The following is a 72,089-nucleotide window of genomic DNA, read 5'->3' on the forward strand; positions in this document are numbered from 1 at the left end:
TGGCAAATTGTCGTCCCAACTAGATCCATAATCTAGCGCACAAGCTCTCAGCATATCCTCCAAAATCTGATTGACTCTCTGTGTCTGTCCATCTGTCCGTGGGTGAAAAGTTGTACTGAACTCTAGCCTGGTACCCAAAGTTTCGTGCAACTGATTCCAGAACTTTGAGGTAAACTGGGTTCCTCTGTCTGATACAATGCTCCTCGGAACTCCATGCAGATGTACGATCCTAGTCATGTATATCTTAGCCAACTTAACACTGGTGTAAGTAGTCTTTACTGGGATGAAATGAGCTACCTTCGTCAAACGATCGACTACAACCCAAATCGAGTCATATCCTGAACGAGTTCTGGGCAATCCCATAATAAAATCCATGCCTAGCTTATCCCACTTCCATTCGGGTATTGGCAATGGTTGTAACAATCTTGCTGGCTTCTGATGCTCTGCCTTTACTCTCTAACATACATCACAAACTGCTACATACTCCGCAATATCCTTCTTCATTCCGGTCCACCAGAAAGTATCCTTCAAATCCAAATACATCTTGGTATTTCCTGGGTGAATCGAATATGGTGAATCATGGGCCTCTTGTAAAATCAACTTCCTGATCTCCGGGTCATTAGGCACATAAACATGGTCTTCAAACCAGAGGGTATCGTGCTCATCCTCACAAAATCCTTTAGCTTTTCCCTTGCTCATCTTCTCCTTTATAGAGGCAATCTCCTTGTGAGTCTTCTGAGCTTCCCTAATCTTATCCATCAAAGTAGACTGAATCTCCAATGTCGCAACGTAGCCTCTCGGAGCTATCTCCAAACATAGTTCACGAAGATCCTCGGCTAACTCCTTTGGTAACTCTTCGGTCATTAGTGTGTTGACATGGCTCTTACGGCTCAACGCATCAGCTACTACGTTAGCCTTTTCGGGATGATAATGTAATCGCATATCATAATCCTTGATGAGCTCCAACCATCTCCTTTGCTTGAGATTCAACTCCTTCTGCGTGAAAATGTACTTCAAACTCTTGTGATCCGTGTACACTTCACAATGGCTTCCGATGAGAAAATGTCTCCAAGTCTTCAATGCATGCACTACGGCTGCTAACTCTAAATCATGTGTGGCATAATTCAACTCATGAGGTTTCAGCTGTCGTGAAGCATACGAAACAACTCTTCGCTCCTGCATAAGTACTGCTCCAAGTCCTCGACGTGAAGCGTCACAATACACCACATAATCCTTGCTCTGGTCTGGCAGAATCAACACTGGTGATGTAACCAAACGTTTCTTCAACTCCTGGAAACTGGCCTCACATTCCTCAGTCCAATTGAACTTGGTATCCTTCTTTAACAACTCCGTCATGGGCTTCGCAATCTTCAAGAAATTCTCAATGAATCTCCAGTAGTATCCTGCCAGTCCAAGAAAACTCTGGATCTCTCCAACTGTCGTTGGTGCTACCCAATTTGTCACAGTGACAACCTTGGTGGGATCTACTGCTATTCCTTCTCCGGATATAACATGTCCGAGGAATCCAACTTCCTTCAACCAAAACTCACATTTGCTGAACTTGGCGTATAACTGATGTTCTCTGAGCTTCTCAAGTACCAAACGCAAATGCTCCTTATGCTCCTCTTCGTTCTTCGAGTAGACCAAAATATCATCAATGAACACTACGACGAACTTATCCGGAAACTCCATAAACACCTTGTTCATCATGTTCATGAAATATGTAGGGGCGTTGGTCAGACCAAATGACATAACGGTATACTCATATAGCCCGTACCTGGTGGTAAAAACCGTCTTAGGTATATCCTGCTCTCGGATCTTCAACTGATGGTACCCTGATCGCAAATCGATCTTGGAAAATACCTTAGCTCCTTGTAATCGGTCAAACAGATCATTGATCATCGGCAGTGGGTACTTGTTCTTGATTGTTACTGCATTCAATCCTCGATAATCAACAACCATCCTCAATGATCCATCCTCCTTCTCCACTAGAAGTACTGGTGATCCCCAAGGCGAAGAACTTGGGCGAATATATCCTTTATCCAGTAACTCCTTAATCTGCTTCTTAATCTCTTCCAAATCTTTTGCAGATATCCTGTATGGTCTCTTAGATATTGGCCATGTGCCTGGCAAAAGCTCAATCAAAAACTCAATGTCTCTATCCGGTGGCATGCCTGGCAACTCCTTTGGAAATACGTCAGGAAAATCCTTCACCACTGGTACTTCCTCCTGCACAACTCCTGATAAGGAATTTACTTGTGTCCTCTTCGGCTCATGCCGGGATACATACTTGATCCTTCTTCCTTTTGGCGTTGTAAGCAAAATTGTCTTACTGGCGCATTCAATGTTCCCTCCATACTTCGATAACCAATCCATGCCTAATATCACATCCAATCCTTGCGATTCCAATACTATTAGGTCCGAGGGAAACATGTAGTTACCAATCCTTAATGGTAACCGATCACTCCATAGACTAGCCATATATTCTGCTCCAGGCGAGGTTACTAACATGGGTGACCTAAGGGCTTGGGTTGGCAGTTTATACTTATCCACAAATCCCCTTGAGATATATGAATGTGATGCACCAGTATCAAAAAGAACGAGTGTAGTAAATGACTTAACCAAAAACTTACCTATTACTGCATCTGGCTGAGCTTTAACCTCCTCCACGTTAACGTGGTTCACTTGTCCCCTATTAAAAGGGTACGGCTTCTTCCCTGAGCTTCCATTGCCATTTCCATTCTGGGCGTCAGGACATTCATTGGCATAATGTCCGTTCTTTTGACACTTATAGCAAATGACTTGGCTCAGATCTTTCTTGGCTGGTGTTAACGGGTGGGTACGGTTCTGGCCGTTGCTTCCTCCATTCCCGTTACCATTCTTGGGGCCATTATGATTATGCGTGCTACCTCCTCCATGGGTATGCTGGAAATGTCCTCCCGATTTCGGGGTAAAACGTGGCTTCTGCTGAGCTCCAGAATTGTACTTCCCTTGTCCATACTTCCTCTTGCGGTTCTCAATCTGCGGCTGCTTCCCTTCAATCATAAGAGCATGGTCTACCAATTCCTGGTAGTTGTTGAAAGTTGCTACCATCAACTGCATGCTCAGCTCATCGTTCAGTCCTTCCAGAAACTTCTCCTGCTTAGCTGCATCCGTAGCAACGTCATCTCGGGCATAACGTGCTAGCTTACTAAAGTCATCCACATACTGGCCAACTGTCCGTCCTCCTTGGCGCAAGTTGCGAAAGTCACGCTTCTTCATGGCCATAGCTCCTGCTGAAACATGGGCAGTACGGAAAGCCTGCTGAAGCTGATCCCATGTGATAGTGTCGATTGGATAAGTGGTTGTGAAATTCTCCCACCATGATGCTGCGGGTCCTTCAAGCTGATGTGCGGCAAAACGCACCCTCTCCGCATCTGTGCATCCTGCAGTGGTCAACTCCCTTGTTGTCTTGCAGAGCCAATCATCTGCAACTATTGGCTCGGTGCTACTGGAGAACACCGGTGGATTCAGCCTAAGAAAACGGGTTAAGTGATCAACAGGTGGTGGTGGTGGGTTGTTGTTGTTGTTCCCCTGATTCTGATTTTGTACTAGCAACTGCATCAAGGCATTTTGCTGCTGGATCAACTGAGTGAGCTCCGGTGGGAAAGCAAATCCATTGTCACGTCTCGGAGGCATCGGAGGGTTTAGAAGAGATGAGAATATAGAATAGAATGAGGTCTAGAGAGAAAACACTACCCATATGCTCATGAGACAAACGCAAACAAAATCACTTCATTCAATCAAACAAGGGCATACAACGATCTAACTATCGTTACAAAAGTGCTCGGACTATACTAGATACATGGGGGAATACTACTACTGTTATGGAGGTCGACTAGAAAAACTGCTCCGATGAAGCTTCATCAACATAGTCATCATCGCTATCATCTGGGTCCGAGTCGGTGTCGTCGATGATGATGTAGTTCTCTGGACAAGTGCAATCTTCGTCTTCTCCTCCAGTCGCGGGAAATCCCATGAATACTTTTAGCTTCTTCTTCAGATCATCGTTCTTCTCCACGAGTGTTGCTATTTCCTCCTCATATCCATCGCGTGTAGACTTAAGTTCTTCCTCCAGCTCCGTGATCTTGGTCATGGCTTTCTTCAGGTCTATCATGCCTGCGCACATCTGGTTCTCTTGGCGACGAATGTGCTGGTTTAACTCCTGGATGAAAGCTGCAATTGATCTATCCTTCCCGGTGCTGATCATCTCCCATTGCTCATCTCGGCGCCCACAAATCTGGTAGATTGTATCCTTGAGATCCTTGTGGTAAACTTCTCCGATGCGTCCCATGGTGATGTGAGCTGCCATGCTCTTTCCTAGACTCCAGGTTGGTGCATCAAAGGAAAACTCTATGGGCTCAGTGACGGGCATGAACGTCCTTCCTGGTACTTGAACTTGAATCATCCAGCGCTCCTCTTTAGGTAAAGTGGTGTTGTAGGTCCCGGTGACACTTGGTACTCCGATGTTCAGGTATCTAGTGACTTCCTTCAAGTGACGTCCAAAGGGTGTATTTTTATCCGGTTGCGTGAACTTGTTCCTTGCATATGCCATCCTAAAAGAATAGAAAGGATGAGGAGTCAGAAATGAGAAGAGTGAGTAGTGATCTAGGGCTTTAGCTTAGTGGTCGTGTCCTACAGTCAGCGTGTGCTCTGATACCATCTTGTAGCGACCAGACCTTAAACAGTCTGATCTCTGTGCTTTAGTGTCATCCCTGGATCAGTAATGCTGACACGCACAGTACTTGAAGGATCTATAACAGAGTAGCAATCACACACTTATTACATCGAATGTCTCAAAAGAGAACTTATTACAATAAACATGGCTTAAGGCCATCTAATAACGATAACAGCGGAAGGCTTGGAAGATAACTGAGTCCATCAACTCCAACGGCATCACTAAGTATAGAACCACGACCTAATAGGCACCTTACTCGTCATCTGAAAAGTCTGCAACATGAACATTGCAGCCCGAAAACGGGTCAGCACATGGAATATGCTAGCAATGTAACACATAGAGAGTAATGAAAGAATAAAGCTATACTACATGCATATATGGCAGGTGGAAAGCTCTATGGTTACAGTTTTGCATAAAGCCAATTTTTTCCTACTGCAAAGGAATAAATTTTATCTAACTATCATGGTGGTTGTTAAATATTGAGAATGGTTGACAGCATCCTCGATCCCAATTAAGCATCATCATTAAAACCCAATAATATTAATTAAAGTAACATGATGAGATTCACATGATAATCCAAGTACTAGATACTCAAAACGTCCATAACCGGGGACACGGCTAATCATGATTAGTTTATACACTCTGCAGAGGGTTGCGCACTTTTTCTCACAAGACTCGATCTCCTCCGTTGGAATTCTCGCACTACATGATGTTTGAGAAACGGATGACCGAGACATAGTCTTTCAGAAGCGCTAGCACCTTACGATCGGGTAGACAGTACCAACCTACATCCCATACATCTGCTAGTCTACCACGGTAAGAGTTCGCACGACTTAGTAAACTATGCTAGAGCCCATAGTAGCTTGTGGCTGCACACGGAAGTTTCTAGCATGATAATCTCATGATCCCTTTGAGCCTGGGTGGCGGTCCATAGAGAAAAACAGGCAATTGCTGGAATACCCAGGTGCCTCAATCCACCCAGATGTGTATTAAAGTTGCCACCTTAAATAAACCATTAATTTAACAATCTCATATCTGTCATGGATACACTCACCCAATCCACGTCTAGTAGCATAGTATAGCAATATAAGCAAACATAGAAGTAACTCCCAAGGGTTTGATAATAAAACAAGTAATAGTTACTACCTCATATACTTCCCAAAACCCACATGTTAAACAGATCCTAATCATGCAATTGTTTGAGGGTTGATCTAATGCAATAAAACTAGGTAGTAAGAGGTATGATCAAAGTGTTACTTGTCTTGCTGATGATCCGCGAAACTTAGAGATTCAAAGTAGCAAGGGCGCACTCCGGGTACTCTATCGCAAACAAACAAGCATACAATCAGTACTCATCTAATGCACAGGTAAAACTCAAATAAGAGATCTAACCAGAAAGTTCAACTTAAGAACTCCGGTTTGCAAAAAGAATCAAATCTAACGAAGCAACGAAAGTCAAACGGTGAAAGAAACAAGCTTCGTTTACTAATCTGGATCTAAGTCAAATTTTACAGAAGCAAAATCTTGTTTGAGTAGGTTAAATGGAAAGAGGGTTTCGAGATGAAACTCTAGGCGCTTGAATCGCCTGATTCCAATAAACAAGCGAAAAGTTATACTAGAACGAAAATCGGATCAGAAATCGCGATCAGAAATAATCGCGGAAAATCCGAGAAAAGAAAAAACTTACGAACAGATTAACGAACGAACGTTCGTTAACTGAAACTAAATGGCGAATTTGTTCGTTAAAATGAACGAACGGGCGAACGCTCACTAAATAAATAAACTGGAAGAAAAAAATAAAACCGATCTATTTAAAAAAAATGAATCTAGGGTTTCTAAAAAAATCGGATCGGTTTTTAAAAAAAACTAAACCACGGCGGCGGCGGCGGTTACCTCCGGCTCGGCTCCGGCGGGGCTCCGGCGGGACGGCGCGGGTGGTGGGGCTGCGGTGGCGGCGGCGCTAGCGGAGATTATTATTTTTTTAAAAAAAATCCGCCGAACTAAGAAAAACCCTTAAATAAATAAATAAAAATCTAAAAATGCCAAAACAAATTTTCACCATCTAAATAAAATACTTAGAACAAGATGAAATTTTCATGGCCCTAAAATGCAGTTTTGAATATGTGCAATTTTTCCTAAATTCAAATAAAATAACGAAAACTCCAAAATAAAACTTATTTGATTTTTTTATTAAATCCTTAATATTTCTTTATTTAGGGAAAGTCATTTTATTCCCTCTCTCATATTTTTATAATTGAAATAATTGAAGATTAAATAAATAAAATCAAATGATCCTATTTTCAAAATTTGAGAAAACTCAAATATGAAAATAACGAAATCCCCAACTCTCTCCGAGGGTCCTTGAGTTGCTTAGAATTTCTAGGATCAAACCAAAAGCAACAAAATATGATATGCAATGATGATCTAGTGTATAACATTTCAAATTAAAAATTTGGGATGTTACAAAAAAATTACATGCACAAAAATATTGAAATAAATTTCATTTAAATTGAAAGAATTCGACGTCACAATTTTTGTAACATTCCTAATTATGAAGTTGACCAATAAATAAATCAAAATGATTAATTAATTAAATTTCATTAATCGTAACTAACAAGTTAAGCGTCACGTATATAGTACTGCTCAATCCAGTCATTAGATTGGAGCATAAATCTCATTAGGTTTTTATATAAACTGGAAGGGAAGTTGAATAAGACCAACGTTATGAACTACCGTTCACTGAAGTACTTCACTTTCAAGTGGACGGACTTGATTTGATCCTCTGAGGGGTCAAAGGGAAAAGGCTATTTGACTAAACAAAGGAAGCCTTTTTGGCCGATTTAAGTGACTGTACGGACGATCCATCACGCGCCTACCCAAAGTCCCTGTTTTTCATGCATTTGACTATGAAATTGTGATCCAAACATGGAGATCCAATCTTCGCGCATGGGTCATGTGCACCCAAACATGGAGATCCAATCTTGGTATTAAGGGGAATTCCTCCTAACGTCGGAAACTTTATGTTGACCCTAGCTTTGCACCAAGGGACTTTTCCTAAAATCAGGAATATTTCCTTGCTTAAAAAAACACAGGAAACAATGGGTTTTCCCGAGCGACCGATCCTATATGTGGTCGAACAGCTTGATTTCCCAAAATTAAGGAAGCCTAAAAAAAGCAAAACTGAAAGAGAGACTTGTTTTACGAGCAAGAATGAGGGAGGCCTCTTCCAGACCCTACCTATCGAAGCCTTGTTTTCACAAGGCAAATATGAGGTACCATAACACCTCTTTTACTAAAGGAATCCGCCTTAAAAGGTGTTCCAGAAAAAATGAAGTAGCACTCTATTGCAAGTTCCTTGCACTTAAACCGCCAAAAAGGAAAGGAACTTTTCCTATTGTTTTCCGTTAACACGGAGCAGTGAGGTAAGGAACTGGAAACCGGCTAACTGTACTTTTCCTTTTCTACTGAAAAGAAAAGGCAAGGGAAGGACAAAAGGTTTCCCCCAAACCCCTTCCCAAAGGCGTAGAAGGGAAAAGACTAGGCATGTTCGTTTGATAAAGTCTAGCTTTGCCAACTATTTCAAAGGAAAGGAATAGAACATAACAGAAAGCTACCGATGCAGCTCGGTCTCCTCGATCGTTCCCTCAAGTGATCGGCCACTCCTTGTTAACCTTGTTAATGGAAATTCAACTAAACAATTGCACTAATGGAAATTCTCTCTCCGTTATAAACTATTCCGCTCCCTAACCTACCTTTCGGTCGATCTGTACTCTTCACTATGATTTCAAGTACTCCCTCCATCAAGCTTGTCACACCTCTCAGATTCACTCCCCTAGGCTAGGAACAGTCCTTCGGCATCGGGTCGATATGGCCTAAAGGCCATGTCTCCCCTATCCGGGGTTTACGGCTACTGACTCTATCGAAGTAGTCTAGAACCCCGGACTGCGTGTTTTTGCTCTTACCCATGAAGGGATAAGAGCTCAGAACCCTTGCTTTCTTGACTAGCTCTGAGTCGGGGGTACTTGCTCCCTTCGATCTGAGTACAGATCTTCCCTCCACCAACTAATATACTTTGATCACTACGTTCGGCGTTGCTGTCGAGTCAGGTCCCCAATCAAGGGGCCCTATCTCTCCAGTCAACCAGGAAGATGATGACAAATCAACCAATTGGATTTCATTGTCATTCCATTTCCCTAGTCATGACATGCAACGTTGTAATTGCGTATCATGATCAGAGATGTAGGGTTGTCGTTGGTTCATCAAAAAGATGAGCCACGTCCAGGACAATCGTGTTGGTTGTTGTCCTTGAAGGGACCGATAGGTGTACCAGAAATCAAACAGGTTAGATGTGAGCAAAATAATGGGAAACATCTGTAGCCAAGGGAGCTTTGCCCTTGATGTATTGACTAGTCCAATGCCGACCAAATCAACTTATCAGTTAGGAACACTCCCATTCCATTTGCATATCACTTTAAGGCTTTCTTTGGTTCATAGGAAAGGATTATCACAGGAATAGGAAACTTGTAGGAAACGAGATGGCATATATCTCAAATCCTATGAGTATGATTAGGAAAAGAGGTGTCATTTGGTTCACATTATAGGAATATTTCCATTGAGTTTAGGCTCATGTTTATTTTCCTTTGAAATATGGAGGATAGGAACCAATCCTATGTAGGAATAGGAGTCCATTCCTATGAACCAAAGGGCTTTAAAGAAAAAAAAAATCCTAAAAGAGTCCTATCCTATAATTTTCCTTTGAAATTCCTCCAAACCAAAGGAAGCCTAAGTATTTGTGAATGCTTTCTACACCTGTTTCGGGCAGCAGGAGGTTAGCAGATAAGGCCCCTATTCTGTGTGAGAGGAATCACACACACACAAGGGAGGATAATTTAAACACATAAAGTTACTAATATGTTTTTATCTGTATTTTAAGATTCCTGATCATAATATCTCGTACTAAACAGACTTAATATGTCCGACAACAGAGATATTCGAAGGAAACAAGCAAATACAAAAACACATAGCTAGCAACATAAACATGAGTGCTAAATTCAAAAAGTATTAGAGAGATTAAAGGGTATAGAACAGGAAACATGTATCAAGACCAAATATACAAGAAGAACTAACCTTTTCGGTAAAATCCTTGGATATAACTCTGCTCCTCTTGTTGATATGGTCCAATCCTTGGAACTAACCGTTTCTTCTATAGAAATGTTGGTTGAAGAAACGGGCGACAACGGTTTAGAAGGCACACGAAGAGGTACCCGACCCTACATCTACAAGTATACTGTCTTGATTTACAAATGCAGTACGCACATAAACAACACAAAATTATATTCACAAATCAGTTTACGAATATTACCCTGCAAAAAGAAAAATCAGTTCGCGAATATTGACACAGACCACGACCTACGATCCACGAACTTCACCGCTGCTTGCCGCCAGAAATCGTGTTCCAGAGACGAGACGACTAGTAGATGAGTAGAGCACGACCCGTGGGTACGCGAAAGGCTGGAACAACGTCAACCACGCAACGCTCCGCCCACGTGGCCCGCGAGCAGTGAGACACCAATTCTACAATCTACACCCAGACAAGGGCACCGGTGCCCCTCCTGACCGGGCAACCACGGGTACACGGCTCCTACATCCAGAGGGGCAAAACCGTCCAGTAAAAAACATTCCGCCCCACCCCGTCTTCTTCTTCCCCAATCTCCAACGCCCTCCTCCTCAGATCAGATCGTGAAAAAGCCCAAACCAAATCCCAAAGCGACAACAGAAAAGCTCGAGCTCGAGCTCTTGCTTGGGTGGACGAGCGAGCAGACCCCGATCCCAGCAGTAGCACCAGGAGGAGGAAGATGTCGTCGGTGTTCAGCGGCGATGAGACCGCCCCCTTCTTCGGCTTTCTCGGCGCCGCCGCGGCACTCGTCTTCTCATGTACGCCCTCTCCCATCTCTCTCAAACTTGCCAGCCTTTGTGTAGCTTACATATGTTTGCGGGAATAAGATTGGAGCTCTGATCCGCCCGGATCGGCGGAGCGTTGTCCCTTCTAGCGCGCTGGTCCTTCGATTCCGTAGATTCGATTCGTTTAGCACGCGAGACGAAGCGCGCGCTTTGGTCCTGGGTTAGTCCCTGCGATCGTTGACGAGATCTCTCCGTGACCCATCCTTGCAGGTATGGGGGCGGCCTACGGGACGGCCAAGAGCGGCGTCGGCGTGGCGTCCATGGGAGTCATGCGCCCGGAGCTCGTCATGAAGTCCATCGTGCCCGTTGTCATGGCTGGAGTGCTCGGTATCTACGGGCTTATCATCGCCGTCATCATCAGTACCGGGATCAACCCCAAGGCCAAGCCCTACTACCTCTTCGACGGCTACGCCCACCTCTCGTCCGGGCTCGCCTGTGGCCTTGCCGGCCTTGCTGCTGGCATGGCCATCGGCATTGTTGGTGATGCTGGAGTCAGGTAAGCTCAATTTATCATCTCTTATTGTGTTATGCGCACTGATTTTGCTGCTATGTTGGTTTGTTGATGACTAATTTGCATTGTTAATGCACATGCCTCACGCCTGTGCCTACATAGTAGTAGCTAGCAGGCGCATGTGCTGCATTTGAAGGAATGCATTTAGGTGGATGGTTCTGACCCAATTTCATTGGCCTGATTCTGTTTGAGATTCGAATCTCTGTAGGCTCGCTGTTCAAGTTTCATTATTTGGTTGTCTCAATATACTCCAATATAGCCTTAACAGAAGTAAATTTCAGTTACAGCATGGATCATTCTCTACACAAATCCACTTAGGTTGTTTATGACTAGACTAACAATTCATCAATAAGCTGAAATCTGAGGATGAACATATACGAGCTCTTATTATTACTACACTTCTCTCTAGGCATGATATGCTTGTTGTACCAATTATCTTAGGAAACAATCTTGACATATAGAAAAATGACACTGGCAATTTATTCCCTCACCTACGTACTATAGACGATGAGCCTTTGTTATGTCAATTACTTCTTTCACCATGAATTTTGTGTAAGTCGGTCTATTATGGTGGATTTACTTTATATATGCTGCTCACCAGACAAAAACATTTTTCAGTGGAACCGCCTTTGTGGACTTATGAATTATGATACTCTTTGAACTGTATACTTTGTATTTGTTCTGGTCTTTGTAGTTTATTAGTTAGTGTGATGTCCTATATGTTTAGTTAGTAGTATGATTCTCTCTGCTTGTTAAGTTTTGGCAATATGTATGCATACTGCTATCTGTAAATGAAACTCCCAAACTTGTAACTAAGCTACGCTGATTCTAATAACTTGTTAAGGGTTTAGTATTTGTCAATGTTATAGTTAGCTCTTTCCTTTCTACTGGTTTGTTGCTCCCTGGGTAAGACCTGATAATTGCTAAGTACTCCCTCCGTCCCCAAATACTTGTCGGAGAAATGGATGAAAATGAGTGTATCTAGGACTAAATTGCGTCTAGATACATCCATTCATCCGACAAGTATTTTCGGACGGAGGGAGTACAAGATTATGCAATTTAAATCTGTTACCTTCTATATACTGTTGATTTGACATGCGTGCCTTACCATCGGAGGATCAATTGGAACTTGCCTAAATTGTACCCCGTTCTGATCAAACATCATTGTCTGCAGGGCAAATGCTCAGCAGCCCAAGCTGTTTGTCGGCATGATCCTCATCCTCATCTTCGCAGAGGCGCTCGCTCTCTACGGTCTCATTGTCGGCATCATCCTGTCATCCCGAGCTGGCCAGTCTCGTGCCGATTAGGCATGTTCCACACACGCGGCCCTGTGTGCCCTCTTGTTTTATATTATTCAGACAGCAAACTGAGCTCTAGAGGTTATCATGTCTAGTTTTCATTCTTCTGTTTGGTGGAGAAAAAAACATCTGTAGCCAGGGGAGCTTTGCCCTTGATGTACCATTCTTTTTCCGTCAGGATGCTGGGTGGGGGTTGATGCTTATTTGTGCACAGTTATTTACCTTTTGGGTCTGGCTGGACGGTGTAATCTGGTGAATAAGCGAGAACTTGCAATGCAATTGAGTTTTGTCCATTCATCCCACAATATCCTTTCTTGTGTATTATCCTTTTCGCAAAGGAGAAGTACACATGGTTTGAAACTAGAACACCAGAACGGCCCCCTTTGGTTCAAAAGTGATTTGTAGGATTAAATTCTATAGGATTTTTTAATGATTTGTTTTTGTACTATCCTACCGAGGAACCATCCAAAATTCTATTGTTTCTCTATTGATGCCACCAAAGTTCCTTACAAATTTAAAATCCTTTGAATTCCTTTGATTCATAGGGTAGTAATATCATAGGGATAGGAAACTTGTAAACATAAGATGCCATGCATCTCAAATCCTATGAATAGAAAATGATATGTCCTTGCTAATGTTTATTTTTCTATGAAATATGGAGATAGAGAATTCCTTAATGAGAATTTGATTTGTATTCCTACGAACAGTAAACAAAATTTTTCTATAGAAATTCTATCCTACAAAATTCCTCCAAATCAAAGGAGGTCTGAATCCTTCGCCGCTGCGATGTACTAGACGGAATGGTGTGCTCCGCTACGCTCAAATATAGTGGCGTTTGAACCCACGTGGATCTTTGGCGTTTGATACCCACGCGGATCTTTGGGTGCCAATGCACCTGAACTGTAAAATAATTTAGAAAGTTTTAGAAGTCAAAAATTCTGAATTATTTTGGAATCAAACATCATCAGGTGTTACGCTCGTGTGAAAAGTTTCAAGAATTACTTTTCACACAAGTGTATGTTCATGTTTGATTCTTGAGAATTACTTTTCACACATGTAATACCTGATCATGTCTGATTCCAAATACTTCAAGATTATTTTGACTTTTCTAAATTGATATACCAATATAAAATGATAAGGGATATATCCAATTGATCTCGGCCATCAATTCAGGTCAATTCAGTGACCTAGATTGCTCCAATAACGAACCCTCAACGTGTTTAACATGCAATTAATATCATATCAAATATAGCACATAAATAATAGAGGTAATATCACTTGTAGTCACTAAACTTGTGTCGACAGTTTAGTGCTAGATCTTTGAAAATACGTTTTTTCGGTCATACAACTTGTCATTTGGTTCAAATACAGTCACTCTGTTCCAGTGCATGCGTATCCAGCATGCATGGGTCCACTGTCAGCGACCTGCACTGTTTCAAGGTGACACGTGCGCGACTTTTTTTGCCCAAACCCCCCTTGAATCTTGTCTATTTGTGGCCGCCGCGTGTCTCCTAACCGCTTCATCTCCTGACCATTCTGAGGCAGACACGGAGGCATCAGAGGCGGTGCGTCACGGCGGCCGTCGTCGGAGGAGATGGACGACCTGCGTCGTCGACGTCCGGGTGAAGCAGGGCCGTCATATGGTTAGTCTCTCTCTTCTTTGTCTCGTTTCTCTCCTCTGCTCTCGTTGTCTTTTCTGTGCCGCCTATCGCCAGGGTAGGGTTCCTGTATGCTGGCGCGATCACAATTAATTCATTCACATATGCATTGTGAGTAAACGAATTTTGCTGTATGCATTACATTTGTAGGATCTAGTTCTCATGTTTGGCAATTCAAGCTAGGTTTTTTTTGGGGGGGGGGGGGGGGGGGGGGGGGGTTAAGAACGGGGAAGCTTTATGTGTGAAAAAGTAAGATCAAAACAACAAATCAATCGTTTTAGGCACAGATTCGCTAAGATGTTCGTTGATCAAATTGTTTAGTAAGGTTGGGGTTCCAGATGTTTATTGAATTTTTGTTAAACTGCATACACTTAATATGTTTGCTAATTCAGTTAACTGAATATCCTGCACATTATGTGACTGAATTTTTTAACTTCAAATGTTATCTGCACATTATGTGTTGTATTGGCAAGTGATAATTATTTGTTTTATTGGTACTTAACTGAATTTCTTATCTGCGGCAGTGTTAACTGAATTTGGGCACTTGTTAACTGAATTTGTGCGTAGAACATGGTGATTGAATTTGTGCAGTGGACATGCTATATTCAAAGCTGCTCTTTGTTCTCTTTTTATGATAACTCTGTTTTCACTTACAAGATGTTTGTGTTACAATTCTTAAAATAGATTTTTTTTGCATATCCAGCTCCTATGTACAGACGACATACATGATTTCCTCTCTCTGTGGTTTAGATGACCAAGTGATGAAGTTCATGAATGATCTTTTCTTTGGCATATGTCTGGTTCATGATGATGGTCACTGTGTGCACAAAGTTCATTGTTAAATTCAGTACAAGCATGTACTGCATCTCTGTTGTAATATTCAGTAGTGAGCTGCATTATTTGTGATAATTTCATGGTTAAATTCAGTACAAAAACGTACTGCATTTTGTATGTAAAATTCAGTATAGATCTGTATTACAGTTTCATCCAAAAATTCAGTACAGAGCTGTGTTGTAGTTTCATCCAAAAATTCAGTACAGAGATGTAAAATGCAGTACTTCCAAAAAACATAGTAGCATGGGATTGGAACCCAAGGCACCTTGTAGCCAGTTGAATAGTGAGAGGATTCAGCTCAGTTCTGTCCACCTACCTCTTTTGTTGCGATGTCTATTATCTCCCTCCTCTGCTCCAGTGCCCGTACGCTTGACAGACAAAGACACGCAGCGGCCAAATAAACAAGATTCGAGGGGGGTTTGGGCAAAAAATCCATGCGCGTGTTGCCCCGAAACAGTGCAGGTCGCTGACAGTGGACCCATGCATGCTGAATACGCACGTGCTGAAACAAAATGACTGTATTTGAACCAAATTGACAAGTTGTATGACCAAAAAACCGTATTTTCAAAGATCTAGCACTAAACTGCACATTCGACGCAAGTTTAGTGACTAGTAGTGATATTACCTCATGCCTAATATTCACATGCAACTAATATACTGCCTAATATAAATATGCAATTGCACTTACACGTTTACTAGTCTATAGCAACAACCGACAGTTAGGCGACTTATCACCATTCCGAAATCCTTCCCGACAATGAGAGGAGACTATGCATACATGGTACGACAACTCTTTTGAGGGTGTATTCCCATCAACTAGCAACTAGATTCATCATGAAAATGTTAAAACTTATGTCATGTTTGGTAGGCTGCATGAGGCCTATACAGGCTCCCGGAACCAAATTTGACCTGTTTGAATCCGTGCTTTTATTGTTAGGCCTACATGACATGAAACTGAAAGCATCGATGGGCCTGACTCTGGAGGGACAACCGAATCACTCGTTTTCAGCGAGCCAAGCCCGCGTAATGCAAGCGACTGCACGTGACTACGGACGGTGGACGCGCAGGGTCACGCGAGAGACGTCATGTTATGCGGCCATAAATCCTCTCACCGCCCACTCCCCTCCCTACCTCTCCACTCTCTCACCGATGGCGGTGACCAGCAAGTGACTTGCACGCGCAGGGTCACTCGAGAGACGTCGCGTTGTTTCCCGATGCGGCCATAAATCCTCTCACCGCCCACTCCCCCCTCTCTCCGTTCTCTCGCCGACAACGATGACCATCGTAGGAGGCAAGATCTGGATGACGAACATCGGCTTCATCACTTCTCCGCCACGCCTTCGTCAATGGCGGTAAGACATCTCTCCAAGCATTCGTAGGGATCGATGTAGGCATCGACATACCCATCGATTAAACTTCACGCATCAATTAAACAGAGAGAGAGAGAGAGAGATCAATTTAGGCATCGATTAAGCAGAGAGAGATCGATTTAGGCATCGATTAAACAGAGAGATCGATTTAGTCATCAATTTAGGGCTTGTTCGATTAGTCCGTACAAGAGGTTGGGAAGAATTTTGACTAAAGGGGGATTAAATCAATGTCAATCCCCTTAAATCCCTTGATTTTGACTAGCACCGGCTTCATCATCGATTCATCACCTCTCCGCCACGCCTTCGTCAATGGCGATAAGGCATCTCTCTGTGCCTTCACAGGGATCGATCTAGGCATCGATTTACCCATCGATTAAATGGAGAAAGATCGATGTAGGCATCGATTAAATGGAGAAAGATCGATTTAGGCATCGATTAAACATAGCGAGATCGATTTAGGCATCGATTAGTCCGCACAAGGGGATTGGAAATGATTTTGACTAAAAGAGGGTTAAAATCCATGAGAATCCCCTTAAATCACTTGATTTTGACTAGCATCGGCTTCATCATCGATTCGTCATCTCTTCGCCACACTTTCGTCAATGGTGGTAAGCCATCTCTCCATGCTTTCGCAAGGATTGGTGTAGGCATCTAATTACCCATCGATTAAACGGAGAGAGATCGATTTAGGTATCGACTAAACGGAGAAAGATTAATTTAGGCATCAATTAAACCAAGAGAGATAGGTGTAGGCATCAGTTAAACAGAGAGAGATAGATCTAGTCATCGATTTAGGACTTGTTCGATTAGTCCGCACAAGGGGGGAGGGAAGGATTTCGACTAAAAGGGGGTTAAATGAATGACAATCCCCTTAAATCCCTTGATTTTGACTATGCGCGATGGGCCTGGAGGCACCTCGAGCGGCGGTAGCTTTGACGCTGGTAGTCGTTGACATAGTGCCTTTGGCTCAGTCATGCATCAGCGTCTTCATCTCCGTCGCCTGCAAGAGCACAACTTCTGCCTCCTAGGTAGTCGCCGCGTGAGCACCCAAGGAGCATTGTCGTCTATCCATGGCCGGTGGGTAAGGGGGTGATAGAGCGGTGGTGAGAAAGAAAGAGGTGGAGAGAGAGAGAGAGAGAGAGAGAGAGAGAGAGAGAGTTGTGGAAGAGGAGATGGTCGAAGAGTGAGAGTGACAGAGAGATGAGTGGAAGATGAAGTGGAATGCGATGGTAGATAAATGGGGGCTTTGGAAGTTGAAGTGATAGTGAGAGAGAGAGAGGGGGCCGGGATAGATTGCGATAGGTGAGTGAGGATGAAAATATGGTAGTGAGAGAGAGGTGGTGAGAAAGAGAGAGGTGGAGAGATATAGTTGTGGAAGAGGAGGTGGTCGAAGAGTGACAAAGAGATGAGTGGAAGATGAAGTGGAATGCGATGGTACATAAATGGGGGCTTCAGAAGTTGAAGTGGTAGTGAGAGAGAGAGGGGAAGGGGGGGGTGTGATTGCGATAGGTGAGTGAGGATGAAAATATGCTCTTGGTCTTTTAATCCATTGATCTTGTTCATTTGTTTGATCTGCTAGCATGGTAACTCCGTTAATCTTGTTCGTTTGTGTTTAATGAAGTGCTCTGCCGAGGAGCTCTTTTACGGTACCCTGTGACAAATATGGGCCGTCCAATCGTGAAATCTAACAATGGCAACCGAAGGATACTGCTCAAATTTGCCAATGAAATCACGAGCAGTATAGCTTGCATTGCTTGGCTCTCGTCCTCCAGTATGGACGAGACTTGCCTGCTCCCTTCCCATGCTCCCATCCGTGCTCCCGCGTACGTGGCTTGATTTGATTGGAGGAAAATAAGACCCGACCCCACCCCCTGAAAATCAGGGGGGAGATGATTAGATTAGAAAAAAAAAAGAGAAAAGGACAACCGTAGGATGAAGTGGGAGCACGGATGGGAGCATGAAAAGGGAGCAGGCAAGCTGGATCCCTCCAGTATACATATCGTAAGGGTATTTTGGATAGAAAAAGTTTATGCCGGTCCGCCAGGCGAAGGCCATCTATGGCGGATCAAGAGGCTGCAGAGCTAGGCCTCTCTTCCTCGCCATCTATGTTGCGTTGTACTCTCCAGTCTCTCCCTCCCTCCCTCCTCCTCTTCCTCCCGCCGCGAGGAGCTCGAGGAGGACTCGCCGCCCAGGACGCCACGCCACTACTCCCCAGGGACCTGACGTGTTTCAGGACCGGTCGGCGCTCACCCGTGACTGCTCTTGCCTCGTCTTCGTCTCCATGGAGGTCCCTGCCGGCGTCCCGTCGGAGCTGTGCACCCGTCTACTCCGGCGACCTCCCCTCCGGCAGCGCGTGCAGCCTCAACCCGGCTTGACCACCGCCTCCTCTCCAGGCGAGAACGGCTGGTCTGATCAAGCTGTAGGACCTCCGAACCCACGTCCAGGAATTCTGGACATCCGATGGCTTCCAAGTTCCAACAAACGGTACAGCCGCCCGGTTGGGCTGGGCAGACGAGACCATGGCTCCCTTAATTTTTAAACAGAGAATGTCTATCCTATCCTCAGAAATTCAATGGTCAGATTTTAATATACTGCTCCCTCCCCTGTCAGCAGTACAGGGTACTGTAAAAACGGTCCTGCCGAGAAGCTTATCCTCGGCAGTGCTGCTTCGGACAAGGAGGTAGCCTCAGCCAACTGCTCGAACGGCAAGGCGGTGGTCGATGGCAACGCCCCCAAGAGGCCCCACAATTACCACCATTTCCATTACAACTTAGGCCCAAGTAACTTCTGCAAGATCATTCTTGCACCTATGTTGGAGTACCTGTCAATACCCACTGACTTCATCAAGCACATGACCACCATCGCACCAGAACTCGTTCTGATGACGAACACGGGCTATGCCGAGAGTATCACGGTCCAGGTGGTCAACGGCAGGATCACCCTTGAAGGATGGCGCCCCCTCGTCGTAGCTCACCAGCTGAAGATCAGGACCTCGTCACCTACAAGGTGCTGAGTCCCGATAGCTTCAAGGTGATCGCCTTCCACATCAACGGTGTCGAGGGGGTGGCCAAGTCCATTCTTTAATCCGCAATGCATGAAACACCCAGTTCTGCAGCTCAAGAATCAAACCCATAATACGCCCTGATATAAAAAGAAAGCCACAATGTCACCCCCCCCCCCCCCCCCCCCCCCAAAACACATTTGGCTGCTAGAAATTGGAAGCCAAACAAACCCCCGATGCCTTCACACACCTGTGGCCACGATAAACTTGAAAAACAAACAAATCCAGAAACATTTTTGGCTGATGCAGATTCGGAATGACAGATTAACCCAGATTAGGATCATCTCCACCTTGGGGGATTGCGCCAACACATTGTCACAGGAATTTCTCAGTCTACTGCAACTCTCATGTCCCCCCTATGGATGTGCATTTGTGCCAAAAGAAAATCTTCAGGGAGAGCAGCAGCTTCCAAATCTTAGGAAGCATGCAGAATGTAAAAGGCGGGTGATATGTTTGTGCCTTTGGTGTGTGTGGCCGGAAGCAGCATCAGAAAGCACAAGCATCATCTTGCCCAATCTGGAGCTCCAGAAACGGGAGGTTTGAGCAATCTAGGTTAACAAGCTACGCAGCCATCTTGCCAAATATCTGATGCTTCTGCCAAACTATGCACATCTGTCTTCTCAATGCACATTCCATAAACTGGTTCATGCCCACTAATTTTCCGTTGGAGTCATGAAAAGAAAAAAGGGAAAAAAATTACCAGAAACGGAACTCGAAAATCCTCCACCTAAATGGTTGAATTCACAGAACTGGTTTGATCACTGCTAGGGCCTGTGCAGTGGCCTTCAGTGATTGAAAGTTTAAAATTTCCAAGCATCAGTATCTGAACAAACGAAGTAAAAAGGATCAGTATCTCATCTCAGCTGAATTATTCTTCATAGGCTAGCTAATCGCAAAATCTTCACTCTCTACGATGAGTGGTGCCGACGGCCCGTCGAGCAGCAGCGAGTCCAGTGAGCTCGGCACGTTGATTGGGTTGTCGGTGTAGCCCGGTGCGTCGGTCGGATCCTCACTGGCAAGACCTGCCGTGCTGGTGGTCGGGAGCTCGTCGCGGATTGGGGGCAGGTTGGTGACGCTGTCGGCAGGCAGCGGTGATGGATGCTCGTCGTTGCTTTGCCTGGTCCGATGCAACTGGAGCACCTTGCGGTGGGAATTGGCATGCTTTGTTGGCACAAATGTAGGGCTCGCCATGGGCCGGTACTCCGGCAGTAGCCTCCCCTGCCTGTACCGCACGCCGCACGCGTTGCACAGCGTGGCTCGCCCCTTTGGCCCCTCCCTCCACTGCGGCGTCTCTGACGACCCACAGTGCTGGCACCTCTTCCCCTTATTTGCCGGCCATGGCGCCGAAGGGGCTTCGCTTCTCGACCGCCTCCTCTTCTTCTTTTTTGAAGGCTTTCTTGGCAGGTGCACGGACGGAGGCGCCTCAGGTTCCCAGATGGGACTCTCTGGCGGGGAGTTGATGACTGGGCTCTCCTGCCGGGAATCCGTCACTGAGCACTCTGCTGGACGGCACTCCGGCAGCAACCTCCCTTTCTTGTACCGCATGCCGCAGGCGGTGCAGACCTCCCTCCGCCTCATCGACCCTTCTATCCACAAAGGCGGCTCCGACGACCCGCAGTGCAAGCAGCTCGTCCCCGGCCGTGGCGCTGGTGCGGCTTCTGTCCTGGGAGGCATCCTCTCCGTGGCCGACTTTCTGACCAGGTAGATGGCCCCAGGCACCTCGGGCTCCCAGATCGGATTCTCCAGCGGCGAATCGACGATTGGGCTTGCCACCGGAAGGTGCTCCGGCAGCGTCCCGTTCTTACTGTACCAGACTCCGCAGGCGTTGCAGAGGGTACCCCGCCCCATCGGCCCTGACCTCCGCTGCGGCGTCTCCACCGCCTTGCAGTGCAGGCACCTCTTCAATCTCTTGGGCGGCTTATCGGCCGTGCCTGGATCGAGAGACGGAGCCACCTGCACGCGCTGGGGGCGGGGGAACCTTCTCCCCTCCTCTTCGTTTGCCGGGTCCCCAGCCGGCGGCAGCGGCTGGATGAAGGGGATCCTGAGTGACCACCAGGCCGACGGGACGTTGCGGGGGAGGTAGCTGCGCGCCTTCCGCGGGACGGCGGCCTCCAGGCGGGAGACGACGGCGGGGAGCGCCGTTGCGGGGAGAGCGAGGACGGACAGGAGTAGGGGCTCCGTGCCGCCATCCTCCTTTCCCCCAGCGCCGCCGCCTCCGGCCATGTCGCGGGTCGCCTCAGATCGCCGGAATCTTGGACACCTCCCCCTCCCTAATCCTGGTGGCTGCTCAGCTAAAAAAATACTATCTTTAGGTCACCGTGTGAAAGATGTAGATCGACCCGCCGACCCACCAAAGGTAAAGAAAGATAAGCCGGTACTTGTACCTCTCCTCTCTCGCCTTCCTCCGCCGTCGCCATGGACGGCGGCTGCGACCGTGCGGCGGCAGCAGATGACAGGATGACAGACAGAAGACGATCTGCCCGGGGGCGTGACTGCCAGCTTCTGTGACCGGACAACCTAGTAGTGTCTAGAGTCGGAGGCTCGGCCACGCTACGACTGAATATTTCCCGACTGCAGACGCGCATGCACACGCACGCCGCAACCAACCATACATCCACCGCCATTTGCTTACCTGCATTGAAACGTGTCCACACTGTACATTATTACAGTACAAGGCAAGGCATACCACTTTGGATATGTTGCAAAATAAACCCAGAAGATAGAGCTAACAGAAAACTAGGAGTTCCAAGGGAGTGAAGCAAAGGCGAAAGGAAATGTTTACGAGCCTTCTTTGATCCTCTGGGCAAGCAGAGTGAGATCTTCTTGAAGTTTGGCAACCCAGTAGTTGATATCTACATTGATTTTCGAAAACACTATAAATCTAACGTCAAATTTATAGTCTCCCGATGTAACGCTTCGGCTACAACACCGGCTTCTCCTCGCTATCGTTGAAACACGAATAATGCAGGTAGTGTTGCCACGTCATACAATCTGCCCGAAATATCCTCGGCGGAACGACCCACTCATTACGCACGAACGGTCCTATTTCCCCTCTCCTTTCCTTATCCACTCCCTTCACCGATAGTGAGGAGAAGTCGGTGGCGAGGAGCAACCCACCACCAACAATCGTCGAAAGAAGTGCGGCTCGCCGGGAGGAGAAATCGGTGGCGAGGAGCAACCCCGCCACCACCAGTCGGCGGTGGGGCTTGCGACTCGCGGGGAAGGGGATACTGGTGGCGAGGAGCAGCCCCACCACCACCAACCCTCGGCGGGGGGTGCAGCGAGGAGCATCCTTCGACGCTGGGTGGCTGCTGGGGGCGGGTAGTGACGGAGTCAAATCCGGCAGATCTCGCGTAGGGGCCCCCGAACTAAGGTTCTTGAGACGATGGTAACAAGGACACAAGTTTTCACCTAGGTTCGGGCTCTCCGGAGAGATAAAACCTGCGTCCTACTTGTGTTTTATTGCTTTTGAGTGGAGTACAAAGTACATATGATCTACCTCAGACGCGTTGTGTCCTTTGCGAGCCTTGCCTTTCGGTTTATATAGGTATCGGAGGGTTTAGGGTTACATCTAAGCTAGCTATGTACAAAGAGGATGAGTTGTGGACGACTTCTAACATCTTGGAGTACACGACAAGTCTTCAGGAGCCTTCCCTTCATACGCCATGGGTCGTTTTCGTCATGGCCCACTAGCGGAACGACATAGGGGTCCTCGGCCCGGCCCAACAGATCGGGATATAGCGTGTTGAGAACCCCCCCCCCCCCCAGCCGGGCACTGTCAGTAGGCCCCGAACCGGTCTTCAAGTCTAGACACACTTTGTCCATCTAAACTATTCTTCTTCTTGGGTCGTCAGTCTTCAAACAGGTTCAATGAATCTTCCTTTCGAAGGCAAGCATGGCTTATCAGATTAAATCTGAGGTGTCTAGGGCCATCTCAGCTCTCGACAAGTATCTTGCCTTATCCATGATGCAAGCATGTCAGATAATGTTCCCATGTAGTCATTCTTAGCTGCAAAGAATTCTCGTGCTCGATTTGGGCTCACGATCTGGCCTACCTCTAACATCACAATCCAATCAATCTGCGAGCCTACATGTCATCTCCGTTCCCCATAGTTAACATAATGTGTGGACGTGGGTTAGGGCCCCACCGTGCCGAAGAAGAGAGGAGAAGGTTCTCCCGCCTCGGCGTGTGCGGGTGGCCCTGTTTGTCAATCCAAGCATGACCGAAAAGCGGCCTAAGAGGTTGAGGAGGTGCCTACACTACAAGGCGGCGGAGATGCCGCAATGAAGGTCAGGGTCGATGGGGCGGGATATCCTCTGCAACGCCTACTGGGTCTAGTACAGTAAGACTGAGACGCTACCGGAGCACCATCCGGTAGCAAGCCCAATCGTCGATTCGCCACTGGGGAGCTCGATGTGGGAGCCCAAGGTGCATAGGGCTATTTACCTCATTAGAAAGTCGTCCCAGCAGAGGAGGCTTCCTGAGGGAGTCCTGGACTAGGGGGTGTCCGGACAGCCGGACTATCATCGTGAGCCGGACTCCAAGACTATGAAGATACAAGATTGAAGACTTCGTCCCGTGTCCGGATGGGACTTTCCTTGGCGTGGAAGGCAAGCTTGGCGATACGGATATGTAGATCTCCTACCATTGTAACCGACTCTGTGTAACCCTAGCCCTCTCCGGTGTCTATATAAACCGGAGGGTTTTAGTCCGTAGGACGAACAACCATTACAACAATCATACCATAGGCTAGCTTCTAGGGTTTAGCCTCCTTGATCTCGTGGTAGATCCACTCTTGTACTACCCATATCATCAATATCAATCAAGCAGGAGTAGGGTTTTACCTCCATCGAGAGGGCCCGAACCTGGGTAAAAACATCGTGTCCCTTGTCTCCTGTTACCATCCGCCTAGACGCACAGTTCGGGACCCCCTACCCGAGATCCGTCGGTTTTGACACCGACATTGGTGCTTTCATTGAGAGTTCCTCTGTGCCGTCACCGATAGGAAGGATGCCTCTTCCCGTATTCAAGGATGGTATCTTCGCCAAAGGAGCCTTGGCCGCCGGCCAAACTATCCGGCTAGGTGGTTTTCTCATGACCGCCTGTCCGGCCACCGCTTCGACAATGACCTCTCAGGTCGTCAAAAGCAATCTTCACGTCAGCTCGGAATTCGCCGAGCGGCTGGATCCAATAGAGCTCTCGTCCGTAAACGAGCTCTTGGATCGCATCGCCGCCCTGGGAGTCGCTACAGACTACAATCAGATTGGGCTTAAAACCGATCTGAGAGAGATTAACTCTCCCCAGGTTACCCACCACGTTGTAGTGGTAGAGGAACAACGCGGTGACTCTTCTCCTGTATTGAAAACTAGTCATGTCCGGGCTCCCGAACCCTCCATGCCGGATTCCCGCGGAGGGGCGGACTGCGATCAAGCACTGAACCTAAAGTCATGCATCGGACCGGACTCGTTGGACAACGTTCCACTTTCCAAGCTTCCGAATTCGGAAACTTCTCGGCCCTTGAGCCTTGAGATGGGTAGGGTTCCTAACTCAATTCCACCCACCCACTCAGACATATGCGATCTATCCCTAATCCGGCAAGAGCCTGCTGAAACAGTACATCATTACTGGGCCAGATTCCTCCTGGTTATGGACAGGATAAAGGACTGCCGAGAGGAAGACGCAATCTCAACTTTTTGCAATAATTGCACGGACGAGGGAATCTTGAACGCCGTCAGCCGTCGTGAAATCACACGCTTCGCTGACTTGGCATCCATAATATGAAAGTACTGTGCGACGGAGAGTTTCCGGAAAACCGAAAATAAGTTTTGGGACAATCAGGCCTCGAATACAACCCTAGTCCGCAATAAAAGGGTGCATTACACTCAGGCACCAGGCACAAAAACCAAAAAGCAAAAACCCCATAAAGGGCACGGAACCATACTGGAGGGATGGCTTAGCGGACCCTGTAAAATTCACAGTACAGAGGGCGCCACCCCAACACATAGCCTTCGAGCATGTTGGATATTACGGCAGGTGGCCAAAAGTGGCGAGGAGCTTCTAGCCCCGGAATACCACTCCAACAATACCGGTACGGTATCAACAGTCTTCGAGACTTTCACACCAAATAACATGCGGAAACGAACAATCCGCAGCCTCGCCAAAGTCTACCAAGTAGCAACAACAAATCCTTGGAGCGACACGGCCATCACCTTCAGCGCCAGCGATGAACCTAAATTCCGAACAGCTCAAGCACCAGCCGCATTGGTTCTTAGTCCAATAGTGGACGACTTTCGACTCACCAAGGTACTCATGGACGGCGGCAGCGGATTAAACCTCATCTACGAGGAAACTATTCAAAAAATGGAAATAGACTGGAGCCGCATTGAGCGAAGCAGCACAACCTTCAGAGGAATAATCCCTAGCCGGGAAGCGCGCTGCACCGGAAAAATCACACTTGATGTGGTGTTCGGCTCACCGGACAATTATAGGTCCGAAGAAGTCACGTTCCAAGTGGCCCCGTTCAGCAGCGGATATCACGCTATATTAGGACGAGAGGCATTCACAATTTTTCAAGTCGTACCCCATTACGGGTACATGAAGCTCAAAATGCCTGGGCCCAGCGGAATAATCACTCTCGTTAGTGATCCGGACACAGCACTCCGCGCCGAAAACAAGACAGCCGCATTAGCCCTGGAGGCACTATCTGAAGCCCTAGCGGCAGAAGAACTCACCTCGCTACGCTCTACGGTGAATAGGGACGATGTGATACTCGATAAGAGATCCAAGTCCACCTCCTTTAAACCAACGGACGAAATAGTAAAATTCCAGGTCCATCCAACGGACCCGACAAAGACGGCCTCCATCGGGGCGCAGTTGAACCCTGATGTAGACGCCGCACTGCGTGAATTCCTTCGGGAAAATTGGGACATTTTCGCCTGGCACCCTTCAGATATGCCGGGAATCCCACGCAGATTGGCAGAGCATAGCCTAAATATCCTAAAAGGATTCAAGCCAGTCAAACAGGCTCTTCGACGATTTTCCGAACCCAAAAGACAAGCAATGGGAGAAGAACTAGCCAAACTATTGGAAGCCGGATTCATCAGAGATATTAAACATCCGGACTGGCTAGCAAACCTGGCAATGGTACCAAAGAAGGACAAATCCTGGTGCCTATGTGTCGACTTTAAAGACCTCAACAAGGCCTGCCCAAAGGATCCCTTCCCCCTCCCCCGCATCGACCAAATAATCGATGCTACCGCAGGGCATGATTCATTGTGCTTCCTGGACGCATACTCCGGCTACCATCAAATCAAGATGGCGGAAGCAGACCAAGCCGCAATGGCATTCATTACTCCATACGGACCATTCTGCTTCAACACGATGCCCTTCGGACTTAAAAACGCCGGCGCAACATATCAGCGCATGATTCAGACATGTCTGGCTACCCAGATCGGCAAAACAGTAGAGGCATACGTAGACGATGTAGTCGTCAAAACCAAACACATCGAAACTCTAGTAGACGATTTGAGGCTCACATTCGACAACCTCCGAGCATATGACATCAAGCTGAATCCGGAAAAATGCGTTTTTGGCATACCAGCCGGAAAGCTCCTGGGCTTCATTGTATCCGGTAGAGGAATTGAAGCAAACCCGGCCAAGATCCGAGCTCTTTCACAGCTGGATATTCCAAAAGACCTCAAACAGATCCAAAAATTGACTAGATGCATGGCGGCTCTAAGCCGCTTTATCTCCCGTTTGGGAGAAAAGGCATTGCCCCTCTATCGCCTCCTCAGACGCACCGAACACTTCGAGTGGACGGATGCTGCCACTGCCGGACTCGAAGAAATAAAATCCATATTGGCAACAAATCCGGTCCTGGCTGCGCCTAACCTGGGCGAACCAATGTTATTATACATCGCGACAACACATCAAGTTGTAAGCACGGTACTCGTCGTAGAACGAGAGACAGAAGGGCATAAATTCCCTCTTCAAAAACCAGTGTACTATGTATCCACTGTTTTAACTCCTTGCAAGTCCCGTTACCCGCACTATCAAAAGATAGCGTATGCGGTGTTCATGGCATCCCGGAAGCTCCGGCACTACTTTTAAGAGTGTTCAATAACAATGGCCTCCGAAGTACCCCCTAAATGACATTATAAACAACCGCGACACGACGGGTAGGATTGTAAAATGGGCCATCGAGCTCTTACCATTCGATATAACTTACAAACCTCGGCGAGCTATAAAGTCGCAAGTTTTGGCTGACTTTGTCGCTGAGTGTACTGAAGCCGAACTCCCTAAAGAGTATGGCGCATACTCCAATTGGATTATGCACTTCGACGGCTCCAAAATGTTGGCCGGATTGGGGGCTGGCGTCGTATTGACGTCCCCAACCGGAGACACAGTCCAATACATACTTCAGATAATGTACACGGACTCCAACAATGCAGCCGAGTACGAGGCCCTCTTACATGGCCTCCGGATGGCAATCTCCATGGGCATTCAACGCCTAGAGGTGCGCGGGGACTCAAACCTTGCAATATTACAAGTAAATGGAGGCTTTGACGCCAAGGATCCCAAAATGGCAGCCTATCGTAACGCTGTCCTTAAAATGTCAGCTCGGTTCGAAGGACTTGAATGCCACCACGTAGCCAGGGATAATAACCAAGTGGTCGACGTATTGGCACGCATCGGCGCAAAACGTGACGCTGTCCCTCCAAACATCTTCCTGGAACGGTTGTTTAAGCCATTCGTACTGTGGGAAGAGGAGTCCGGAAATAACAAACCGGAAGCAGCCGCACCAACCGACAAAGAGCAATCTGACATGATCGGCGATTCAGCCGATGAAATAACACCTTCAGCCCACGATATAATGGCAGTAATCGCCCCGTGGACAGAGCCATTCCTAGCCTACTTGCTTAAGCAGGAACTTCTCGAAGACCAAAATGAGGCCCGCTGCATAGTTCGGCGATCCAAAGCCTACAAGGTCCATGAGGGAGAACTCTATAAGAAAAGCATAACCGGAGTCCTTCAAAGGTGTATCTCCGAAGAGGAAGGGCGAAACCTTCTGGCTGAAATTCATGCCGGACTAGGCGGACACCACGCCGCAGCTCGGGCCCTTGTAGGAAAGGCATTCCGTACAGGATTTTATTGGCCGACGGCCCGGGCAGATGCCCAGGACTTAGTCCAAAGATGCGTCGGTTGTCAGCTCTTTGCTAATCAGAGCCACATGCCACCCACCGCCCTCAAAACTATACCCATTACCTGGCCGATCGCGGTCTGGGGGCTTGACATGGTTGGACCCCTTAAAGGGGGAACCCACAAGCAAAGGTACCTATTGGTCATGGTGGATAAATTCACCAAATGGATAGAGGCCAAGCCAGTTAAAACGGCAGAGTCCGGACCAGTGATAGACTTCATATCCGGGGTAGTACACCGTTATGGTGTCCCCCACAGCATCATCACCGATAACGGCACGAACTTCACGGCCGACGAGGTTAAATCATGGTGCAAAAATATGGGCATTAAGCTCGATTACACTTCAGTCTATCATCCTCAAACCAACGGTCAAGTGGAACGAGCAAATGGTCTAATAATGAGCAGCATCAAACCCAGACTAGTGCGGTCCCTTACGAAATCTGACACGCACTAGGTAGAGGATCTAGACTCCGTACTCTGGGGGCTGCGGACAATGCCCAACCGTACTACCGGATTTACACCATTTTTTATGGTATACGGCGCAGAGGTAGTTCTGCCCCGTGACATCATTCATGACTCACCTCGAGTGCGCATGTACGAAGAAAGAGAAGCCAAACTGGATCGGTAGGATAGCTTGGACGCATTGGAGGAAGAACGCAACGTCGCTAAGGCTCGTTCTGCATTCTATCAGCAGCAGGCTCGAAGATATCAAAGCAGAGAAGTACGGGCCAAGACTTACAACGTTGGCGAACTAGTTCTACGCCTGCCGGACAAGAAAAAGGACAAGCTCAAGCCCAAATGGGAAGGCCCCTTCATTATTGATCAAGTCTTGACCGGCGGAGCGTACCGTCTACGAAATGCGTCAGACAACCGACTCGAGCCGAACCCATGGAACGCAGCCCGCCTCCGAAGATTCTATGCCTAGCGCCGGACTAAGAGTTCGTCCCCTTCCCCCATCCAAATTTTTTACACTTCAACTGTCTTTTGTTTCTCTTTTTTCTCTCACCCCTATTCCTCAAAGCCTTAAAAGGCTCACTTGCGCATTGTTCGCACACACTTGACGTGCCATCCGCACTCATTATACCTGGGGGCTTCTTTACCAGAAGCTTAATTATAAGGGCTTCATGCCCAGCACATGTGTCAAACTTCCACATGTACCTTTTATTCACCATTATATGCATCGATATGACTTAAGTTTTGGCCAAGCTGGGTTGCCTGGCTCCTGTGCTTACCCCTACGTTCCCGATTGTTTGGCTAGGAGGTAAAGGGAGCACCTCTGCGATTGCTACTGCCGGGTCAGCCGGATGTGTACCTCAGACTGGGTGAAGCCGAAAGCTAGCGTTCTTAAGGGAATATTCGGTCGGTGACTTGAAAGATGATTTTTTACCTACTTATTTATTTGCCCCCAGATGTTTTTCTGCTCTTTTCGCAGTCCGGACATGCACTTTAGGGCATGCCTCCCATGGAAAGGAACCCTTAACGGAATTATTCTCCCTGGAAGATGTTTCTTACTAACCATGTAATATAACATAACTAGTTGGGCACTTGTCTGATAAAGCACTAATGACCCCTACGCCTGGTCTCCATGCATGCCCCGGTTGTTTTTTAACCGAGAAGGTATTCGGACACACTCTGGACTCTAGGGTCCCGAGGTTGAAGCGAAAAGGTCGACAAAGACAAACAATCTACAATCCGGCTAGAAGGCATTTTACATGTCATTTTAAAATACATTGTTAAATCGATTGACTGTATTCCTCCTCAATCCCGTCTAACAGGCTGTCTAATTTACAGTCCCGTTGGGAAAATTTAGCGGCCAACTCTACTTGGCCGTATACTAAACTCACAGGGATCTCCTTCCCATCAGGCCCCACAGGTCCGACCTCGGCCATGTGGTTGGGATCCGCCTTCTTGTACCACGTCTTCACCATGGCCCAGGCCTCCCTGGCACCTTGGCGGCAGGCCGAAATCTTCCATAAACGGGAGCGCTTCCGCACTCCCTGAAGCTTCTCCGTAAGCTCCCCAAGGCCCTCGGGTAGGGAGAGGGCTGGCCATAAAGCCTGGACGACGCCGCCCATTGCCTGCCGAACTCGTTCGAGCAGTTGCAACAGTTCGGGAAGTTGATCACCCATTGATACGGGCATCTCCTCCGCAGGGCGACCTGTGAGTATACCTACAGACATATTTTGTCAATTGACTTCCTTGCCGAACTCTTCTTTTCAAAGGAGTTCGCTCAAGCACTTACTATAGATGCCGCAATGAAGCCGCTGATTCTCCTTAACGGAGCCAGACAGCTCGGCCCGAACACCTTTCAGCTCTTCCCCAAGCTGGGCGTGGGCATCCTGGAGCTTGTTCCTTTCCTGCTGCACCTTATTCAGCACCCTCTCGCCGACCTTCAACTGGCGCAGTAGTTCTTGCCTATCCGGATCTTGTCCGGCGGCACCTGCAATGTCATTATTAGACTTACACGCACGCCGCACACCACTTATCTTTTTAAAATAATGTGTTACCGGGAGGGGCCCCGGTGTTTCCTCCTGCGGCAGCAAGTGCGGCCTCAAGTTGGGCCTTACACTCTTGCAGCTCCTGAAATAGTTGGGTATTCTTCTTTGTAAGATCCTGCATTTCAAATGATCCTTAAATCAGTTAATATAACTACTTTAAGTCTCGGGGGCTACTGGCATATACAACTATTAAATTCTCTTACCCGTATGTCTTTTACATACTGCTCCGTGGCTCTGGTCAAACCATCTTGAGCAGCACGGAGGTGCGCGTCCCCCGCGTTAAAGGCATTCAACGCCTCAGGGGAGAAACACGCGTCATGAAAAATTGTCCGGCGGCGCCTGTGGTTCATGGCGCTCTCCACCTCAGACTTGGTGGCAGACAGTTGGTCGGTATCCTCCGTTTGAGGAGTATCTGGCTCGCGCCTTGCGCTCGCCTCCCCCTCCAGACCAGGTGCTGGAGCCTGGCTGGTAGAGGTTGGATTGGCAACCCCTACGCCCGCAGTCCGGCGGATGCTTTTTCTCCTACAAAGGTCATGAGCATTCAAACGCTTCCTAGGAATGCTGCTCTAAATAACGAACCATGAGCTATACCTTTGCGGCGACGTTTCGGTCCGCGCCGCGCTCCTCTTCCGCCTACTGGGCCGGACTGACCCTTGTTGGTCAGCCGCCATGGGCTCGGCCTCCCACCTTGAAGGCGCCTCCTGCAAAGCACCATCGTATACGGTGGTCAGAAATGAGCAAGGAAGAAATAATGGTGTCCGGACTTCGGTCGCAATCACCTGGGAAGCCGGATATAGTCCAGGGTAGTCAGCCGTAATGGCGACTAAAGCGTTATCCATGCTGAGCTGGTGGAACACCCCGTTGATTAGCTCCACCTTAATGTTCGGGTCCTCTTCGGAGGCCGAATCCTGGGATCTCTCAGGATCCTCGGGTTGCGGAGCTAGACTAAGCATGCCCTCCACAACCCGACGCAGCTCCTGCGTCGAAAGCATAATATAAGAAACTTAAACTTTGAAAGCATGGGTCGGGCATACAAAGTGCTCGCTTACCCAATGCCGAGGGTTATTCATGGAGAACCCATTCAACGGGGTCGTCTGGAAGAAATCCTCCTTCTCCCCCTTGTATAGGCCGGATAAGATCTTTGCCAGGTCTTCGGCCAATCCCGGCCCTTTGCGGCCGTGGCGTGTGGCATCATCCTCCCCGTTGAAATCCCACATAGGGTGGCCCCTGTATTGCAACGGCTGCACCCCTCGCATAATGCACGTTGCCATGACTCCAATCATGGTCAACCCTGAATGGGCCAGTAACCTTATCCGGCCCATCAAATAATGGACGCTCTTGTCTTCCTCCAGCTGGGGGCTCCGTGGACGCCAGCTAAGGCGTTTCTTCATAGGAGCATTACTGAACTCCGGGAGGCCGATCCGAATAGGGTCCGGTAGCGGAGCGTCTTCTACATAAAACCATTCTGAAGGCCAGTCTTCGGACGCCTTCTTAGGGGTTCCGGATGGATATCCGGTCCCGGCGATGCGCCATATTTCGGCCCCGCCCACTTGATATATGGACTCCTCATGAGAGCGGGGTACAAGGCAGAACAACCTCTTCCACAGCGCGAAATGGGGCTTGACGCCCAAAAATAGCTCGCAAAGAGCTACGTAACCCGCGATATGAGGGATTGAGGCGGGCGTGAGGTGATGGAGCTGGAGTCCGTAGAACTCCAGGAGCCCGCGGAGGAACGAATGTATAGGAAATCCGAGCCCCCTTATCAGATAGGGGACGAAGCATACCCACTCCCCTTTGTTGGGATTTGGGGTAGCCTCCGCTTGCTTCCCACCTTTGTAGGTGGCCAACCCGGCTCGGACCGGAACCATGAAGGCCGGAGGGAGATATCCCTCCGCTTGGAGCGTCACCAGCTCGTTGTGCGGGAAAGAACATCTCCTCCAATCTCCTGGCAGAGGGCTAGGAGCGCGAGAAGAGGAGCCGCGTCGACAGTCCATGATGGAATGGATTTTTGGGTCAGGAGCGCTCCGATGAGTACTCGCGGAAGGAGGATGGTGTGATTTGGATCTGGATTCTTGCCTCTCTTATAGGCAAGTTATTTGCGCAGCTAGGGGGTAAAACATAAAAGATACCCTGGCTTTTCGCATTCGTGCGACACGTGGAAGAAGGCCATTATTGGGCGTGGAAGCCAAGAAGCGCGACATTGATAAGGAAGCCGGACACTGTTCGGCAGGTACATGGAACTTGAAGGAGAACCCGCCTTGCAACGCCGAAGACTACATACGTGCTGGACTTATCGTCATTGAAGACTGGTTCGGGGGCTACTGAGGGAGTCCTGGACTAGGGGGTGTCCGGACAGCCGGACTATCATCGTCAGCCGGACTCCAAGACTATGAAGATACAAGATTGAAGACTTCATCCCGTGTCCGGATGGGACTTTCCTTGGCGTGGAAGGCAAGCTTGGCGATACGGATATGTAGATCTCCTACCATTGTAACCGACTCTGTGTAACCCTAGCCCTCTCCGATGTCTATATAAACCGGAGGGTTTTAGTCCGTAGGACGAACAACCATTACAACAATCATACCATAGGCTAGCTTCTAGGGTTTAGCCTCCTTGATCTCGTGGTAGATCCACTCTTGTACTACCCATATCATCAATATCAATCAAGCAGGAGTAGGGTTTTACCTCCATCGAGAGGGCCCGAACCTGGGTAAAAACATCGTGTCCCTTGTCTCCTGTTACCATCCGCCTAGACGCACAGTTCGGGACCCCCTACCCGAGATCCGCCGGTTTTGACACCGACACTTCCCAGGACAAAAGTCGCGCTAGCGCCACTCCCAGGGACGAGCTGCTTGCACTGCGGGTCGTGGATCCACCTTTGTGGATAAAAGGGTTGATGGGACGAAGGGAGGTCTGCATCGCCTGTGGAATGTGGTACAAGAAGGGGATGCTGCTACAGGAGTGCCATCCAGCAGGGTGGTCAGTGACAGATTCCTATAGGAGCGCCCAAGCATTAACTCCACACTAGAGAGTCCCATTTGGGAGCCTGAGACACCTCCGTCTGTGCACCTGTCGAAAAAGCCTTCGAAGAAGAGAGGAAGCGTCCAAGAAGTGAATCCCCTTCGACGCCATGGCCGACAAATAACGGGAAGAGCTACCTGCACTATGGGTCGTTAGAGATGCTAGGGTTGGGGAGGTGCCAAAGGAGTGAGGCACACGGTGCAACGTGTGCGACGTGCGGTACAGGTAGGGGAGTCTGCTTCCAGAGTATCGTCCCATGGTGAGCCCCATGTTTGTACCATCAAAGAATGCCAATTCCCATCGTAATGTGCTTGAGTTGCACCGGAGCAGGCAAATCAATGATGAGCATCCCCACCGATGCCTGTCGACAGTGTCACCGCTTTGCCCCCAATCCATGACGACCACCCTACAAACATGGCAGGTCTTGCTAGTGAGGACCCACCAACTCACCATGCTACACCGACAACCCAAACAACATGCCGATGTCACTGGAGTCGCTACTCCTCGACGGGCCATCGGCACTGCTCATCGTAGAGAGTGATGATTTTTTGATTAGCTAGCCTGTAAGGAATAATTCAGTTGAGATGAGATACTGATCCTTTTTTACATCATTTCTTCATATACTGATACTTTTTTTACTTTGTTTCTTTAGATAATTATCCATGGTAATTTTAAGTTTTCAATCACTAAAGGCCACTGCACAGGCCCTAGCAATGATCAAACTAGTTGTCGGTGCTAAAACTGGTGGAACTCGGTAGGGGGTCCTGAGCTGGTGGTCTCGACCAGATGGTAGCAGGGGGTAGAGAAAAACACAATGTTTACCCAAGTTTGGGCCCTCTTGAAGAGGTGAAACCCTATGTCCTACTTTATTGTATTGATTGTGGATGGGATACAAAGTACAAGGTGATGTACCTCGAGATCGTATGAGTGAGTTCTAACATGTTCTAGCATGCCTCTATAGGCTAAAACCCTCGGCTTATATAGGCACTGTGGGCTATGTAGGATTACAAATATGTTGGCTACATCTAGGGATAAACATGCCGGTTGTTTGAATATGCCTTGAAGTATGCGCCAAGTCTTCATAGGATTCCATCTTGAGTGCGCCAAGGGCCATGGCTTATGTGGCCCATCCTTTAGTTGTCAGTGGGTCGTCGGCCTGGCCCACGAATGGTAGGCCGACATGGTGAGCATCCCCTAATCCAGGACACCATTAGTAGCCCCTGATGAAAGCACACTTGCTCCCTTGTTGGTTTTGGTAATTAATGTCAACATACATATTGTTGGACTAATACTTTTACCTAGTATATTTCAGACAAGTTCAACAGAGGCATGGCAAGGACATGAGGATGTGGACCCCTTCAAAATGTTAAGGACAAGAATTGGCTACTCCAAGACTCTACATTTTGTTGGGGAACGTTGCATGGAAAACAAAAAAAATCTACACACACGCAAGTTCTATCCATGGAGATGCATAGCTACGAGAGGGGGAGAGCATCTACATACCCTTGTAGATCGTTTTCCTCCCACTCACTTCTTTCGAGAGAAACTCCTTCTCTAGAAATGACCCATTCTTAGCAACAAAGAACTTGCCTTCAGATCTATGGTAGAAGGTATACCCAATGGTTTCCTTAGGGTATCCTATGAAGAGGCACTTCTCCGCTTTGGGTGCGAGCTTATCAGCCTGAAGCCTTTTGACATAAGTGTCACATCCCCAAACTTGAAGAAACGACAACTTAGGTTTCTTGCCAAACCATAGTTCATATGGTGTCGTCTCAACAGATTTAGATGGTGCCCTATTTAACGTGTGCGGCTGTTGTCGGTGTCAAAACCAGTGGATATTGGGTAGGGGGTCCCGATCTGTGCGTCTAAGGCCGATGGTAATAGGAGGCAAGGGACACAATGTTTACCCAGGTTCGGGCCCTCTCGATGGAGGTAAAACCCTACTGCTTGATTGATATTGATGATATGAGTAGTACAAGAGTTGATCTACCACGAGATTGTAGAGGCTAAACCCTAGAAGCTAGCCTATGATGATTATGATTGTGATCGTCCCTCTAAGGACTAAACTCTCCGGTTTATATAGACACTGGAGAGGGCTAGGGTTTACATGGAGTCGGTTACAAAGAAGGAAATATAATATCCGGATCGCCAAGCTTGTCTTCCACGCAAAGGAGAGGCCCATCCATACACGGGACATAGTCTTGAGTCTTGTATCTTCACACTCCAATAGTCCGGCCAAAGTATATAGTCCTGCTATCCGGATACCCCCTAATCCAGGACTCCCTTAGTAGCCCCTAAACCAGGCTTCAATGACGATGAGTCTGGCGTGCAGTTTTGTCTTCGGCATTGCAAGGCGGGTTCCATCTCCAAATACTCCAAAGTAATTATCGAACACTTAAACCGTGTGTTGATCTGCAAGATGATCTTCACATACCACCATAGAGAGAATAGCATAAATTTGATCTGCTGGCAATTTTTGTATGTCGTGCCCCTGTATCGTGGCCCGGCCCAACACGAACCAATTTCTCTTAGCCTACTTCGATACGCGTTGCGAGGCGGTTTTATCGGCACGCCCTGCCAAAGCAGAGATCGTGTTCCCTTTATTACAGGATCCTCCATCAATACGGGTGTGCGCAACCCCAAGACGACTGTTGGTATGACTCCGAGTTTTTAGATAAGTCCCAAGCGGTCACGCCGAGGACGCTTGAGATTCACCCCCTTTATAAAGGGGCCGAGGCCTATCCCACTTTTCCACCACCCTTGCGCCCTTTCGCATCTCGAGTTCTTACACCCGAAACCCAAGCTCAAGCACCCCGGATCCTCCAATATGTCCGGATCCAACCTTCTAGGCCGGTGGGTGGCCTCCTCGGTCAAAGAGGAGGACATCGCGAAGCTTAGGGAGGTCGGATATCTGACTGCCGACATCCAGCACAGGCTTCCTGCTCCGTGGCAGGTCATCCCTACTCCCGAGCCCAACGAGAGCGTCGTATTTGTTTCTCACTTCCTCCGCGGCTTGGGCCTCACCCTTGATCCCTTTGTGAGAGGGCTCATGTTCTATTACGGGTTAGATTTTCACGATCTAGCCCCGAACGCTATCCTCCATATCTCATCATTCATCATTGTGTGTGAAGCTTTTCTCCACGTCACTCCACACTTCGGCTTATGGCTCAAGACCTTTAATGTGAAGCCGAAGATGATCGAGGGGCGACACACGGAGTGCGGAGGCAATGTAATAAGCAGGAATGCCGATGCCCCATGGCCAGAGGGTTCCTTCCCAGAGGTGTCCGATTTATGGCAGCGGAGGTGGTTTTACGTCACGGCTCCCAGAGGCACAAAATGGGTGGCTGCCCCCGACTTCTGTTCGGGCCCTCCATCACAACTGGCGTCGTGGACCAATGTAGGATGGGATTGGGGGTCTGCTAGTGATGTACCAACACTGCAGAGCCGTATCCGGGAGCTTCTTGAGAGGAACATTAACCTTGTTAGCATAATTCAGGTAATGCTAATCCGATGGATGTTGCCGTGCGAACGTCGGCCTCTCCAAATGTGGGAGTTCAATCCAGAGGGTCCGCGGACTATTCTGCACTTCTTCGGCCTGACGCTCAAAGGGATGTGTAAATTATTCTTCGGACCACAAGTAAAGTGTCCGGACACCACCGAGGATGCGGGCCTAAGCTGCAATCGCCCAGATGCCCAAGTAAGTAGCCCCTAAACCGAACACTTCGTTTATATTTATCATAATCATTATTCTGAAGATCCTCCGTTGCCAGGAATGGCTCATCAAGGCGGAGAGAATCAGGTGTCCGGCGCCACTTCCCGAAGGCTCGCCTAGTCCTACCATAGCCAAGATGCTTGGCCGGGTGCTTAGCAAAATGCCCTCAGGGAAAGACGAAGGGAAGAATAGAGAAGCCGAATTTCACACACTGCGCATCCAAACCGGAGGAATTGCTACCTCCCCAAAGGAGGATAGTCGGGGAGGGGAATCTAAGGCCTCCTTCCCGTGTGGGAAGAAAAGGGCCGCCTCCGAAGACTTGGAGGCGGAGGTGCCCAAACAGGGGAAGAAAGCGTCACCAGGGGGCCCTGCCCCGAAGGGCGCCCTCACTGTATCATGCCCGCCAACGGGCCACCCCTCGGCCGAGCTGTAAGTTAGTCGTAAATATGAAGGTACTGCTTCCTTTTCCAAGAATAATAACCCGGGTTCATTCTTTGCAGTCCGGCTAGCAGCTCTTCTCGACAGAGTTCGTCGTCGGGGGATCTTCTTTCGGAGATGATGGAGAGTGAGACCCCACCAACCTCTCTGCCTCATGAGGCAGACGACCCCGAGGTGTCGTCACGGAGGAGTCCGGATCTGTCGAAGCCAGAAGCTAATCCTTCGTCCGCCCTGAGCCCGGAGCGTTCGGCTCCCAGGGGGGCGATGAGAAGGGTCCGGAACAATTCGGTGTCCGGGCAGACACATTGACGGGCCTTCTGGAGCGAGCTGCTCTCTCGGAGGAGCACCGTTCATTAATGAGCATGGTGCTCGGGAAGATTTCCTCCGCCACAAACGGGTTGAATGAAGCCTTTACGAGCCTGCTCAGAGGCTTTGAGGTATGTAATGAAAAATACGTAATTTTTGGCTGTGACGCACGCGTTAGGTGTGCTCCATATGGACAGTAGCCCCTGAGACTCTGGTTGCCCGCCCTAGGCGGCAAACGGAGGATCATTTTGTGTAAGTAATGATTGCGTTGTATATATAGGCAGGTGTTGAAGGATCCGGCAGCTGATCGGTCTGTTGAAGTTGCCGAACTAAGGAGGCAGATTGGAGCTATTGATGCCGATATCACGCCGCTGAACGAGCGGCTTAACGAGTCACAAGGTATGTGCTCTGCTTTCCTTGTTATGTTGTATAGGAAAAATTGAGAGGAGCATAATATTAATGCGATGTGCTTGAACTGCAGGCGGTGCAGCTGCCGTGGAAGCCCCGAGGGCGGAACTTGCCCAGGCCAAGGAATAGGCTCGGGCTAGCAATGCGGCTGCCCTAAGGGCGGCCGAAGAGTTGAGAGCCGAACAGGCTGCTCATTGCCAAAGCGAAGACAAAATAGACGAGATGGCTGTGGAGTTGAAAAATGCCGCCAACTGGTATGAACTCCTTGAGAAGGAGAATCAGGTGAACTTGGCTGACCTGAAGAAGGCACTTGATGCGGCCAAGGAGACGTAGTCTGAAAGCAGGGATGCACGGGAGGAGCTTCGACAGGCCGGAGAAATCGCGGCTGGAAACCCCTACTTATTGCGGATGAGGTTTTTAGATCCGAAGTATGCTCCCCTGGATCGACGCTGGAGTCCTGCAGACGCGTATGCGGACTTGGCGAAGAGTACTGCTAATGCGGCCAAGTTTTTCGAGGATCAAGGTGATAAAGAAGTGGAGAAGTTGTTCTGGTTGCAATTCAATGCTCCCGCGCGCCCATTGCCGTTGAGTGAGAAGATGGCTGCTGTGGCTGAGCTTCATAGGCTGTCCGGTCTTGCCATGCGGTCTATAATAGACCATCTTTGGCCGAAGGAGCCTAAGCCGGACAATTATTTTGGTTTAGTGCAACAATTCCTTGGTGCCGTATCACGGATCGATGCCATGAGGAGGTCGGTGTGTATAGAGGGTGCACGGATGGCTCTTGCCCACGTTAAAGCATATTGGACAGATATGGAGGCCACCATCATTGCAACCCAGAATCCGGCGGGAGGCCAGGATCCGGCCGGGCACTACTTGGAACAGGTAATGGAAGGCGCTCGCTTAATAGAGGCTCATTGCTCGAAGAGTGTCATGTTCGAGTGACAACCCATTTTGTTGTAAAAACAATTCTATATTTAATTATGAAGGCTGTTTTTGTACTTTTTGCCCGAAAGTGTTATGGTGCCTCCTGTGCGGCCGTTATATATATAAATTTAATCTGAAAGTTAGCAGTCGTTGGCTTCGCCCCCCACGCATACAATGCGGGGGTGTTCACGAAAATATGCATAATCACACTTGATCCAACGTCTTGGTCCATTAAGTAGGTGATCGCACGTCGAACTAGGCAACCGAACTATACAACTTTAACACTTTCACTTAGCCATAGGAGTTTGACGGTGGGGCTACTATGTAGCCCCTGGTACCTTCGCGTGCATCCAAATACGGGCACGTTTGTACATGACCGGGAAACGGTCCTTCGTTAATGCAGAGGAATCCTAAAGATTCCGATAAGTCTTCGAGTGGTTGAATAGTCTCTCGCTGTATCATGACAGTCAGTTTTCGGCTTTCTCTACTGAGGTGCTCGTCCGAAATAACCAGGGCACAATCGCAGTAGTTCTCCTTTGGCCGCCTTAGCCGATAAGAACGGAACGTAAGGCGGCAAACCCAGGAGCCGGGCAAACCCAACATTTGACCAAAGACATGATTCGGAGTTGATGCATATAAGGCCAAACTCGTGACACCGAACACTCCCGAGGGTATTCGGACTTTGTGATGTAAAATGGGCTGAAGAATGCCCTTATGAACCCTGTATTTCCAGGTGCATGCATTAGTCTGTCGTGGCGAAATGCCAATAACGGCAGTACCCTCTGTGGATATAGTACCCATGGGATGTGTAAACAACAAGAGACAATAAAAAGGTTTACACATGGGCTTAATCTAAAGAGAAACCTTTGAGCGGGGCCCTGCTGCACATCTGCGCCTTTGTCTCCGTTGTGCCGTGTCCTGGAAGGGTATCGCATGAATGGTGTCTGTAAAAAGAAAAAATCATATAGAAGAGTATAACGTAAGTGTGCTATGGATAGTAAGACTGTAAGACATTGGCCTGTTAATGAGGTCAAGCCAATAGTGGGGCTTTATTAAATATTCATAGCCCCTGGTGTCGTCTATGGGATTACATGTATGTCACCCTAGCTCAGGTTTATCCGGGCTGCCAGACTCGTCTAACCGTGTCCGTGGTCTTAACGACCGGTCACGCTTTCTGGTATTGGAGGCCGCTTAGAGTCCGGCTGCTAGAGCCGTCGCGTATTCCTCCGTGCGTGAGGAGCGCTCTGTGTTTCCGTTAATGGTGATGACACCACGTGGACCAGGCATCTTAAGTGTAAGGTAGGCGTAATGCGGTACTGCGTTGAAGCGGGCGAAGCCCGTTCTCCCGAGCAATGTATGATAGCTGCTTTGGAGGGGAGCGATGATGAAGAGTAGTTCTTCGCATCTGGAGTTGCCTGGGGAACCGAATGTTACCTCCAGTACAACGGAGCCCCTGTCGTAGGCTTCAACGCCTGGTATCACCCCTTCAAAGGCGGTGTTACTTTGGCTGATTCTGGATGGGTCTATCCCCATCCTGCGGACAGTGTCCAGGTATATTAAATTAAGACCATTGCCGCCATCCATGAGGACGCGAGTGAGATGGTATCCTTCGATTATTGGGTCGAGCACCAAGGCAGCTGATCCTCCATGCCGCATACTGGTCAGGTAGTCCCTGTGATCGAAGGTGATCGGGCAGGCCGAACAGTGGTTGAGTTTGGGGGCGACGGGCTCTACAGCGTATGCGTCTCTGAGCGGGCGTTCGCGCCTTCTCGTGGGTGTGTGAGTCGCGTGGATCATGTTTACTATTTTTACCTCTGGTGGGAATTTCTTCTGTCCCCCAGTGTTCGGCTGGCGAGGCTCATCCTCATCTTCACTTGGTGTTTCCCTTCCCTTGTGTTCGGCATTTAATTTGCCGGCCTGCTTGAAGACCCAGCATTCTCTGTGAGTGTGGTTTGCAGGTTTGTCGGGGGTGCCATGAATTTGGCACATTCTGTCCAGGACTTTGTTCAGACCGGGCGGTCCCTCTTTGCTGCCTTTAAATGGCTTCTTTTGTTGACCGGGTCGAGAGCCCCTGAATCCGGCGTTGACCGTTGTGTTGTCCGGGCTCTCTTCCTTGTTTTGACGTTTGTTTTTATTGCGCCGTGGTTTCTCGTTGCCATCCCTTATTTCGGATGTACTTGGGTCGCTGGTGCCTTTACGGGCCTACCAACTATCTTCACCCGTGCAAAAGCGGGTCATAAGGCTTGTTAAGGCTGCCATTGTCCTCAGCTTTTCTTGGCCGAGGTGTCTGGCAAGCCACTCATCCCGGATGCTGTGTTTGAAGGCCGCTAAGGCTTCGGCATCCGGACAATCGACAATTTGATTCTTCTTAGTGAGGAATCTATTCCAAACCTTGCGGGCGGACTCTCCGGGCTGTTGGATTATGTGACTTAAATCGTCCGCATCCGGAGGCCGGACATAGGTCCCTTGAAAATTGGCCCTGAAAGCGTCCTCGAGTTCCTCCCAACTTCCAATTGAATTTTCGGGGAGGCTTTTCAACCAGTGTCAAGCTGGCCCCTTTAACTTGAGGGGAAGGTATTTGATGGCATGGAGGTCGTCCCCACGAGCCATATGTATATGCAGGATAAAATCCTCGATCTAGACCCCTGGGTCTGTTGTTCCGTCGTATGCCTCTATGTTTACAGGTTTAAAACCCTGTGGAAATTCATGGTCCAGTACCTCTTTGGTGAAGCACAGGGGGTGAGCAGCCCGTCTGTACCTGGACGTGTTGTGGCATGCCATCGGCTGTTGTTGTGTCCGGTGCTGATTCCGAACTGGTATCCGATCGGTATGATCGTTTTGGTGACCATAGTCCTGCGCCGGGGTGTGTCCTTTAGATCCATAGATGGACCTAGTCACGCCAGATTTTTGTCCAGGAGCTCGCGTAAATCGTGTGCGGCGTCGGTAGCTGCTCTGTTGCGGTTATGAAGTGGTTTGTTCGGCCTCCTGGTCGTGTTGTTCTTCGGTGGAATGGCTTCGTCGTCGAATTCTGGCAGCAGCTTGCGTTTTGGATAGCTCTTTGTATGGCGATCGTCGCCGTACGTTTCTTCAGTGTCTAGCACTTTATTCCACCTACGATTGAGCGTTTCCTGTGCGGCCTTTAGCCGTTGCTTCTACTTCTTTAGACTTCTCGCAGTGGCCATAAGCCTTCTGTGGAGGTTATCTCATTCGTGTTTCCGGGATGATGAATGCATCATCATTCGGACTGTGTTCTTGTCCCGGGGCAGTTTGATGAATTCGTCCTTCGGGATCATTGTGATCGGGTGTCTGCTCCGAGATATGTTCGGAGTGACCTGGCTCATCCTGCTCCATTGCTGGGTCCGTATGGTCATTGTTGCCTTCGGAGTTGACTGGGGTATCGATCTTTCTGGCGCTCTTATCGCTATTTTTACTGTTGCTGGACTTGGAGCGGCGTCTGCACCATCGTTTTGGCTTTTTCCCGGGGGTTTTATCTTCCGGATTGTTGCCGTCGTCCTCCTTAGGCGTATCCACCATGTATATATCGTATGACGAGGTGGCAGTCCAGCGTCCCGTTGGTTCTGAATCGTCTCCTGCGCCGATGTCCATACCATTGGTATCATCAGAGTCGAAGTCAAGCATGTCTGATACATCATCGATAGTGGCTATGAAGTGGGTGGTGGGTGGGCGACGAATTCCTTCGTCGCCTGCTTCCCACTCGAGACGGACATAGTTCGTCCGAGAGTCTCCTGACAAAGAGAGGGACTTTAAAGAGTTCAGCATGTCGCCAAAGGGCGAGCTGGAAGATATCCGCAACGGTGAACTCCATTACGGGAGCCCAACCAGATTCGGCGGGCTTGGAGGCGCGCGGACTGGAACCTACAACCGGATACGAGTCCGGGGTCCGATGTCACAGGCTTCCTTGGGGGTGAAGTTTGTGTTCGGCTCTACCGCCGCTGAGTGTGCGGTCTCTGGGGCGGGATCCATCTAACCATCCTCAGGTGATGCAATCTGCTCCGGATTTAGGTCAGGGGCTCCTGCAGGGGCGATATCCCGAGCACTGTCCGACAGCAGGTCTAGGCCGTGCTCGTCGTGACTGTCCGGCGCTTCTGGCGCATGCCCAAATCCGTTGAAGATCAAGTCTCCGCGGATATTGGCCGAGTAGTTCAATTTTCCGAACCTGACCTGGTGGCCAAGGGCATAACTGTCAATCTGCTCCAGATGGCCAAGCGAATTGGCCCGTAGTGCGAAGCCGCCGAACTCGAAGATCTGTCCGGGGAGAAAAGTCTCACCCTGGACCATGTTGTTGTTGATGATTGGAGGAGCCATCAAACCTTGCAGTGACGACATAGAGGAACTCTCAATGAAAGCATCAATGTCGGTGTCAAAACCGGCAGATCTCGGGTAGGGGGTCCCGATCTATGCGTCTAAGGCCGATGGTAACAGGAGGCAAGGGACACAATGTTTACCCAGGTTTGGACCCTCTCGGTGGAGGTAAAACCCTACTGCTTGATTGATATTGATGATATGAGTAGTACAAGAGTTGATCTACCACGAGATTGTAGAGGCTAAACCCTAGAAGCTAGCCTATGATGATTATGATTGTGATCGTCCCTCTAAGGAATAAACTCTCCGGTTTACATAGACACCTGAGAGGGCTAGGGTTTACATGGAGTCGGTTACAAAGAAGGAAATATAATATCCGGATTGCCAAGCTTGTCTTCCACGCAAAGGAGAGTCCCATCCGGACATGGGACAGAGTCTTGAGTCTTGTATCTTCACGCTCCAGTAGTCCGGCCAAAGTATATAGTCCGGCTATCCGGATACCCCCTAATCCAGGACTCCCTCAGCTGTCTCTTATGCATAACCCCAAAATGATAAAGACAAATCGGTAAGAGACATCATGGAATGCACCATATCTAATAAATTATAGTTACGATGTTCGGACACACCATTACGCTATGGTGTTCCACGTGGCGTGAGTTGTGAAACAATTCCACATTGTCTTAAATGAAGGCCAAACTCGTAACTCAAATATTCACCTCCGCGATCAAATCGCAGGAACTTTATTTTCCTGTTATGATGATTCTCCACTTCACTCTGAAATTCTTTGAACATTTCAAATGTTTCAGACTTGTGTTCCATCAAGTAGATATACCCATACCTACTCAAGTCATCTGTGAAGGTTAGAAAATAATGATACCAACTGGATGCTTCAACACTCATCGGACCACATACATCGGTATGTATTATTTCCAATAAGTCATTAGCTCACTCCATTGTTCCGAAGAATGGAGTTTTTTTCATCTTAGCCATGAGGCATGGTTCGCAAGTATCAAATGATTCATAATCAAGTGATTCCAAAAGTCCATCCGCATGGGGTTTCTTCGTGCGCTTTACACCAATATGACCTAAACGGCAATGCCACAAGTATGTTGCACTATCATTATCAACTTTGCATCTTTTGGCATCAACATTATGAATATGTGTATCACTACGATCGAGATTCAACAAGAATAGACCATTCATTAAAGGTTATGACCATAAAAGATATTACTCATATAAATAGAACAACCATTATTTTCTGACTTAAATGAATAAACATCTCGCAATAAACAAGATCCAGATATAATGTTCATGCTCAACGCTGGCACCAAATAACAATTATTCCGGTCTAAAACTAATCCCGAAGGTAGATGTAGAGGTAGTGTGCCGACATTGATCACATCAATCTTGGAACCAGTTCTGATGCACATCGTCACCTCATCCTTAGCCAATCCCCGTTTATTTCGTAGCTCCTGTTTCGAGATACAAATATGAGCAACCGAACCTGTATCAAATACCCATGCGCTACTATGAGCATTAGTAAGGAACACATCAATAACATGTATATCAAATATACCTTTGTTCACTTTGCCATGCTTCATATATGCCAAGTACTTGGGGTAGTTCCGCTTCCAGTGACCATTTCCTTTGCAGTAGAAGCACTCAGTTTCAGGCTTGGGTCCAGCTTTGGGCTTCTTCACAAGAGCTGCAACTTGCTTGCCATTTTTCTTGAAGTCCCCTTTCTTTCATTGCCCTTTTTCTTAAAACTGATGGTCTTGTTAACCATCAACACTTGATGATGCTCTTTCTTGATTTCTACCTCCATCGATTTCAGCATCACGAAGAGCTCGAGAATCATTTTCGTCATCCCTTGCATATTATAGTTCATCACAAAGCCTTTATAGCTTGGTGGTAGTGACTGAAGAACTCTGTCAATAACACTCTCAACTGGAAGATCAATTCGCAGCTGGGTCAAGTGGTTGTGATACCCAGACATTTTGAGTATGTGTTCACTGACAAAACTGTTCACCTCCATCTTACAGCTAAAGAACTTGTTGGAGACTTCATATCTCTCAACCCCGGGCTTTAGCTTGAAATATCAATTTCAGCTCTTGGAACATCTCATATGCTCCGTGGCTTTCAAAATGCTTTTGAAGTCCCGGTTCCAAGCCGTAAAGCATGGCACACTGAACTATCGAGTAGTCATCAGATCGAGCCTACCAGACATTCATAACATCTGCAACAGCTTCTGCAGCAGGTCTGTCACCTAGCGGTGCATCAAGGACATAATTTTTCTATGCAGCAATGAGGATAATCCTCAAGTTACGGACCCAGTCCATGTAGTTGCTACCATCATCTTTCAACTTCGCTTTCTCTAGGAAAGCATTAAAATTCAAGGGAACGGTAGGACGAGCCATTGATCTACAACATAGATTTGCAAAAACTATTAGGACTAAGTTCATGATAAATTTTAGTTCAAATAATCAAATTACTAATGAACTCCCACTTAAATAAACATCCCTTAAGTTGTCTAAGTAATACATGATCCAAATCAACTAACCCATGTTCGATCATCACGTGATATGGGGTAGTCTTCAATGGTGAACATCTCCATGTTGATCATATCTACTATATGACTCACATTCGACCTTTCTGTCTCCCGTGTTCTGAGACCATGTCTGTACATGCTAGGCTCGTCAAGTTTAACCCAAGTATTCTCAATGTGCAAAACTTGCTTACACCTATTGTATGTGAACATAGAGTCTATCACACCCGATCATCACGAGGTGTTTCAAAATGACGAACTTTAGCAACAGTGCATACTCGGGGAGAACACTTTTATCTTGAAATTAAGTGAAGGGATCATCTTATAATGCTACCGTCGTTCTAAGAAAAATAAGATGCATAAAGGATAAACATCACATGCAATCAAAATATGTGACATGATATGGCCATCATCATCTTTTGCTTCTGATCTTCAAGTCCAAAGCAATGGCATGATCTCCATCGTCACCAGCACGACACCTTGATCTCCAATGTTGCATCGGGGTTGTCTCGCCAACTATTGCTAACGTATAGAGATAAAGTAAAACAATTACATGGTGCTTTAGTGATTGACACGCAGGTCATACAATAAATTAAAGACAACCCTAAGGCTCCTTCCTGTTGTCGTACTCATCGACATGCAAGTCGTGAGCTTATTACAAAAATATGATCATCTCATACATCAACATATATCATATCACGTCTTGACCATATCATATCACAACATACCCTACAAAAACAAGTTAGACGTCCTCTACTTTGTTGTTGCAAGTTTTACGTGGCTGCTACAGGAAACTAGCAAGAACCATTCTTACCTACGCAAAACCACAACGGTGATTTTCAAGTTGCCTTTTAACTTTGTGCAAGGACCACCGTAGTCAAATAAGATTCAACTAAAGTAGGAGAAACAGACACCCACTAGCCACCTTTACGCAAAACAAGTTGCATGTCAATCGGTGGAACCGGTCTCATGTACGTGGACATGTAAGGTTGGTCCAAGACGCTTCATCTCACAATACCGCCGAATCAAAATAAGACCTTGGAGGTAAGCAATATGAACATCACCGCCCACAACTCCTTTATGTTTTAATCATGCATATCATCTACGCATAGACCTAGCTCATGATGCCACTGTTGGGGAACTTTGCATGGAAAACAAAAAATTTCTATGCACACGCAAGATCTATCCATGGAGATGCATAGCTACAAGAGGGGGAGAGCATATACATACCCTTGTAGATCGCTAAGCAGAAGCGTTTATCAATGCGGTTGATGTAGTCGTACACCTTCATGATTCGTCCGATCAAGTACCGAACGTACGACACCTCCGTGTCCGGCACACGTTCAACTCAATGACGTCCTCGCCTTCTTGATCCAACAAGAGGGGCGAAGTAGTAGATGAGTTCCGGTAGCACGATGGTGTGGTGATGGTGGTGGTGGAACTATTTCTGCAGGGCTTCGCCAAGCACAACATATTTATAGCTGAAAGTGCTACTATCAACTAGAGGGGGGGGGGGGTGAATAGGCGATTTTTATGAAAGTCTTCAAAACTTGGAAGTTTCGAAGACAAACAACACAAATGACCTAATTGTTATGCAGCGGAAGATAAACTATCCAAAGCAAACCATAGTCAAGTATGCAATGATGTGAAAGTACAGGACTAATAGCAGCTAGATAGTAAGGATCAAGATGGAAGATAGTATGAAGCCAATCAACAGTAGTAGTCAAGCAATGAAGTCAAACAGATACACAGATAGGCAATGACTTCACGAAGACAAAGTTAAGTAAGGTAGGTAAGGGATAGAACCAGTTGCTTGTTGAAGACACATGATTTGTTAGACCAGTTCCAGTTGTCGTGACAACTATACGTCTGGTTAGGGAGGCTGAGATTTAACTCAGAAGACCGTGTCTTCACCTTATTCCCCTTGAGCTAAGGACACCCAGTCCTCGCCCAATCACTCTGGTAAGTGTTCAAGGGAGACTTCCAAACCTTCACAGACTTCGTTCACCGGCAATCCACAATGACTCTTGGATGCTCAGAACGCGACGCCTAACCGGCTGGAGGATTCACAGTCCTCAAGTGTAATAAGTCTTCAGGTCACACAGACAGAAAGACTTCAGTGATGCCTAACACTCTTTGGCTCTGGGTGTTTGGGCTTTGTCCTCACAAGGATTTTTCTCTCTCAAATGCTTCGAGGTGGGTTGCTCTCAAACGACAAAAGTCGTGCACAAACTCTGAGCAGCCACCAATTTATGGTGTAGTGGGTGGGATATTTATAGCCACTAGGCAACCCGACCTGATTTGTCCAAAATGACCCTGTGTCACTAAGGAACTGACACGTGTTCCAACGGTCAGATTTCAAACACACGCGGCAACTTTACTTGGGCTACAAGCAAAGCTGACTCATCCAGCTCTGGATAAGGTTTGCTCTCATTGTCTTCGCTCGAAGACATAGGATTTGAGTTGAGCATCTTTTCAGTCACTCTGACTTAGTTCACTTGGACCCCACTTAACAGTACGGTGGTTCCTATGACTCAACAAAGAAGAAAAGGAAACAATGAAACCACACAGTCTTCGCGCTCCATAGTCTTCATGCAATGTCTTCTCATGTCATAGTCTTCAATATGAATATCTTCTCATACCACCATTGTCTTCAATGTCTTCATACATTTTTAGGGGTCATCTCCGGTAGGTAAACCGAATCGATGAGGGACACTACCTGCGTTATCCTGCAATTCTCACAAACGCATTAGTCCCTCAACCAACTTTGTCGTCAATACCCCAAAACCAACCAGGGGTGGCACTAGATGCACTTACAATCTCCCCCTTTTTGGTGATTGATGACAAACTGGTTGAAGTTTTCAACGGGGATAAAGTATGTGAAATTGTAAGGATAGGGAATTGTCTTCATAAGTAGCAAGGGCTCCCCCTGAAGATGTGCATATAAGTAATTTGCTTTTGGAATGCAAATGCACATGGCAGGTTGTACTTGTGGAGATCCACTTCAACTTATGAAGATAATTCATCATGCATGAAATGATATAGCAAGTAGAATGACATGCATAATGAAAAATGGACGTCTACAGAATGATCTAAGTGCGGAAGTTATCATCGCACATGCGGAATTTATCATCGCATCACAGTAAAGCAAATAAGTAGCAGACGACCATCAACTTTAGGTGTTACAACTCAAAGAACCAAACGTTTCAAAAGCAAGAGTTGTAAGCACGAGCCAAAATATAATGCAACCGCCCATATGAACCCGCTTGAAGACTATCAACTCATACACTTCTCCCCCTTTTGTCAGTAAGGACCAAAAAGGTTTGAAGACATAGAGCATCTACTCATCATCATGAGTAGGTGAAGCAGCAGGGTTGTTGGCGTTGGTTGGCGGTGCAGATGAACTTGGTGCAGTGTCGATGCGCGTAGTAGTAGGAGGTGGTGAAGTAGCATCATCTTCATCATCGATCACTCTGGCATTTACCGTTGCCGCGGAGGAAGAATATTCAGAGTCTTCAAGAGATGGAGTGCGACGTAGGACAACAGTCCGTGGAGGAGTGGAGTCAAACTGGAATCTTTCATTGAAGCCATCGTCTTGAAGATCAGCTTCAGCACTGAGCAGGGTCAAACTCTTCCATGATCGCCGGCAAGTTTCATGAGCAACAAAGGCATTCTTGGTGGCAAGGTTGCGAATGCGATTGACATCCACCAAGAGGCTTTGCATCTGTCTCTTGAGCCAGCAATGATGCTTATCCTGTTTCTGATGAAGGGCCACAAGAAGTTCTCGGTCATTGAGAACGCGAGAACGCTTCCGAGGCCTTTCTACAATGGTGCTTTCAGTGGCTTCAGTGGGTGCCCGATGAGGCAGACGAGTGTTTCCAGCCAATGGATAGATTAGTGTCGCTGCTTGAACACCTTCAATAGGTTGAGTGAAGCTTTGGTGCTCGGCATTTTGAAGACAAAGAGGCCTCTTGGCAGGGTCAGAGTATATAGCTTCAACTGACATACCAACCTCTGGCAGAAAGATCATATGATTGCGAGTAGAGGGCTGATAATTGACAGATGAGTGTCTCTTGATGAGGCGCATGACCCATGGAGCATAAAACTTCAGACCAAATAGGTCAGAGCCAGAAGCAGCAAGTTGCCTGATGAAGAATTCTTGAGTGTTGAAGCTGATACCATTAAGAATATAGAAGACCAAAGTCTTCATAGCTCCTTCAAGCTTGGCCGCTGATGAATGTCCTTTGACAGGCCATAGAGTTCGCCTGATGATATGATATATGGCGCGAGGCAGATACTCAAGGTCTTCAACAAAGAACTCTATTGGATATTCAACGTCAGATGGCAAGGGCTTCATCATGCTCAACATCTGGCTCATATTGGGTTCTGGCTTATGGAAGATACTCTCTACAGCATTGCGGTGTAACTGACAGTCAGGTTCATATAGTTCTCCAGGAGTGGCTAGCCCTGTAAGCTCGATGATATCTATAGCTTTGGCTTCATGATGAACATTTCCAGTCATCCATTCGAGAACCCATGTCTTGATGTCTCTGTAGTAGCCGCGAATGTGTAGAGTAGCATAGAATTGAAGCAATAGCTCTTCATTCCAATGTTCTTTGTCTGTCACAAAGTGGAGCAGACCAGCATCACGAAAGCAAGCAAGTGCTTCTTCTAAGCACGACAGTCCAGCAATGGCTTCAGTATCAAGGCGCATATGAGGGAAAATGCGCCCTTGATCATATAGAATGCAGGAGTAATAGCTTCTCTGCTGATAGCTCCAAAACCGATCTGATGATATCCTTGGCTTGGAGTAGGGGTTCTTGGCGCTGTCAAAGAAGGTATTGTGGCTTTTGAAGCCATTTGCATTGAAGGACCCTGGTGAGTTGGCAGTACCTGGAAACCTTGGCAACCTGGGCTTTCGCTTCTGGACCTGAGGCCTATGCTCAACATGATAGTCAAATTGAGGTCCTGAGGCAGTAGGCGGAGGCACCAGAATGGGCCATCGGACAGTGGTAAGCTGACCATGACTGTATGCTTGCTCAATTGTGTGAGGCCTTGGTGGCAGAACAGGAGCAGGGGCAACAGCTGAGGCGTCAGGCTGCACAACAGGTGCTTCGGGAGCGGTTGTCTCATTAGCTTCAAGTGCAGCAGGCTCAGTGGTTTCAGGTTCAGTGGCCACATTAGCTTCAGGCACACTAGTTGGTGCAGGCTCCACATTAGCGTCAGCCATGACTACGTCATCGACTTCATTGGCGTTGGCGGTGGCAGCCTCAACATTGTCAACCTCCTCTTGACGAACATGAGGGTCGGGCACAGGCACGTTCACATCAGGAACTGCTTCTTCTTCAATTACCGGGGGAGTAGGTACATGTACTTCTTCTTGATTTTCCTTGGCTGATGCAGCCGGAATGTCTTCAGCAGCATGTGCTTCAGACTTGGAGACATTCACAGTCGGAGCAGGTTCAGAAAATACTTGACGTGCAACAGGTGAACGTTGCACTTCTCCTTCTGGAACGCTCGACAGAGGGATTTGAGGCCTTTGTCCTTTGTGAAGCCTGCGAAATGCTGGCAACGCCTAAGGAGATGGAGTTGGCTGGGCCTGGAAGTCTTCATCCTCTTATTGCACAGGGGGTGTAGCTTGTTGTTGTTGTTGGGGAGTACTGGGGAGTCTTGTAGTTGTGGGTGATCAGCCCATGATGCATCCTGAGCAATTGGCGTCAGAGGACGACCAATGCTGATGAGTTTGCTGTTCGTATGAACAGGCAATGATACCACATCATGTTCGATCTGAGGAAGAACTTCATCATCAGCTACATTGTCATCATGACCAATGTCTTCAGCAGCGGTGGGTTCAACTGCTGGAATATCTTCAGCTTCATGAGCCTCTATGGGAGCAGGCTCATGGACTATCATCCTTCGTTCTTGTTGTTCTGACGCTGGGCGAACCACTGAAATGGGTTCAACAACTAAGGGCTCTGTGGAAGCAGCCCTAGTCTTCTTGGTCTTGCGCTTCTTCTTGGAGGGAGCAGCATCAGAGGCTTCAGTGTTCTTTCTCTTTCTGGCTTCAGCCTCGGCAGCCCCCGTCTTCTTCTATTCTGAAGTGGTTGTGGTGACCTTTGGCTTCGAGCCAGTCATGCTGCTTGGGAAGATAATGCGAGGGGCTTCTTGGCTTGAAGGTTCAGGCTGTTCAGCAGGGAGCTTCTTCTTCTTCTTTGCAGCCATCCTGGGGTCAATGCCAGGACGGCCAAGTGACTTGCGCTTCTCAGCCTCATTGTAGGCGAGCACACACTTATCAGCCAAACTCTTCATGCGCTCACGAGAGCCCTGAGCTTCTTCACGCTTCTTCAGAAAAGCTTCTTTAAGCTCATGTAGCATGACTTTGAAGTTTCTGACGTCTTGAACACTTAGCTTGGCCACATGCTTCTTGAATTGAGCCTTTTCATAATCAATCTTGTTCTTGAGCTCAACAATGCGCTGAGCGAGAGCTAGCTCAGAAGCAATGGCGCCATTGAAGGCGACACTTAGGCCAATGGGAAGCTATAAAGCTTCAAAGCTGAGATTGGGGTGTCGAACCACTCATCAATGAAATTGTGGATGATAGCCATGTCAAAGAGAGGCAAGTTGTTGAAGATTTCTGCTTCTTCCTTGCTCTTTATTAGCTGCTCAAGGGCATCATCAGCAAGATCTTCATCACTTGGCAGATCAATGGGTTCTTCGCGCAGAATGGCGGCAGGAGTCAAGGCTCTTTAATCAGATGGTCTGACAAGTTGCTTTTTCTTCTACGTTCTCTTGGAGACACGGGATTGATCTTCAGACTGCACACTGGCTTCAGGAGGTGTAGTGGCCAGTGGCTTCGCACGAGAAGTCTTCGGAGGTGCAGCTGATCTTGAAGCCTTTGGTTTCTTTTGCTTCTGCGGCTTTGGAGGAGGAGCAGGGGCTTCATCGGAGTCAGCATCATTGTCAGAATGATCTACTCTTGCACCTTGGACCACGATGTAGGTGATGAGTCCGTCAAGGTTGGAGAAGGGGGCGATCACATTGGGATCAGCATCACGGGAGCCGTCAGCACGGGGAGCAGAGGGACCTGGGTTGAAGTACAAGCCCAAGGACTTCTTGTTCTTCTTGGCGAAGCCACAGCAAACTGGTAGTTGCGCTTGAAGAGTGAGTCATCATGACACCAGAGTAGTGAGGTGGGATCGGCGTTCTCAGGCTGTGGTCCATGGACCATGCAAGGATAGAAGCCTTGAGCAACGGCTTCAGCTCTGTTCTTGGGTTGAAGGCCTCGATAGAGGATATCACCCCAAGGTCTCTTGATGGCATTCTTCTCTGCATATTCCTTCGTCACAAACTTGTACTTGAACCATTCCTCAGCCCAATAGCGTCGAATCCATTGGATTCGCGTCTTTCTCTGATGATAATTCTCTTCGGGATCTGTCTTGTAGAGTTCTGCTAAGTCATCAGGCAGATCTTTGGATGTTCCTTCTCTGCGCTGTCTGCCACCCTTCCTTGCTGATTTTTCTGCAGCCATGAACTTCAAGCTGAATGGCTTCAATACGTTCAAAGGCTTCAGAGACTTACGCTTGCTGGTCAGGCAGGAACTGGCTTCAGGAGAATTGATATGATCTTGTAAGTATTCTGCAAACGAATGCAGACTATGAGAACCAAGGGATTCTCCCATGGACATGTACCTGTGACAGCATTAGAGATGCGAGGGAAGGGGAAGAGGTCATATGCATTCTCAGAAGATTTTGAAGATAAATCAGTTTGAAGACATTGACCTCATGATGCGAAGACATTCACTTATATAGGTGAGTTGGTTCCAGATTTGTACCAATCCGTGAATAAGTACAAGTGAGGAATCAAACTAGACAGGAAATCTAAGTGAATTGACTAGGCAGTATGAGATGCAGACAGAATAGATCTAACATTGAATAGGCAGAAACCACTTTCGGTAAACAAGATGAATCTTGAAGATAAAAAAGGTGGTAAAAATAGAGTTATAATTACCGCACGAAGAACTACTAGATGGGATGAATAGGAGACCGAGCAGTTCAGCCCACCGTGCCCTAACTTGGCGACGAAGGACACCTACGGTGACGGCGGAGAGGAAGATGTCCACAGCCGGCGTGAGGACGGCGTCGGAGAAGTCGCGGCAGCTAAGCGCTTCGTCGCTGGTGTCGTCGCGAGCTAGCGGTGGCGCTAGGGTTCTGACGGAGGTGGAGAGGTGGAAGAAGGATTTCTTTACCGCAGGGAACAAGTATTTATAAGTAGGTGAGAGACACAACATAATTACGCCGGTGCCCCTGGCGGTTCACATCTGAGGGGCACGTGGCAAGCATGCAACATACTCAAAGTTGTCCCACGTTCCCACGCCCGCCAGGCATGTCGGAGAGTTGTTCCGGCTTCTCCGGATTTCAACAATAAAGATAAGTCATTTAAGACAGATTTAATGTTTGTCTCTTTGCCTTCTGCTGACTAGGATGCAGAGAAGACATTTGACAGTTTCAATAGAATGCATATGATTTGGACAGATAGAGTTTGAGATAGGAAGCATAGAGAGGTTAGGGTCCGATCACATTCACTTAGTTCAAAAAATCCAATCTTGAAGACATAGCTATAAGTGAATGCTGTAGAGTACAGAACACTAATATATATATATATATATATATATGTATATATATATATATATATATCAGAAAGCAATCAAATCATCATAGTGTAGAAAGTCATGAAGATAAATTGAAACTGAAGACAAACCAAATGCGAAGTCATTGCAATATAACACCATGAGTGAAACACTTCAAACAGAGAAAGTTGGTGGTGGCGTTACCCACCGTATAGGAAGTATTAGACCCAGACACGGCGCACAATTATCGTGGCGCTCCGAAGTCAAATTCCATGTTAATGTATTCACACTCAGAGTGTGAATCTTCATTGATTGAAGACATACATTACTTTGTGTGTTGCACATCTAAGTCATCAACATGCATAAGTGTTAGGATGTGTGCCTGATCACACGACATTAGAGGATTCCAAGATATTTAGTTCACACCGTAACTTGCAAAACCTTTTCTCATCCAAGGGCTTTGTGAAGATATCTGCCAGTTGCTCTTCAGTGTTGACGTGAATGATATCGATATCTTTCTTCATAACATGATCTTTGAGAAAGTGATGATGAATTTCAATGTGCTTTGTCTTTAAGTGTTGGACTGGATTGTTGGCTATTTTGATGGCACTTTCATTGTCGCAAAAGAGAGGTACTTGTTTCAGGTTGATGCCATAATCCTTGAGAGTTTGCTTCATCCATAGAAGCTGAGCACAACAGGATCCAGCGGCAATGTATTCAGATTCAGCAGTTGAGAGTGATAAACAGTTCTGCTTCTTTGAAGACCAACAGACAAGTGATCGACCAAGAAAATGACATGTGCCTGATGTAGACTTGCGATCCACCTTGTCACCAGCATAATCAGCATCCGAGAATCCAACCAAATCAAATTTTGAGCCCTTGGGATACCACAATCCGAGTGTTGGGGTGTAAGCCAAATATCGAAGAATTCGCTTCACAGCTAAGTGATGCGATTCCTTTGGTGCCGCTTGGAATCGAGCACACATGCAAACACTAAGCATAATATCTGGCCTAGATGCACATAAATAAAGCAAAGAACCAATCATGGAGCGGTATACCTTTTGATCGAACTCTTTACCATTGTCGTCGGGACCAAGATGGTGTTTGGCTGGCATTGGCGTCGTGTAGCCTTTGCAGTCTTCCATTCCAAACTTCTTCAGACAATCTTTGAGGTATTTTTCTTGAGATATGAAGATGCCATTTCTTTGCTGACGAATTTGAAGACCAAGGAAGAACTTCAGCTCACCCATCATGGACATTTGATATTGCTCTTGCATCATGTACCCAAACTCATCACTATACTTCTGGTTGGTGCAGCCGAAGATTATGTCATCCACATATATTTGGCACACAAACAGTTCACCATCATATGTCTTCGTGAAGAGTGTGGGATCGAGGGATCCAGGTTTGAAGCCTTTGCTCTTCAGGAAGTCTTTGATTGTATCATACCAGGCACGAGGAGCTTGTTTGAGGCCATACAGTGCTTTGTTTAGCTTGTACACCATATCAGGATGTTTTGGATCTTCAAAGCCAGGTGGTTGTGCGACATATACTTCTTCTTCAATCTTGCCATTGAGAAATGCACTCTTTACATCCATTTGATATAGCAAGATGTTGTGATGATTAGCGTAGGCTAGCAGTATGCGAATAGCTTCAAGCCTAGCAACAGGAGCAAATGTTTCATCGAAGTCAATTCCTTCAACTTGAGTATATCCTTGAGCCACAAGACGTGCTTTGTTTCTGACGACTTGACCATGCTCATCTTGCTTGTTTCGATATATCCACTTTGTTCCAATAATTTTGTGCTTGCGAGGGTCAGGTCGCTTGACGAGTTCCCAAACATTATTCAGCTTGAACTGTTGAAGTTCTTCTTGCATGGCTTGAATCCATTCAGGTTCCATAAAAGCTTCAGCAACTTTCTTGGGTTCTGATATTGACACAAATGAAAAGTGCCCACAGAAGTTTGCTAGCTGTGTTGCTCTTGATCGAGTGAGTGGACCAGGTGCATTGATGCTGTCAATTATTTTCTCTATTTGAACTTCATTTGCAACACGAGGATGAACAGGACGAAGATTTTGCTCTGGCTGATCATTGTCATCATTGGGAGGATTGTCTTCGGTCTGAGCATTGTCTTCAGGTTGATTTGGTGCAGAGATGAAAGTTCCTCTTCAGGCTGTGCTTGAGAGGGCATGATTTCACCAGTTCCCATGAACTTGATAGACTCGTTTGAAGGAGCTTCATCTAATGTACTTGGCAGAATCTCTCTGTGAACCATTGGTTTCATCAAATTTCATATACACAGTTTCAACGATTTTGTAGAGATAAAGGTTGAAGACTCTGTAGGAGTGTGAATCCTTTCCATAGCCAAGCATGAAGCCTTCGTGAGCCTTAGGTGCAAATTTTGACTTGTGATGGGGATCCTTGATCCAGCATCTAGCTCCAAATACTCTGAAGTAACTGACGTTTGGCTTCTTACCAGTAAGGAGCTCATAAGATGTTTTGTTCAGAAGCTTATGGATGTACACACGGTTGATGATGTGACATGCTGTATCAATAGCTTCAGGCCAGAACTTTCTTGGTGTCTTGTACTCATCTAGCATTGTTCGAGCCATCTCAATGAGGGTTCTGTTTTTGCGCTCAACGATGCCATTTTGCTGAGGTGTGTATGGAGCAGAGAACTCATGAGTGATTCCCATTGTATCTAGATACAGATCAAGTCCAGTGTTCTTGAATTCAGTGCCATTGTCACTTCTGATGTGCTTGATCTTCATGCCATAATTGTTCATTGCTCGATTTGTGAAGCGCCTGAAGACATCTTGCACTTCAGTCTTGTAAAGAATTATATGAACCCATGTGTATCTTGAGTAGTCATCAACAATGACGAAGCCATAGAGACAGGCAATTGTTGTGAGGGTGGAGTAGTGAGTAGGTCCAAATAAGTCCATGTGTAACAGCTCGAAGGGTTGAGATGTTATCATGATTGTCTTCGAGGGGTGCTTTGCCCTTGTCATCTTTCCAGCTTCACAGGCACCACACAGATGATCCTTTTTGAACTTGATATCCTCGATGCCAATGACATGCTTCTTCTTGACGAGTGAGTGTAAGTTCCTCATGCCAGCATGTCCTAGCCTTCGATGCCAGAGCCAACATTCTGAAGCTTTTGTGAGAAGACATACAGCAAGCTGTGGACCTGCTGAGAAATCTACCATGTATAGATCATCTTTTTGATACCCTTCAAAGACTAGAGATTTGTCAAATTCCATTAGTACAAGGCAACGATATTTGCCAAATATCACAATCATGTTCAAGTCACAAAGCATTGAGACAGACATTAAGTTGAAACCAAGGGATTCAACAAGCATCACTTTATCCATGTGTTGATCCTTTGAGATTGCAACTCTACCTAGACCCAATACCTTGCTTTTACCAGTGTCAGCAAATGTAGTGTGACTCTTGTCGGATGGACGTAAGGTTGAGTCCATGAGAAGACTTCGATCACCAGTCATATGATTTGTGCATCCACTGTCCATAATCCATTCTGAAGCTTTTGGTGATGTACCCTACAGTGCAGTTAGGAGGATAGGCTTCACAGGAGTGTTGTGAAGCATAAGCATTTGACACATATAGGGACAGTCACAGCTTATATCAAGGTTAGGACATAGTATGACTGATAAGAGATTCAGATGTGAAGCATATAGAATGACATTTTATCGTGCGTCCTAAATGAGTTTTAGGTCCCCAGCAATAGTATCGGACGCCATTGATTGCTGGCTGGAGACCGTTTTCTGCAAAAGAGATTTAGTTCTTATTTGCCACCCACATCTTCAGTGGTGGCTTAGAAGCAATGAGTCTTAGTGCAGCATCTGAGAATTTTGGCTTTGAAGCCCTAGCAAATAGCCTTGCAGGAGATGAATGATACTCATATGAATAGGCTGAAAAGTTCTTAGTCCTATGAACATAGCGGTTCGAAGATACACACTCATATTCATAAGTTTGAGCATGGTTTCCCTGCAAAACATTGGCGTTAGGGTGACTCATGTGAGTCCTGTATCTGTATGAAGCCTTTGGGCCACATGAAGCTATAGGTCTGGGGTTTGTCTTCTTCCTTGGTGGTGTCATGATGACATTCACAGGAAGATTCTCAATGTATTGCTTAGGTACCCAGATCTTCTTCATAGGTGGTCCATTCCTGCAGTTAGTACCAATGTACCTGGCAAACACTTCACCATTCTGATTTTTGAATAGCTTATAGTTTGCATCAAAGGATTCATCAATGATAATAGGATTAGCACAGGTAAAGCCAAATAAGGTGGATGGATCTACTGAAGGTTCCTTTGCAGCAACCCATGTGGTTTTGGGGTACTGCTCAGGCTTCCAGTACGAGCCATCAACATTCATTTTCCTTTCGAACCCAACACCCTCTTTCCTTGGGTTTCGGTTCAGAATCTGCTTTTTGAGGACATCGTAGAGAGTCTGATGTCCCTTCAAACTTTTGTACATCCCTGTTTCAAGCAATGTCTTCAACATAGCATTTTCATCAGCAACGGCAGTGGTATCCTCCGCAGAGGGGTTAGTAACCACATCAGTAGGTGAAGACAATGAAACAGTAGCAGCAGTGTAACATTCAGCAATAGATGTAGCGTTATCACGCTCAATGCATTTTAGACATGGTGGTTCAAATCCATCTTGAGCGGAACTGATCTGTTGAGCGCGAAGTGACTCATTCACCTTTTGAAGATCTTCATGAGCTGCTCTCAATTTTTCAAGCTCTTGTTTCCTTTGAAGATAATCATAGGAGAGCCTTTCATAAGTAGTTGAGAGCGATTCATGACGACATTCAAGTTCCTGGTACTTAGCATGAAGATTTTTTATGTCATCAACTAAGGACTGTGAACGTGTCATTTCAGCGTCCAACAGGTCATCGCTTTTGTCTAACAGTTTTTGAGTATGTTCCATAGCCTTTTGTTGTTCAGTTGCAATTTTAGCAAGTGTTTTGTAGCTGGGTTTGGATTCACAATCAGAGTCATCTTCACTTGAAGTTTGAAAGTAAGCATCGCGTGATTTTACCTTGGCACCACGTGCCATGAAGCAGTAGGTGGGAGTAGGATCGTCTTTGTCATTAGCTTCAGCGTTGATGTGGAAGTCATTGTCTTCAGTGTTGAAGATGGACTTGGCAACATAGGCTATGGCTAGAGCCAGACTTGCAACGCCAGGGTCAGACTCCTCTCCAGACTCCACCTCCGCCTCCTCAGAAGCAGACTCCTCCTCTGAATCCATTTCCTTTCCAACAAAAGCACGAGCATTGCCGGATGAGCTCTTCTTGTATGATGAAGACTTGGAAGAAGACTTAGAAGACTTTGAGGATTTCTTCTTCTTCTTGTCATCAGAATCATATTCCTTGCTTTTCTTCTTCTTCTCATTGTCCCACTGTGGACACTCAGATATGTAGTGACCGGGTTTCTTGCACTTGTGGCAGGTTATCTTCTTGTGATCATGGGTGGAAGCTTCATCATTCCTTGAGCTGGATCGTGAAGACTTTCTAAAGCCTTTCTTCTTTGTGAATTTCTGGAACTTCTTCACAAGCATAGCAAGTTCCCTTCCAATGTCTCCAGGATCTTCAGAACTGCAGTCAGATTCTTCTTCAGATGAGGAAACAACTTTTGCCTTCAAAGCACGAGTTCGGCCATAGTTTGGGCCATAGATATCTCTTTTCTCAGATAGCTGGAACTCATGTGTGTTGAGCCTCTCAAGTATATCAGACGGATCGAGTGTCTTGAAGTCAGGACGTTCTTGTATCATGAGGGCAAGGGTGTCAAAGGAGCTGTCAAGTGATCTCAGCAGTGTCTTGACGATTTCATGCTTGGTAATCTCAGTTGCGCCAAGAGCTTGAAGTTCATTTGTGATATCAGTGAGGCGATCAAATGTGAGCTGGACATTTTCATTGTCGTTTCTCTTGAAGCGGTTGAAGAGGTTGCGAAGAACACTGATTCTTCGATCTCTCTGGGTGGAGACACCTTCGTTGACCTTGGATAGCCAGTCCCAGACTAGCTTCGATGTTTCCAGAGCACTCACACGGCCATACTGTCCTTTGGTCAGATGACCACAGATGATGTTCTTTGCAGTAGAGTCCAGTTGAATGAACTTCTTGACATCAGTGGGGGTGACACCTTCACCAGTTTTGGGAACGCCATTCTTGACGACATACCAGAGGTCGACATCAATGGCTTCAAGATGCATATGCATCTTATTCTTCCAGTAGGGATATACAGTTCCATCGAACACGGGGCAAGCAGCAGGGACTTTGATTATCCCTGCAGTTGACATAGCTGAAACTCCAGGTGGTTAAACCGAATCACACAGAACAAGGGAGTACCTTGCTCTGATACCAATTGAAAGTGCTACTATCGACTAGAGGGGGGGGGGTGAATAGGCGATTTTTATGAAAGTCTTCAAAACTTGGAAGTTTCGAAGACAAACAACACAAATGACCTAATTGTTATGCAGCGGAAGATAAACTATCCAAAGCAAACCATAGTCAAGTATGCAATGATGTGAAAGTACAGGACTAATAGCAGCTAGATAGTAAGGATCAAGATGGAAGATAGTATGAAGCCAATCAACAGTAGTAGTCAAGCAATGAAGTCAAACAGATACACAGATAGGCAATGACTTCACGAAGACAAAGTTAAGTAAGGTAGGTAAGGGATAGAACCAGTTGCTTGTTGAAGACACATGATTTGTTAGACCAGTTCCAGTTGCTGTGACAACTGTACGTCTGGTTAGGGAGGCTGAGATTTAACTCAGAAGACCGTGTCTTCACCTTATTCCCCTTGAGCTAAGGACACCCAGTCCTCGCCCAATCACTCTGGTAAGTCTTCAAGGGAGACTTCCAAACCTTCACAGACTTCGTTCACCGGCAATCCACAATGACTCTTGGATGCTCAGAACGCGACGCCTAACCGGCTGGAGGATTCACAGTCCTCAAGTGTAATAAGTCTTCAGGTCACACAGACAGAAAGACTTCAGTGATGCCTAACACTCTTTGGCTCTGGGTGTTTGGGCTTTGTCCTCGCAAGGATTTTTCTCTCTCAAATGCTTCGAGGTGGGTTGCTCTCAAACGACAAAAGGCGTGCACAAACTCTGAGCAGCCACCAATTTATGGTGTAGGGGGTGGGATATTTGTAGCCACTAGGCAACCCGACCTGATTTGTCCAAAATGACCCTGGGTCACTAAGGAACTGACATGTGTTCCAACGGTCATATTTCAAACACACGCGACAACTTTACTTGGGCTACAAGCAAAGCTGACTCATCCAGCTCTGGATAAGGTTTGCGCTCATTGTCTTCGCTCGAAGACATAGGATTTGAGTTGAGCATCTTTTCAGTCACTCTGACTTAGTTCACTTGGACCCCACTTAACAGTACGGTGGTTCCTATGACTCAACAAAGAAGAAAAGGAAACAACAAAACCACACAGTCTTCGCGCTCCATAGTCTTCACGCAATTTCTTCTCATGTCATAGTCTTCAATATGAATATCTTCTCATACCACCATTGTCTTCAATGTCTTCATACATTTTTAGGGGTCATCTCCGGTAGGTAAACCGAATCGATGAGGGACACTACCTGCGTTATCCTGCAATTCTCACAAACGCATTAGTCCCTCAACCAACTTTGTCGTCAATACTCCAAAACCAACCAGGGGTGGCACTAGATGCACTTACAATAGCAGAGGAGATTAGAACCACACCGAGCTTCTAATTGTGAGAATTAGAGGTAGCTAGGGCTTGCTCTAATTAGTTAACTAGGACCAACTAGAGGAGGCTCAAGACCTTGTGTTCTAGGGGCTAGCCCTGCTCCTCGATTTATATGTTGAGCCCTGGGGTCGTTACTTGGGGAGAGGGCCTCCCCAAAGTCAGTGTGGAATGCAAAGAAGAGTCCTTCTCAGACTCCGGGGCCAAACGCCACGGTTCCTAGCGTTTACATAAACGCCACAGACTACGGCGTCTGGCGCGGGGGTAGACGCCAGGAACCTTGGCGTCTAGCCCCAGTCCTCTGAGAAAACCCCTTTGTGCACTATCATAAGGCCTCGTGGGCCTTACCCCTTGGCCCAACCATAACATCCTATATATCAATCTTTACTTGCGGACCATTCCGGAGCTCCTCGCAATGTCCGTGATCTCATATGGGACTCCAAATAACATTCAGTCACCAACATACATAACTCATATAATACTATATCATTAACGAACGTTAAGCATGCGAACCCTACAAGTTCGAGAATGATATAGACATGACCGAGATGATTCTCCAGTCAATAACCAATAGCGAGACCTGGATTCCCATATTGGTTCCATCGTATTCTACGAAGATCTTTATCGGTCGAACCTTTATGACAATATACATAGTTCCCTTTGTCTGTCGGTATGTTACTTGCCCGAGATTCGATCATTGGTATCTCCATACCTAGCTCAATCTCGTTACCAGCAAGTCTCTTTACTCGTTTCGTAATACATCATCTTGTAATTAACTCCTTAGTTACTTTGCTTGCAAGCTTCGTGATGCTCTATTACCGAGAGGGCCCAGAGTTACCTCTCGGTCATACGGAGTGACAAATCCCAATCTTGATTCACGCCAACTCAATAGACACCTTCGGAGATACCTGTAGAGCACCTTTATGATCACCCAGTTACGAAGTGATGTTTGATAGCATACAAGGTATTCCTCCGGTATCCGGGAGTTGCATGATCTCATGGTCAAAAATATGTATTTGATAGTAAGAAAGTTGTAGCAAAAATTGAACGATCATATGCTATGCTAACGGATGTGTCTTGTCTATCACATCATTCTCCTAATGATGTGATCATGTTATCAAATGACAACTCATGTCTATGGTTAGGAAACCTTAGCCATCTTTTGATCAACGAGCTAGTTTAGTAGAGGATCACTAGGAACTTGATATTTGTTCATGTATTCACACATGTATTTAAGTTTCCAATCAATACAATTATAGCATGAATAATAAACCTTTATCATGGTTAAGAAAATATAATAATAACCACTTTATTATTGTCTCTAGGGCATATCTCCAACAGTCTCCCACTTAGACTAGAGTCAGTAATCTAGATTACATAGTAATGAATCTAACACCCATGGAGTCTTGGTGCTTATCATGTTTTGCCCGCGAAAGAGGTTTAGTCAACGGGTCTGCCACATTCAGATCCGTATGTACTTTGCAAATTTATATGTCTCCATCCTTGACCTTTTCACGAATGGAGTTGAAGCATCGCTTGATGTGTTTTTGATTCTCTTGTGAAACCTGGACTCCTTGGCTAAGGCAATTGCTCTAGTGTTGTCACAAAAGATTGTCATTGGACCTGATGCACTGGGTATTACACCTAGATCGGATATGAACTCCTTCATCCAAACTCCTTCATGCGCTGCTTCCAAAGAAGCTATGTACTCCGCTTCACATGTAGATCCCGCCATGACACTCTGCTTGGAACTGCACCAACTGACAGCTCCACCATTCAATATAAATACGTATCTGGTTTGTGACTTAGAGTCATCCGGATCTGTGTTGAAACTAGCATCGACGTAACCCTTTATGACGGGCTCTTCATCACCTCCATAAACGAGAAACATATCCTTGGTCCTTTTCAGGTACTTCAGGATACTCTTGACCGTTGTCCAATGATCCACTCCTGGATTACTTTGGTACCTCCCTGTCAAACTGATGGCAAGGCACACATCAGGTCTGGTACACAACATGACATACATTATAGAACCAATGGCCGAGGCATAGGGAATGACTTTCATTCTCTCTCTATCTTCTGCCGTGGTCGGACTTTGAGTCTCACTCAATTTCACACCTTGCAACACAGGCAAGAATCCTTTCTTTGACTGGTCCATTTTGAACTTCTTCAGAACTTTCTCAAGGTATGTGCTTTGTGAAAGTCCTATTAAGCATCTCGATCTATCCCTATAGATCTTGATGCCTAATATATAAGCAGCTTCACCAAGGTCTTTCATTGAAAAAATCTTATTCAAATATTGTTTTATGCTATCCAGAAATTCTATATCATTTCCAATCAGCATTATGTCATCCACATATAATATTAGAAATGCTACAGAGCTCCTACTCACTTACTTGTAAATACGGGCTTCACCGTAAGTCTGTATAAAACCAAATGCTTTGATCACCTCATCAAAGCGTATATCCCAACTCCGAGATGCTTGCACCAGTCCATAGATGGATCGCTGGAGCTTGCACACTTTTTTAGCACCATTAGGATCGACAAAACCTTCTGGTTGCATCATATACAACTCTTCTTTAAGAAACCTGTTAAGGAATGCAGTTTTGACGTCCATTTGCTAGATTTCATAATCATAAAATGTGGCAATTGCTAACATGACTCTGACAGACTTAAGCATCACTACGGGTGAGAAAGTCTCATCATAGTCAACCCCTTGAACTTGTCGAAAACCTTTGGCGACAAGTCGAGCTTTGTAGACAGTGATATTACCATCAGCGTCCGTCTTCCTCTTGAAGATCCATTTATTCTCAATGGCTTGCCGATCATCGGGAAAGTGCACCAAAGTCCACACTTTGTTCTCATACATGGATACTATCTCAGATTTCATGGCTTCAAGCCATTTTTCAAAATCTGGGCTCATCGTAGCTTCTTCATAGTTCGTAGATTCACTGTTGTATAACAATGACTTCCAGGGCATGATTACCATACCACTCAGGTGTGGTACGTGTTCTGGTCGACCTACGAGGTTCAGTAGTAACTTGATAATGATCATCATATGCTTCCTCTCTGGATGGTGTAGGCATCACGGGAACAATTTTCTCTGATGTGCTACTTTACAATTCGAGAGAAGGTACAACTACCTCATCAAGTTCTACTTTCCTCCAACTCATTTCTTTCGAGAGAAACTCCTTCTCTAGAAATGACCATTCTTAGAAACAAAGAACTTGTCTTCGGATATGTGGTAGAAGGTATACCCAATGGTTTCTTTAGGGTATCCTATGAAGATGCACTTCTCCGCTTCGGGTTCAAGCTTATCAGGAGCCTTTTGACATAAGCGTCACATCCCCATACTTTAAGAAACGACAACTTAGGTTTCTTGCCAAACCATAGTTCATATGGTGTCATCTCAACAGATTTACATGGTGCCCTATTTAAAGTGAATGCGGTTGTCTCTAATGCATAACCCCAAAATGGTAAAGACAAATCGGTAAGAGACATCATGGAACACACCATATCTAATAAAGTACGGTTACGACATTCAGACACACCATTATGCTGTGGTGTTCCACGTGGCGTGAGTTGTGAAACAATTCCACATTGTCTTAAATGAAGGCCAAACTCGTAACTCAAATATTCACCTCCGCGATCAGATCGCAGAAACTTTATTTTCCTGTTACGATGATTCTCCACTTCACTCTGAAATTCATTAAACTTTTCAAATGTTTCAGACTTGCGTTTCATCAAGTAGATATACGCATACCTACTCAAATCATCTGTGAAGGTCAGAAAATAACGATACCCGTTGCATGCTTCAACACTCATCGGACCGCATACATCGGTATGCATTATTTCCAATAAGTCATTAGCCCGCTCCATTGTTCCGGAGAATGGAGTTTTTTTTCATCCTAGCCAGGAGGCATGGTTCGCAAGTATCAAATGATTCATAGTCAAGTGATTCGAAAAGTCCATCCGTATGGATTTTCTTCATGCACTTTTACACCAATATGACCTAAACGACAATGCCACTAGTATGTTGCACTATCATTATCAACTTTGCATCTTTTAGCATCAACATTATGAATATGTGTATCACTATGATCGAGATTCAACAAGAATAGACCATTCATTAAAGGTTACAACCATAAAAGATATCACTCGTATAAATAGAACAACCATTATTCTGTGACTTAAATGAATAACCTTGTCGCAATAAGCAAGATCCAGATACAATGTTCATGCCCAAGCTGGCACCAAATAACAATTATTCAGGTCTAAAACTAATCCCGAAGGTAGATGTAGAGGTAGCGCGCCGACAACGACCACATCAACCTTGGAACCATTTACGACGCGCATCGTCACCTTGTCCTTAGCCAATCTTCGTTTATTCCGCAACTCCTGTTTCGAGATGCAAATATGAGCAACGGAACTGGTATCAAATACCCAGGTGCTACTAAGAGCATTAGTAAGGAACACATCAATAACATGTATATCAAATATACCTTTGTTCACTTTGCCATCCTTCTTATCTGCCATGTACTTGGGGCAGTTCCGCTTCCAGTGACCATTTCCTTGCAGTAGAAGCACTCAGTTTCAGGTGCCCATACGGGTTCGGCAATGATGTAGACATGATCGATACGCTTCTCCGGTCAATAACCAATAACAGGATCTAGATGCCCATATTGGTTCCTACATATTCTACGAAGATCTTTATCGGTCGAACCTTTATGACAACATACATAGTTCCCTTTGTCTATCGATATGTTACTTGCCCGAGATTCGATCGTTGGTATCTCCATACCTAGTTCAATCTCATTATCGGCAAGTCTCTTTACTCGTTCCGTAATACAGCATCTTGTAATTAACTCCTTATTCACTTTCTTTTCAAGCTTCTTGATATGTTGTATTACCGAGAGGGCCTAGAGATACCTCTCCATCATACGGAGTGACAAATCCCAATCTCGATTCACGCCAACTCAACAGACACCTTTGGAGATACCTGTAGAGCACCTTTATGATCACCCAGTTACGAACTGACATTTGATAGCACACAAGGTATTCCTTCGGTATTCGGGAGTTGCATGACCTCATGGTCGAAGGAATATGTATTTGACATTAAGAAAGTAGTAGCAAAAACTAAACGATCATATGCTATGCTAACGGATGGGTCTTGCACATCACATCATTCTCCTAATGATGTGATCCTGTTATCAAATGACAACTCATGTCTATGGTTAGGAAACCTTAACCATCTTTTGATCAATGAGCTAGTCTAGTAGAGGCTCACTAGGGACTTGGTATTTGTTTATGTATTCACACATGTATTTAAGTTTCCAATCAATACAATTATAGCATGAATAATAAATCTTTATCATGATTAAGGAAATATACTAATAACCACTTTATTATTGCCGCTAGGGCATATCTCCAACACATTTTTGGTTTAGTGATCCAAGATCACATTGAGTCCCTTAGGAAAGCCAATACTATTAAAAGGGGATGAGGTATTGTTGATGAGGTTGTTGCTCAAGTGCCTAGTGATATTGCTCCAAACACCCTCATTCACTTTCTCAAAACACATATGTCCAAACCCTAATTTCCTATTTCGGTCCCACCGAAAATCTCCCATCCGGACCCACCGAGATGATCATTACCATTGCCACTGCCAAAACCCTAGCAATTCGATTAGACCGAAAATGATCTTTGTCAGGGTACACAAACAGGGGTGTTTATTGCCCTGACTTGTGCACGGAAGAAGAGCCTCCGCTCCAGCAGCCGAGGCTTGGGAAAGGAAGGGCTACCCCAACATACAAAGTAAGACCAAGCCAGAGAAAACTGCTCTTTGTGAGATCAAGGAGTGGATCAAGAAGACCAAACAAGATATACAAGGCAAGAGACTCCAAGAGGAGTGTCCCTTGCCAGTCAAGCGAGGCCGGCAAGGTCGATACCCCGAGCCAACAGCAAAGCTAAAATGTGCCAGCTACGCCTCCGAGGCAACCGAAGACCGTGGCACGCACCTCTTCGAGAAGGCTCGGCAAGCCCTACCCCCGGCTGGCATGGGATAACTACCAGCGCTCTGCCACATTGCGACGCCAATCACTTGTCCATGCAGTGTCAAGCCCTCCAGGTGATTAAGTGGCTCTCACTGAACACGTGGGAGCACGATGGAAGGCAGGACATGTCCGTGTGACACCCGTCCAGAGGCGTGTCAAGATGATAAGTTGAGGATGATTAAGCGGCACGATAGCCTTGCCGGGTTTCGCCCTCAGCACGACACCTAGTGATGCATTTACTGCATTTTGTCCTAATTGACAGAGTTAGGTATGATAGCATTGTTAGCTATCTAATCACTAGATAATGACTATTTTGCCACTATGGTTACCCCTTAAGCTATAAAAGGGGGTCCAAGGCAACCTTGAGAGGGATTCGGCCCCTCCCACACTTGTACGCGCGTAGTTGCTCTTCCGAGGCCACCTTGTCAGGCTTGAGAGCTGCGTGTTGTTGCATTGCCCACATCCAATCCACCAAAAGTAGGAGTAGGGTTTTACGCCTCATGGCGGCCCGAACCTAGGTAAAAATCGCCGGTGTCATCGTCGTCGTGCTGTCTCATGGCCTCCGCTCTTCGTCCAACATGACCTCCCCCTTGCTGAACCACAAAGGGGCTCATGGCCCCATAGGTGATCGTGCTCACTCACGACATCTTTCGCACGCCAGGTAGGGGGCACTCGCTTGCGCGAACTCGAAGTTGTGAACAACGCGCCGAGCTTCATCATCATCATCTTCGTCATCACCCTCTCCGTTTGTGGCTTCGAAGAAAAAGAATGATGCTAAAAAAGAATGATGCTACTCCCTAACCTCGTCCCTTCCAGATTCCATCGCTTGTCACCGCCGCAGCAACGACGACGATGAGGGCGAGGGGCGCAGCACTACAGTTGCCATGGTTGGCACGGATGGCGTGGCCACCATGCTACCCATGGCCAGAAGCAGGAGCGAGACGTTCGGCGACATCACGCTCCTCGGGGTCTCCTGTCAAAGTGTGTCCAATCCCAAGAGGTGTCGGTCAGGCTGGCGGACGAGAAAACTGTGCGTAATTGGCCTCCTCCTTCCTTCTCGCTCACCAATGACCGAGTCGCGCGGTGGTGATGCTGACAACATCAATAAGCCCGCGTGCATCTCAGTCCTGCATTTATTTCGCCAAGGATAAATCCTTAGTTGAGCACTAGTGCAAATCCGCCGGTTGGCACCTCCGACAAGCGAACCCTGACAAGGCCTTCTGTGCCAGCGTGTCCTTCATGCTAGCTGCCGAGAGATCATTCGAATTAAAGGAAAAGGAGGGAGCGGTCGATTATTTTCCTTTTCCACCATATGTCATTAGTTGCAAACGTTTTTGCTAACTCCCCCAGCTTGTGCCGGTGCTGGGTGCGTAACTAATGGACTGCCTAGTCCCTCCCTTGTGCTCCTTCCCTTTTTTCATCTTTATAGAGCAAAAATGGATATGTGAGCATGGTCTCCCCAGGAAACACGAATAGGAGGGGCAACCACGGGTGGAATAGAAGATGTTATGCGTAATCAAATGTACCCCGGCAAGAGGGGAACATAGACAGAAGCTAAGTTGGCATGCTTATTGACTTTTCTTCAGAGCTTGCACTTGCACATCCCTCAGACAACCAAGGTTTCATATGGCAAGTCCTTCGTATGATTGAACGTTACTGTATTTGTCTACGCCCTTGCTTTGTTTCGAGCCTGCTCAACAAAGTGGGTGGCAGCATCAAGGACTGTTAAGGAAAAACCCACCGGCAGCATGTCCTTGCCAGCTGAATGCTAAGGACCCGTTCCTCAAGGCAATCGTGGCAGTATGCTGTTGGCGGGCAACCAAAATACACAAAGGAAACTAACCATGCGAATACCAATGGGTAAAAATAAGAGGTATAGTGTGCGTTAGCATAATCAAAATCAGTTCGACAAGCATTAAAGCAAGAACAATAACCTAAAAATGGGATACATATTGTGTCTTGTTACAGCGCACCACAGCGACAAGAATGGCTCTCAAGGCTGGGCCCGACGACCTCCGGGAACCCTTGGAACTGAGAGCACCTTGTCAGCAAGGGGGGCAGCCTTCCCCGTAGTGGCAAAGTGTCGGCACCTGACGACGGCTTCTTGAAGCCATCGGCGAGGTTGAGGTCTTGGTGGAAGAAGGCGAGGTTGCTCAAGACTAGAAAGAGGGCATCACGAGCAAGCTTCTGGGATTCATTAGCAAAGCAGGCGGCCCTGTCGTCTTCGTACATCTTCAGCCCTTCGATCAAGCCTTCAAAGAAAAGCATTAGCTTGACACTTGGGACTTCATGCTTGCCGAAGGAGAAGGCCCAACTCTTCATGTCCATCTTTGCGATCAGGGCAGTGAGACATTCAGCTATATCTACCATGCTCTTGATCCAGAGGTTACACTGCTGAATTTGGTTTTCAAGCTTCTCTTCTGCGTCCTTCTGGAGAGTCCTGGCCTTGGTCAGGTCCGTCATCAGCAACCTCTCACCGCAACCGGCAAACTCAATTTCCTTCTCCAAGGAGCCAAGCCTGGCCTTCATGTCAGAAATGGCGCCGTTGGCAATATCAAGGTCCTGGCTCTCGGAGGAAAGCTGTGATTGCAGATCTTCCAGGATGGCCCCTGCTTTTCGTGCTTCCTCCTTGAGGGACATGGTATCCTTGCTACTCCCAGCAAGGTCCTCTATCAGCTTGTTCATTTGATCTTCAAGGTTGGTCTTGGCAACAGAAGCGACAACTAGCTTGTTAGTAGTCTTCTTCAGTTGTGCCAAGGATTCGGGAGAGAGCACACTAAGTGTGGCCTTATGCATGTTCTCCAAATCCTTGGTACACTGCTGGACAAGAGCCTCCAGTTCTTTATCCTTGCCACAGAGGGTGGCTTCGCGAT

General features: G+C 46.9%; 2 protein-coding genes and 1 pseudogene across 3 annotated transcripts; 2 read left to right on the plus strand and 1 right to left on the minus strand.

The window, feature by feature from the left end:
- The first annotated feature begins 10,348 nt into the window (after positions 1–10,348).
- Positions 10,349–12,784, plus strand: LOC123111034 (V-type proton ATPase 16 kDa proteolipid subunit). Its single transcript, XM_044531711.1, has 3 exons — positions 10,349–10,651; positions 10,889–11,174; positions 12,364–12,784. The coding sequence occupies exons 1-3, from the start codon at positions 10,573–10,575 to the stop codon at positions 12,494–12,496; spliced, it is 498 nt and encodes a 165-aa protein (XP_044387646.1). The 5' UTR covers positions 10,349–10,572; the 3' UTR covers positions 12,497–12,784.
- Positions 12,785–20,118: 7,334 nt separating this feature from the next.
- Positions 20,119–22,034, minus strand: LOC123111035 (suppressor of ferric uptake 1). 2 transcript variants are annotated; one of them, XM_044531712.1, is made up of 2 exons: positions 21,795–22,034; positions 20,119–21,693 (listed from the first exon to the last, which is right to left on the minus strand). In XM_044531712.1, the coding sequence occupies exons 1-2, from the start codon at positions 22,032–22,034 to the stop codon at positions 20,293–20,295; spliced, it is 1,641 nt and encodes a 546-aa protein (XP_044387647.1). In that variant the 3' UTR covers positions 20,119–20,292. The 2 variants fall into 2 exon arrangements, with proteins under 2 accessions (XP_044387647.1, XP_044387648.1); XM_044531713.1 differs by having other exon boundaries at positions 20,119–21,701; positions 21,795–21,934.
- Positions 22,035–23,305: 1,271 nt separating this feature from the next.
- LOC123114724 (uncharacterized) lies at positions 23,306–34,688 on the plus strand (annotated as a pseudogene).
- The last annotated feature ends 37,401 nt before the right edge of the window (positions 34,689–72,089 follow it).

Source organism: Triticum aestivum, chromosome 5B, assembly GCF_018294505.1.
Source record: "Triticum aestivum cultivar Chinese Spring chromosome 5B, IWGSC CS RefSeq v2.1, whole genome shotgun sequence".
Taxonomy (NCBI): domain Eukaryota; kingdom Viridiplantae; phylum Streptophyta; class Magnoliopsida; order Poales; family Poaceae; genus Triticum; species Triticum aestivum.

What these genes read in the sequence shown, in the direction of transcription:
- LOC123111035 (XM_044531712.1), bottom strand. Translation starts at nt 22,034, where the DNA reads ATGGCGGTGGATGTATGGTTGGTTGCGGCGTGCGTGTGCATGCGCGTC. An exon ending in AGGAAGGCGAGAGAGGAGAG is followed by an intron (nt 21,694 to 21,794) that starts GTACAAGTACCG and finishes TTAGCTGAGCAG; the next exon opens with CCACCAGGATTAGGGAGGGG.
- LOC123111034 (XM_044531711.1), top strand. Translation starts at nt 10,573, where the DNA reads ATGTCGTCGGTGTTCAGCGGCGATGAGACCGCCCCCTTCTTCGGCTTT. An exon ending in CGCGGCACTCGTCTTCTCAT is followed by an intron (nt 10,652 to 10,888) that starts GTACGCCCTCTC and finishes CCATCCTTGCAG; the next exon opens with GTATGGGGGCGGCCTACGGG. An exon ending in GTTGGTGATGCTGGAGTCAG is followed by an intron (nt 11,175 to 12,363) that starts GTAAGCTCAATT and finishes CATTGTCTGCAG; the next exon opens with GGCAAATGCTCAGCAGCCCA.